Genomic DNA, 72,089 nt, shown 5'->3' with positions numbered 1-72,089 from the left:
ACATAGTTGTTGATCAATAATAAAAATAATAAAAAAAAATCCTCTAAAATACAACTTGCTTAATAATTCTGCACACAGTGTAGAACCCCTGATAGTGAAGTGCCCTGGGTGATCTATAATCTGACTGTCCGGGTTGAAAAGCTATGAGAGTCCAAAATTAAAGGCAACCTGTCAGAATTAACTCCTTCCCCCAATTGTGTATCTATTTAAAAGATAAGCCAGTCAATCCCTTTATGACGTGGGGCATGACCATGCACTTCTAGCTCCTCATCCTCACCCTGTATTTCTTACCTAGTGGCACCCTCTACTTGCTGCTTGACAAGACATTTGCTCTGGTATCAGGGCCGCCATCAGGGCATTACAACCATGACTAGTATACGGGGCCCGTTGCAGAGGGGGGCCCCTCTGGGTCCGGGGTAATTACTTAGCTTTTTAAGCCCCAGCCGGGCCCCTTTCTTCACCAGGCCCCAGTCACAGCAGCAGCAGAGGGGCCTGGCGGGGTTGCTTCAGCCACTGCACATGCCTAAGGTGCAAGCTAAGTCTTTCTAGGGCATCGCATCGTAGTGATGTGTCGGTCGTGAACGATCCAACACAAAGATCCGGCTCCTTGCTGTGACCGACAGGAGCCGGATCACCAGGGAGAGCCACTAAAATCTCTCAACGGCTCTTTTAGCTGCCAAAACTCCACCCACCCATGGCCAAACCCCGCCCACTCAATAATCTAATTGGTCACTTGTAAGTGGAGGGGGTCTGTCCTCGGGTGGGCGGGGCCCCGGCGGCGTTACTATATTCTTATATGTGTTCACCTGGGGTGAACACATCTATATATATAATTGCCTTATTCTATCTGTCTTGCTCCAAAATGACGTCATTACAGTGACAACCGTCGCATTGGCTGCTCGGCTCGGACCGGCCCGGCCCCACCCCCTGCACGCATTGGCCGCTCGGCCCAGCCTTGCCCGGCCCTGCCCCCTTTGGCCGCTCAGCTCGGCCCCGCCCCCCGCACACGTTGCCTGCTCGGCCACGCACCCCGCACACGTTGCATGCTCAGTTACGCCCCCCCGCACACTTTGCCCACTCGGCCACGCCCAGCGTGTGTGGGTAGAAGAGTGCAGACTCTAACAGAGATGTAAACATAGTTACCTGCTTAGAGGCCCATTCATAAGTTTCACCCCCCTTGAGTCGAACACCTAGCTACACCTTTGTCGGGGGTGGTAGAGGTGGGTTGCCGTCCCCAGCTCCTGCCTTGATTCAGCTAAATGTGTGTCAGAGGCGCACATCCAGCTGAATTGTATGCAGCCAGCAGTGTATGGGGGGGATATGCAGAAGAGCAGTGTATGTGGGGGATATTATACAGAGGAGCAGTGTGTGGGGGATATTATACAAAGGAGCAGTGTGTGTGGAGGGATATGCAGAGGAGCAGTGTGTGTAAGGTGGATATTATACAGAGAAGCAGTGTGTGGCAATGTGTGTGGGGGATATTATACAGAGGAGTAGTGTGTGGTGGGGGATATACAGTGGAGCGGTGTGTGGGGGATATACAGAAGAGCAGTGTATGTGGGGGGGATATAATACAGAGGAGCAGTGTGTGTGTGGGATAACCAAATACATGGCTTCCTCAGAGGTCACAATGCCATGTGGATGCCCTGCAGTTTTATAACACCACTAAGTGATCAGATGACCAGGATCTGGCCATGTGACCATCCAGGGGGCGTGTACAATGATGACATCATGTCTGGAGTCACATGGGGTAATCAGATGACCAGAGTCTGGCCATATGACCATTTGGGGGGCGTGTACAATGATGACATCATGTTTAGACTCACATAAGGGGATCAGATGACCTGGATCTGGCCATGTGATCATCCAGGGTGGCGTGTACACTGATGACATCATGTTTAAAGTCCCATTGGGTGATCAGATGACCAAGATCCAGCAATGTGACCGTCCGAGGGCATGTAGAATGATAACATGTGTTAGAATCACATGGGGAAGACCATGTGACCGTGGCAGCGGTGCATAGCGCAGATGCTGCTGTCACTGTAAACCACATGGAAAAGCCCATGTGACCAGTCACATGACCGCAATGGCGGCGCACGCGCTGATGCTGCAGGCCCCATAGCACACAACACCCAACCGTCAACGCCCGCCACGGATGCGCAGGGTTATCGGCCGATTGCCCCTGTGCATCCGCGGCGGACATTGACGGTGCGCACACAGACGCAGAAGACGTTGGAAGCCATAGGCCAGGGACAATGTGGCAGCAGTGTGTGTGCACTGTAGTCACAGAAACCGGCTCACGAGGGTAGATACATGTTAAGGGTCCAAAACCACCAAAATATATATTGCAATATGGATACCACTCATGTAATGAATATAGCAAGCAAGAATATCAGTTGCAACAAAACATAATGAAAAAAATCCATAAAAAGTCCCAAGTTGAATCAAATAGGTAGGTTCCATATGAGATGTAGTCTACTTGACAAAGAGCTCAAGCAACGGATGTACCCCAGCAATTCCCCATGATGGCTACAGACAAGACAACCTGGCATGCAGATCTGCAGAGGAGGCAAAAGATTTATTTCAAAACAATATATAAAAGAGAAAGAAGAAAAAAAAAGGGAGAGAAAGAAAAAGAAAAAAGGAGGACGAGCAGTCACAAAAAGGACGAAAAGCTAAGGGCCTCATTAATACCCTTTGGGACAAGCGTGTCAAGAGTCACAATCCATTTCATTTCACATTGGGCCAAATGTCATTTTAAGTCCCCACCCCTAATCCCTCCATGAATAACGTCAATTCCCCGAATTTTTAAGATCCAGGGTCACAAACGCGGTGTATTTTAAAATACCATGGTAAGGTTTTAAGTAAAGACATATCAGTGACGCCTCTCGCAGCCCCAATGTCCCTAACGTGCTCCCTGACTCTAACACGTAGTTCACGTGAAGTGAGTCCCACATAGGCCAAGGAGCATGCACAGGTGGCAAAATATACAACATACATAGTGGAGCAAAATATATACTGCTTAATGTCATAACATTTTGCCCCATCTGACCAATGTGATACTGCGAAGAACATTCAGGCATGCGAGGCAGCGTCCACACGGAAAACAACCACGGAGGGGACCACTGGATCCAAAGGAGTTTGAGGGTGGGGGGATATAGTGACTCCTGACACGCACGTCCCTGAGATTTTGTGATCTGCGTGTGGTCATCAAGGGCTTATCAGGGAGAATGGAGGCCAAGACATGGTCAGATTTAAAAGATTTCTTTTTTCCCTGAAGAAGGAGACGGTCTGTTGTCTCTGAAACGCGTAGGAATGCTGTAAATAAAAGAGAAATATTATATTACTTCCAACTCAGTGGTTTTTAAGCGCGGCATATACCCGTTTTTCTCCTGTTTACCATTATATCTATGGTCAGATTTAAGCACAGGCCAATGCCTCTCCAACACCCCCCCTCATGGTCTCCCACTCATGGTTATACGTTCTTATGTAGCTGATGTTAGTGTCACAACCCCCTTTTCTCTTCTTGTACAACAGCAATTGTTCTCGAGGTGTACAGTATGTTTGGCCCTCAAGTAGCTGTGCTTAATGGACTGGTTGCTATACCCACGCTCCCTAAATCTCTCCTTCAGCACTGCACACTGCATCTCAAAGTTGTCATCGGAAGAACAGATACGCCTCATCCTGAGGAATTGGCCGGTCAGGATGGCATTGATGGTAGAAGGCATATGAGCGGATGTTGCATGTAAATAAGAGTTTGTAGCCGTAGTCTTGCGAAGAACATCAGCCTGAATCAAACGATCCTCCCCTATATAGATTAAGATGTCTAAAAAATCAATAGTCTGGGAGCTTAATTTATAGGTTAATTTGATGTTGTATGGATTCTGGTTTAATTCAGACATGAAGTTCTCGAGCTGCTCCGAAGTGCCCTGCCACAAAAATAAAACATCATCAATATAGCATATCCAGCACTGCACCTAGGCATGGCCCGATGCTCCGTCATTGCCAAAAACCTCCCTCTCCCAGAATCCTAGGAAGAGATTGGCGTACGACAGATGGGAGCATCTCAATAAGTGGTTTAAGTTGGAAATCAATATATTTACATATGGAATCGCATAACCCATCCACGCCAGACACAATCGGATGCTCAAATGGGTTGGCGGCATTTTTTGTAGATTTTAGGAAGGAGATAAAAAGTTATCAATGGCTTTATTGAAAATAAATGGCAGTTGTCTAAGAAAAGATTGGAGGGGGCTATGAGTAAGATTAACATAGGTGTCACGGTCACGTAACTACTTATGAGCTTCTCTTTCATAAAGTGACACTGGCCAGATCATGACATTTCCCCCCTTGTCCGCCACCTTAATGACGACATCCTGCCAAGATTGCAGTTTGGCCAGGGCATCCCGTTGGGTCCTGGTCAAATTGTCAAATCTACGTCTCCTATTGACATTTTTCAAATCATTGACCACCAATTTGGTGAAGATGTCAACAGCTGGGCAGACGGACAAGGAGGGAAATCTAGTTGATCTGGGCAGTAATTCAGTGGGAAAATTACTTGGGTGGCGTGGAGACTGTTTGTCAAGTAGGCCTTGCAAAACATAAAAAGCCTCACGTTCAGCATCACTTTCAAGACCGAGGGCAGAATCCTTGGTGTATAATTTTTTCAAAATGAGTTTCCTTCCAAAAATGTACACATACATGTTTTTCCAAGAATGACAGTGAAAGTGTGGAAGATTTGAGGGGTGGAGGCGGAGCTGGGGTGGAACCTGGCGGAGCCTCAAGGGGACCAAACATGTTTTCTATTATGGGGCCCTGAAATTCCTTGTGGCGGATCTGCTTAGTATCTGTGCCACTCCAGCGCAGACTGGGGTGCTCGGATCCGGGATGGTCGTGACTCGAGGGGTCCAGAACCGAGCTAGGCACTCGCTCCGATCCTTGAAAGGGGGATTATTTACAGGGGATACATTCGTGATGCCACCTGCGGGTTGTGGTAATGGGAGTTCCGTGGTTGCTGGAAGGAGTACCTGGGCAGATGGTGTGGAGCAGCAAGGTGTCAGTCCCTCCGCTGGTAGGGAAAGCCCCAGCCTCTGAAGTTTTTGGTGGCCCCTTGGCGTGAAGCTGTTGGGGCCCGGCTCACTATATTTGTAGTGTAGCTGTGCTCTTAATGGCTGGCACTTGGGATTTTAGTGGGCCGCGTTACTGGAATGCCCTATCCCCCGCATTGTGCTGTCGCCTTCAATCTCTGAGCTCCTAGGGAAGTCATAAAGAGACTCTCCATCCCAGGTTAATTATCAGGATGGATGAACCTGCTCCTGACCTAGGGTTCTGTACACCATCGTGCTCGGTACCGGTCAGTTCTTTTGGGTTTCTGATGCTGACAGTCCTCTTAGACTATGTCTGTTGCACCCTTCCAATGTCACTGCCACCGTTCCCCGACTCCTCTGGTCCTGGACCACCGTCTGCGACCCAACCTTGGTTTAGCTCCCTGGGAGCTACTACTCCAGCTCCTCACTCTTTGAGGGCTCACACTACTCTGCTCTCTTCTTCCCTCCCACCAGTCTGCCTGATCCCTAGGAGGGTGGCCTTATTCTGCTTATCCAACTTACTGGTGTGTCTGACAGGTCATGATGTGAGGTGTGATTGGGATTTGTGCTGATGTTAGTGAGACCGATTCCTTAGGAGCCTGGAACCGGGGGGGGGGGGGTAGGCCCTGGACCCTTAGTAAGGGTTGTAGTACCATGTGGCACCCTGATATATTCAGGGGCGCCACATATCATAGAATCATAGAATGGTAGAGTTGCAAGGAACCTAGTCGTACATGACAACTAATTTTTGTCAATAAGCCAGAGGCAGGTCCCAAACACTTTCAAAATGTGATTTCACTGGATCAGTACTGTAGGGTCATAAAGGGATGGACTGGCTTATCTTTTAAAATGCTATAAAGTCAGACGTTGTTTTATGTTGCTGTTATTCTACCAAAGTCATCTTGCAGATAAGTGGTCCGTTTGCATTCCCGTTTTTTTTCCATGTGTGTTCTTTATGTCTTAGTTGGGTTGACTAGTGCTCATCCCATCCGGTCACTACCTAGGGCTCATTTCAGGGTCTGCCAGAGTATAGGTATTATGATCGGCGTATAACTGCTGAACCTATCTAGGGATGTCAGGGGAGCCAGGGACCAGAGGTAGGTTTTACCAGGGGTTAAAAAATCACCCTCTTCCCCCTTCTGTAGAGACAGCATTTCGTCCCCCCCACTTTTGCCATTTGTAGGGTATTCCCCCATACCAAGCATGACAGGAAGTGCCTGAATTCCATTGGTTTACAATTGTATTCTAGGAAATGGGATCCACCCGTGAGAGATACACCCATGCTACACACATGACACTTGCACTTTCTGCAGGTCTACATTCTTGTGTGAAGTGTGGATTCATACTGTCATTCTACTTTTGACTTCTAGCATGACCATTGAGGAAGGATTCTCCAGTCGTGCTGTATGTGTGTTACCCACCAATACCATCTGTAAATAATACACGAACTGCATGTGACTTGGTTTAAAATTGGCCACAGCAGCCTTTATTACCTATTATTTACATACTAACACAAGGGGGCGCCGTCCAACGGGCGACCCCAACAAATAACAATAGGTAACACAGTAACCAATACAGTAAATATACAACCCTGAGTAGGCCCAGTCCAGGAACCACTTCTCACCCCAGTATCCCTGGCCGCAACACACCGACCCAGAGATGAGGTATTAATCACCTACGGATTAACCCTCCAACTTTGCAGAACCCCGTGCCTGCAACATCCCGGAACCTGGAGCCACCATACCAAGATGGTGTCTCTCTGTCCAGTTACCATTGCCTTCAACCGCCTCTGGACCAGACCTACCCCCCGCTGCTGTGACAAAGAAACAACCCAGACAAAATTCCCCTCGGTATTAAACACAAGGGAGGGTGGGCGGGGATCGTTCCATATCCGGAAGTCAAGAGAGAGGGGGTAAGTCAAAGTCCTTTACTTACACCCCTCAACTGTCCCACCTCTTCCTCCAGGGAACTCCTCCTACCCACCAATCCCTCTATTCTGCCTTATAAACAAACCATTCCTGTTTCCATTAACCCCATCACTCCTTCCCTTCCCTCTAGTCATGTCGCCCCTCCACCCTATGGGTTCCATGGCTTTCTTGACCATTGAGGAAGGATTCTCCAGTCGTGCTGTATGTGTGTTACCCACCAATACCATCTGTAAATAATACACGAACTGCATGTGACTTGGTTTAAAATTGGCCACAGCAGCCTTTATTACCTATTATTTACATACTAACACAAGGGGGCGCCGTCCAACGGGCGACCCCAACAAATAACAATAGGTAACACAGTAACCAATACAGTAAATATACAACCCTGAGTAGGCCCAGTCCAGGAACCACTTCTCACCCCAGTATCCCTGGCCGCAACACACCGACCCAGAGATGAGGTATTAATCACCTACGGATTAACCCTCCAACTTTGCAGAACCCCGTGCCTGCAACATCCCGGAACCTGGAGCCACCATACCAAGATGGTGTCTCTCTGTCCAGTTACCATTGCCTTCAACCGCCTCTGGACCAGACCTACCCCCCGCCACAGGACAGGGCACGTGACTCCTTACGTGGCCTGGACCCGCCACACACCAAAAGCTTGTACCACACCTCCACGCAATCCCAGCGTCCACAAACAGCACCAAGAACGTTAAGATGCACCCCCATCGCATCACCAAAACCACCAGTTCAGCGCCACCAACTTTAGGCGCCGCCCCCCAATAAAGGCTCGATTGATACTGCCTACCGCACAAGCCACACGCCATTCCAAACCGGTCACACTATCAAAAACTACCCCACGATTAAGCCCGGGTATGTCTTCCACAATGCAACAAACCAACAAATTTTTTTTTTTTTTTTTTTTTTAAAACATTCATAAATAACTTCTCGAGATACCTAATCGCTGCCTCCCACTCACTGGACCAGTACCATCGACCCGTCCAGACCCCACTGGCAAAATTTGGGCGAGCCTCAGACCGTCGAGGCCCCGAGAACCAACGAATGCCCAAATATCCAAATGAGGCACACCCTCACCACAAAACCCAGAGGTTATAAACCCACAGATAACCCCAACCTGTTACGCCAACCCATTCCACTCCCAAAAGACTCAAACGCCCCCATTGGCCTTAACCCGATAACAACTGAGGCCAACGTAACACCGAAACAAGAGGACTCCCACCTCCCAATACTTCTCACCACCCCTTTTCTGAGCCCACCGAGGGGCCTCCGTGGAAGCCCAATCCAGAAGGAAGACGACCCGTAGTATTCCGGGCGCCCACCCCCGCCACCTGCAATCCAGTCTGCAGCGCTGCCACAAAATGGTACCTTAACAAACGCGACACAATAATGATCCTGGGCGTCCTCACAACATAAATTCCGCACCCGGGACCGCGTATAACAACACCAACCTTCACCACCCGCCTAATCTGATTCGGTGAGCGACAAAGCCGGCGCTCAACCCACTGCACCACCTCGGACACATCCTCCAACATCCAACCTCCGCTCCTAACCGTAGATGGGCTGACCAACCCCACAATCTCAAAGCCTCCCAAAAGGCTAACACAAACCGTTTTGGACAAGGGAAACAAAACCTGCTCGTGCTCAGATGAACATAGCCACCACAAATCACTCACCAAACGCTTCCACAAAACAACGGAGACGAACCCTTGTATCCCGCTGCCTCACACCCTTACGACCAAACCCTTCAAGGCCTGCCGCGCACTAAGATCCTGCGAAAACATCTCTCCACATCTAATCCTCAACAAGACAGCCACAGCCGCCACCCTCTGCTCCACTGCTGACGCCGGCCTAGCAGCCTGAAAACCGTTAATCACCACTGCCAACACCCCCACCAAATACTCCACCGGGCCTTCCTCACACATTGTCCCAAACAACGTTATCCGCGCCACCCACACTTCTGGATATCAGCCCCAAATAACCTCAGTCACTGGGCACCGAGCCGCTCCCCAACACAGCCACACCAGACTCCACAAGCCCTCAGGACACACCGTGCCCACCTCGTCTGTTACGCGGCCTCAACTCCCGAGACCTGCAGAACTGGAAGGAAACAAAGCAGCTGCTATTCCCTTGGCGAACCCCAGTACTGGTTGCGCCACGCATACCATTTTTTTTTTTTTTTTTTTTCTTTTTTAAACGCATACAATTGCGAAACCAACTGTCGCAAGTACGCCACCCTTGGCCCCAGGATTAGCAAACCAACTATTAATCGAATTCTCCACCAACTGATAGTCAGAATGACAGCACACCTTCCTCTTGGAAAAACTGCCAACCTCCCCAACCCGACTACTACCACCGATTGGAAGCGCTACCCCACAATGCCCAACCAGAAAACCAACTGGACCCGCTGCATCCGAGTACCGCAGCTACGTTCCATCAGGCACTACCTTACCCAGCCACAATCCGCGGCCACTAAATCGCCGTAAGAAAAAACCTCCTACACCATCAGATCGTCATTGATCTCCTTCGTGACCACACACAAATGATCCGATGGCTGCACCCTTGGCGCAGCCATCGCCAGCCGTCCAGCAGACACGCCCCCCAGCGGCGTAACTCTGCACCCGTGGTTCGACCGCCCCTGCAAAGACTGCACCGCCTGAAACCGCACCGTCTTAGCTGACCTAACTGCCTCTATCGCAGCCCATAGGACCACACCATTACCCACGAATCCTACCTCTCTGACCATAACATCAAACTTTATCCCCCACAAACTGTATCACTGGCGTTGGACCCTCAGTCTTCGCCTGCGCCAACAGGCCCAAAAGAGTATCCACCACCATCTGCAATGAAACAAACAACCTCAACGAATCATCAACCCGCCAACCCGATGTAAAGAGAATGAACCTATAATGAATAAGAGGTGTAAGCTGGGACACACCACGCACAAACCACTCCACAAAGAAATAACCGCCCCCAACGGAACATAAAATGGGACAAAACCCATTAGCCCCCACCGATCAGCATAATAATAACTCCCCTCCCCACCGCAGCACCAGAACTGCTAGCTAGCAGGGTGGACCAGTAACAACCTAAATGCCGCCTCCAAATCCACCTTTGCCATCAATGCTCCACGGCTCACCGCCTTTACCAAATCCCACCCTCTGTCCAACGACACATAATAAACCGCCGACAATTCTGGAGCCAAGCAGGCATACACCGATGACTCCTCCAGATAAGATACGTTTTGAACAAGCCGAAATATATACATCTATATACAGCTCATTTCCGGCACTACCCACCAACAGAGAAACCCAATCATGACAAGGAGGGCCCCGAATGGCCCACCCATCCTGCCCAAAGCCACGTCCTGACCCCTCTTTCCACTGACAACCACCAGGTGTCCCCTCGCCCAGCACAAACTTCCAATAAGGAGGCAAAGATCCACCAATATAAATAGAAAGACGCAGAATTACTATGTTCCTTACCACAACCCAACACGTATGCTTAAGACAACCGTCCGCGCCAAATCTGCACCACCCATCATTCTATTCCCCCCAAAAAACCCTCATCGACCGTGTCGCCGGGGTTCCACGCCCCGAACAGCCAACTACCCCCCAAAAGGGGGGGGGCTGACTAGGAGCCGCCATCCACTGCAGCCATAAGGATGTGCCCGTATGCTCCTACCGCATACTGGCACGCAACACCTTCCCTTGCTGAAATTACACGGCGTACTGAAGCCAGACTAAACCGCCATATGACCTAAACAAGCCACCCCAAATGGATCCATATAACCGAACCATGCCGAACCAATTACCCAATTCCTTCCCCCGATACCCTTGCCAAAAACGCAAATGCCCGCAGCCACGTTGCAAATGTACGAGGGGTGAGCCTCCACCGGCGCTCCCCTCCCTCTACTTATCCTTCCTGGAATCACTTGGCTTAACCTAATCCAGGTGAAACTGTTCCAGGGGGAGCAGCGAAACTATTGCTACACGTTCCCCCATTCAAATCTTATCCCTCACATCCTCCAGCAAGTGAGCCCCCCCCCAGCGGGCCTTTGAAGCACCCATAACTCTCACACTTGACCACTGTCAGCCCAATGCACCACCTCATCCCCCTCTTCGCTCCTCACCACTCACTCTGTCACAGCCCTTGCCGCCTCTGCCCGAAAATGCTCCCCTGCCGCCTCATGCGCCCTCACTCTGCCTGCCGCACCTGCGCCTATTACCCACCGTTCCCGTCCATGCCGCCGGCGGTGCATGCGCACTCTCCACAACCGTATACACCACTGCAGTAAACCCCATACCTTGTCAAAACACAAACCCACTTGGCGCTGCCGTGTCCGCAGCCGCCCCCCCCACCAACTGCGCCCCAACCCTGCCGAATCCACGGCCGTCTCACCCGACCGCGACCCGGCGTATCCCGGAATAAAAGTCACGCCATCCAGACGTCTGATTCTTCCGTCGCTGCTTCCTCCTCCTCCTCGCTGGAGCCGACCGCCTCTGGCTCATGTAATGCAGACGCCGCCGAAGCGCTGCCACCACCACGGCCGTCCTCCTGGTACGCCGCGTGGGCACCATCCTCCAAGCTCCATCTTCTGTCCCGCGGCGACAACCCCGGAAACCATCCTGACCCACGGGCTGCCACCGCGGGCCTCATCTTCTGGCCCGACCCCCCCTGCTGCCTGCAAGGACAGGGGGTACCTGTGGCCCGACCTGCTGCCAGCAGACTCCCATCCAGAGCCGCCAGCCTCCTGCCCACCTGGGCCCAGAAGGCATCCGTCCGCCGGGTCCTCGCCCCCCTGGGGGAGACCGCCGCTGCCGGGAGCTGCACGCCTGCTCTGGGTGACCAGGCGGGGACCGCAGGGTCCCCGCCGTCACCCCCACGTACCGACGCCTCCCGGGCATCCGTCGCACCAGGCTCGCCTGCCCTGGTGCCGGACCCCTTGCTGGCTGCAGCCCCCCGGCCACCCCCCCTCCACCCACGGGGGAAGGGGGGTAACGCTGGCCTCCGTCCTCGCCGGGCGCTCTCCTGGCCAGGAGCCGCCGCATCCAGCCCTCCTGGGCCCCATGAAAGCCTCTGTCCGCTGGGCCCTCCCCCTCCTGGGGGAGACCGCCGCGGCCGGGAGCTGCAACCTGATCTGGGTGACCAAGCAGAAACCGCAGGGCCCCTGCCGTCACCCCCACTCACCGACGCCTCCTGGGCACCCGTCGCCCCAGGCCCGCCTGCCCTGGTGCCGGACCCACCACTGGCTGCAGCTCCGCGGCCCCCCCCACCGTCCGCGAGGGGTAAAGCTGGCCTCTGTCACCGCCGGGCACTCTCCCCGTCCGGGAGCCGCCGCATCCAGCAATCCAGGCCGCGGCTCGGACCGGAAATAGGCCGCAGACAAGCCACGCCCCCCTCCCGGCTGCCGCGGCCCGGACGGAGATTCCTCCCGCGGCCGGAGCAGCAGCTGAGTACTGCCCTGCCCACGTCCTACCGCGGAGGGTCCCCGAAGGGGCTCTCACATCTCCTCCTCGCTCCCCCCGCACACGGCAAGTACCTGAGATATGAGGGAGGGGGGACGCCGCCCGCAGCTGACAGGGGAGCGAGGGGAAAGTGCCAACAGGTTAACCCCCAGCAGCCAAGGCGTGGGACCGCGCTGCCAGGGGCCCGTGCACTGCCATGATGAATTCGCTGGTCCCGGGTAGCAGCCATCCTGTCGCACGTCCGGATCGTTCCATATCCGGAAGTCTGGTGATGTGAGGGGCTGGGGAACCTCCATTATGACGTCCTTGTACAGATCTTTGTGTCCTTCTAAATACTCCCACTCCTCCATGGAGAAATAGAAGGTGACGTCCTGACACCTTATAGGAACCTCTCCAGTCAGATCGTTCTATATCCGGAAGTCAAGAGAGAGGGGGTAAGTCAAAGTCCTTTACTTACACCCCTCAACTGTCCCACCTCTTCCTCCAGGGAACTCCTCCTACCCACCAATCCCTCTATTCTGCCTTATAAACAAACCATTCCTGTTTCCATTAACCCCATCACTCCTTCCCTTCCCTCTAGTCATGTCGCCCCTCCACCCTATGGGTTCCATGGCTTTCTGATATGCTTGAGAAGAGATGCTCACAGCTATGTGACAAACTATTCTTTGTGTATTGAGTGACAGGGAGGAAAACACTATAATCAGTTGTTGCATTTTCACTTCTCAAAAAATGTCTAGAATATGGTAGCACACCTTTGCCAGGGTTCAGCCCTCTGGGTCTATACTTACAATTGAGAATCCCAGGGCCATAAATAACACAAATAACATGTTGTACAAAACTCCGGAAATATGTCACAGCAATGCTGTACAACAAACCAATCATGTACATCTAATATAAAGCAAAAATGGCCGGTATGAGCCTTTATTTTTTTTTCCAAAGCATTTACAGTAATATAATTAGCATTTAGCAAATCAATATTTAAAACATATTTTTTACTTAGAAAATAATTACTAGTAACAGTTTTGTATATAAAGTACATTAGCAGCAGTATAAAGCACTGACATCAGGAATATAACAAGAGCAATGTGTAGTATAGCGTTAATCGGTAAAATCCAGAAGAAATCGGAATTCCAGCAAAATCATCCTTCAAAAAAAACCATTTTTATTGCGACATATTAAAAAACACGGAGAAAAAAATCCTTCCACCACCAAAGACCACAGAAAAAAAGCATACGCATTTCAGACACAGTGCTTAATTATAGCCTTATATGTGTTCGAAAAGCGTACGCTTTGTTTGTTGTTATACTCTTTTTGCTGGAATTTTGCTTTAAACAGAGAAGAGTCTCATATTTGCCATCGCAAACAAAGAAAAGTGAATACATATAAAGAAAATATATATGTTACTCAACACTTCGTGATTAAAAATATCATATAGGTTTATAGGTTTTTTGTTGATCCATTCATCAATTGATGTAAACTTGTACGTACACCCATATTTCAATCTCTGGTGTGCTTGGCTATTTTTCTAACTCCTATAGAAGTGAATACAGAGGTGTATTCAGAGTGGCAAAAAGGTTAGGCCCCACCTTCAGGACAGGCTGAGGTCTGAGCGATAGCGCCAGCATACATCAGACATACATGTGTAAATGTATGTATATAGACATGGCGGACTCATTTTTGTGATACTTTACACACATATATATATATATATATATATATATATAGTATATCACAAAAATGAGTCAACCCTAACATTTTTGTAATTATACTATTATATCTCTTCACAGGACAATACTGGAGGAATGACACTTTGATACAATGTTAAATAGTCAGTGTATGGCTTGTGCAAAAGTGTAAATTTGGTGCCCTCTAAATAACTCAACACACAGGTATTAAACCGCTGGCAACAATAATGAGTTCTTCTCTAGGTGAAAATGGGCAAATTGTACCCAATTAGCCATTCTCCCTCCCTGGTGTCATGTGACATTAGTGGTAAAAGGTATCTGGTGTGAATGGGGAATAGATGTGTTACATTTGGTGTTATCACTCACACACTCTCACATACTGGGCACTGGAAGTTCAACACGGCACCTCATGACAAAGAATTCTCTGAGGATCTGAAAAAAAGAATTGTTGCTTTATGTAAAGATGGCCTAGATTATAAGAAAATTACCACCACCCTCACACTGAGCAGCTGAACGGTGGCCAAGATCATGCAGTGGTTTAACAAGACAGGTTCCACTCAGAACAGGCCTCGCCATGGTCGACCAATTTCTATCTTTATATTGTGTGATTATTATCTTTGCATGTGTAACAGGAGCATAAACAGAAGAGGGCCTCTGTGCAAGAACAATATGTAGCTCATCACAATGCATAAATCTTCCTGTTTTGAAGATGGGCCCCTGCACAGGTTGTACAATGGGTATGTCTGGCTATAATGTGTGATTAGTATAAAAAAAGAACTGAAGTCCATTAATTTATATACCTAAGAGGCAATTAATACACATAACAGTGACACAAATATAATACATTAAATTTTCTGGGTAGAAATTAGAATTATCTATAAAAACATTAAATAATTGTACACCTTGAATTTACACGAGTGATTTTGGCACAATTTGATTCATGTAATTCTTAATTTTCACATATTTAAAATTAGAAATTGTTTTAATGATAACAAGACTATGTATTTATCACTAGTAGAGTAAGAGATGGCAGTGACATTAGGTGGTTTACTAGAATCCAGATGCCTCTCAGTTATCTGACGTATTGCTCTTTACACTCCATGAACTACTGCTTGTTCGAGATCGGGAAGACCTTTGGAAATCGGGTCTTCTCACATCTGCAGACAAAAGAGAGACATATTTCAAGTATATAAAGAAATGCACAAATAGCTAACTCACCATTTCCACATTCTGGCGTGTGTCACGATGTCCGCACAGGATATGCCTGGTCCAGGTTAACCGAAATTCAATAAGAAGAAAATCAAAATCCAGCGGACCACAGGCAGGGATGAATAAATAGTCCATTTATTTCAAACTTTAAAAATACAAATGTGTGGTATTGGTGCGGCACCCCTGAGGCTCTGGTCTCCACAGGGTACTGCACCTCAATTAAGGTGCAGTATCTATCTCAGGTAAGGGGGGTTAATCACCGGTGTTCTACATTCACACACTACATACAGCTTAGGAGCCTTCACACAGGGTGGGATGGCTCAGGTTAGGCAGGGAGGTGGCCATCGCGATCATGGGACTTCCCCGGTCACTGAAGCCAGCCACCTGGGGGCGGGATCCAACTGGGTAGATATAGGTGCAACACACTCACATCAGAAAGGAGATCTGTTGGGACCATAGTTCTGACAAGACACCTTTGGAAAACTAGGACTTTACTAGGCCCGGGGCTTGGAGCGGTAGCTCAGCCAGGGTACCTAAGTACTGAGAGGGACACCCTAGAAATAGGACGCTCTCTCTCTCCTTCTCTCTTCAAGCACCGGTGGTGGCCCCTTACTTGCCTGGGATTGACTGAAGCCCATCACAGCAGTGACCAGTACTACTGGGCTGGCGACTGAAGCTGTGAGTAAACTACATCTTGAACCCGCAGAAACTGTGTTGGCTTGTCCTTACCGGCGTCACCACCCAGCACTTTGGTGCCAACCGCCATTACCTCCCCTCTTCATCCACCCGGGGCCCACTCCACCTTTGGGGAGTGACACCATCCCGGCTGCCTTAACACCTGCCCTGGTGAGGAATTCTGCAGCGGCGGCTACAACTGGCCATAATCCACAGCTGGCATAACGAAAAACTTTCCCAAGTACCCCGCTTCCCCCCACCATTTACTGTACGCCTCGGGGCAGCAGAACCAGGCAAGGCTACCCCGTGACAGCGCCTGACCTGACCCACAACCGGCCGGCAACGAGTAGGTTAACCATCTGCCCCGTGGGGCACTACAGTGGCATCCACAAAGAAACACAAGACAAGAGATCCAACGCGTTTCGACAAGCAACAATTTCTTCCATCAATAAGGCGGGCTTTACACGCTGTGACATCGCTAGCAATTGCTGGCGATGTCGAGCGCGATTGCACCCGCCCCCATCGTATATGCGATATCTGGTACTAGCTGCCGTAGCGAACATTATCGCTACGGCAGCTTCACATGCATATACCTGGTTGGCGATGTCGCCGTGACCGCCGAACAATCCCTCCTTCAAGGGGGAGGTGCGTTCGGCGTCACAGCGACGTCACTAAGCAGCCGCCCAATAGAAGCGGAGGGGTGGAGATGAGCGGGACAAAACATCCCGCCCACCTTCTTCCTTCCGCATTGGCAGTGGACACAGGTAAGGAGATGTTTGTCATTCCTGCGGCTTCACACACAGTGATGTGTGGTGCTGCAGGAACGACAAACAACATCGTATCTGCAGCAGCGACATTATGGAAATGAACGACGTGACAAAGATCAGCGATATTTTACGCTTCTGCGCTCGTTCATCGTCGCACCTAGGATTTACATCTTGCGATCTCGCTACCGGCGCCGGATGTGCGTCACTAACGACTTGACCCCGACGATATATCGGTAGCAATGTCGCAACGTGTAAAGCCCGCCTAAGACTTAACGATTGTTGGTTGTCGAAAATGCATTGTATCCCTTGTCTTGTGTTTCTTTTGTGGATGCCAATACCACACATTTGTATTTTTAAAGTTTTCTATAAATGGACTTTTTATTCATCCCTGCCTGTGGTCCGCTGAATTTGCTTTTCTTCTTATTGGATCATATTTCAAGTGTTCTTTAGACAATGTTTTAGTGAAAATTTTTCTTGTCACTTGTTTTAGGTTTGGTTATTTGGCTTGGTCCGGTAATTGTCATGACATTTAAAGTGTACTGTACAATATAATTTTAGATAACCATTGGAAAATCCCCACCAATCACAGAGGTGTAACACTGGATTATTAACTAAAGGGCTATTTAGATGAGCTGATTTCAGACCCTTAAAGGGAACCTGTCAGCAGAAATTTCGCCCAAAAGCTAAAAGATTCCCCCTCTGCAGCTCCTGGGCTGCATTCTAGAAAGGTCCCTGTTATTAGTGTGCCCCATGTGAGACCAAAATAAAGACTTTATAAAGTGGTACCTTTTTGTGTTCAGATAGTGTAAATGTGACACGGGGGCGGGCTCTCTGGCGTCCGTTATTCTGCCCCCTGGTCCTGTATGCCGCCCCCATCGCTCCTTTCCATAGCTGATTCACCGCCCACTGCTCCAGCCATCCCCGCACATGCCCAGTGCCAGTCTCACGGGACTGAGCAGTGTGACCGCTGGTGACGTGTGCGCAGGCAAGTGATTATGAGCGGGGCTGTGATTGTTATCAGCAAGTACCCGCCCATAATCTCGTGAGCGCGCAAACCTCACCAGCGGTCACACTGTGCTCAGGGTAGTGCTAGACTGTATGGGCTGCTTCCAGGGATGACGTCCCTTTTGTCACGTGATAGGGGCGTGTTCAAAATACTATCACGTGACAAAAGGGATGTCATCCCTGGAAGCAGCCCATACAGTCTAGCACTACCCTGAGCACAGTGTGACTGCTGGTGAGGTTTGCGCGCTCACGAGATTATGGGCGGGTACTTGCTGATAACAATCGCAGCCCCGCTCATAATCACTTGCCTGCGCACACGTCACCAGTAGTCACACTGCTCAGTCCCGTGAGACTGGCACTGGGCATGCGCGGGGATGGCTGGAGCAGTGGGCGGTGAATCAGCTATGGAAAGAAGCGATGGGGGCGGCATACAGGACCAGAGGGCAGAATAACGGACGCCAGAGAGCCCGCCCCCGTGTCACATTTACACTATCTGAACACAAAAAGGTAGCACTTTATAAACTCTTTATTTTGGTCTCACATGGGGCACAATAATAACAGGGACCTTTCTAGAATGCAGCCCAGGAGCTGCAGAGGGGGAATCTTTTAGCTTTTGGGCGAAATTTCTGCTGACAGGTTCCCTTTAATAGGAGCTTCTCACCCATGCACAAGATGATCAGCTGTTCTATACTGTCTTATTTACATTGGCCAACAAAGAAATGATGGAAACAGAACAATTACTAATACAATCTGTTCCCATATAGCATTGTATCATTGATAACACTTGTCCCTGCTCACATGGGGCAATCTTCTGCAATAATAAAGATTTCTATGCCAACGTAAATGATGTAACTGCTCTACAAATGAGTATTTGTTCATTCATTGGGTGTTTGCCAGAAAGTTAACTAAGACCAATAATTAGGAATGAGTGTTATTACGAACATGCGTTCGGCCATTATCTACTCATCTAAATGGGCCTGGGCCTTAAGACTTTCATATGATCTCATCATGATATCATTGACAAATAACTATGTCTTCTCAATGCTAAGTATTTTTCTGTCTATCTTGCTCTTCTGGGTGATTATGTGGGTCAGACAAGTTTCTGCCAGATATGTCTAAGAGCAAATTACTCCACTATCCCTACAGAGAACATGATAAAAAAACACCAAAATCTCAGGACTCAAGAGGAAACGTCTGAATGTTCAGGACAGACAGCATTTGGCCAATAGTTATCTAAGGTTTATTAGGGCCTTTAGATATCATAATAAGTGTCCTTTTATTCTTCATACACATTTCAATACAATATTAAAGGGGTTGTCCAATACTTGGACAACCTCTTCTCAATTTCTATATTTTCCCATGTAATATAATAACAGTCTATACTCGGTTGTGGTGGGGGGCATTCTAGGGACATTGGTGCTTGGGGTCCAGTTCTAACATTCTTATTAGAGATGAGCGGTTCCGTTAAGGTTCAGTTCACCGGCAGCAAACGAGCCTAGCTCAAGCTTGACCTGAACCCCGGATCCAGTCAATGATTGGCAGTTTGAGTCTCTGCCCACATAGAGCTAGCCATAAGCAGAATACTTCCGGGGGAGGGTGAGCCACACTACATCTGATCACGCAGTTGTTACCTCCAATGTGAGCCGTTCAAACACAGCAAGTGACTCGGACAGGGCTGAGCACCGAGTGTACCCGAGCACAGCGATGTCTGCACATGTTTTATTCACACATAAAGCATCCAATCCACGAACCTGAACCTTGAGTTTTAATTTTGGTGTTTTGTTCGAAAACCAAACCTCAGGTTCACTCATCTCTAGTTCTTATGTCACGTGAACCTTTCTGCCGATCTGCTGTAGCTTCTTCAGTCTCATTCCTGACATCTGGAGAAGTCGGAGAGCAGCAGCAGCTCTCCCTTATCCTGGTGTTAGTTTCATCCAATGGAAATGAGATTGAAGCAGAAGCTGATTGACTGCAGGGCTCTCGACGTAACTGTTGAACGGCGCCAGAAGTAGAGGTTGTTTTTATTGTACAGGTGAATATAGAAATTAGGAAGAAGTGATCCAAGTAGTGGACAACCCCTTTAATGTAGATTTGTGCTCTTACCGTTTTCACGGTGAATATTCACAACAGGAGGTGACTGTAACCTGCAAAATAAAATTTATGATAAAAATTAGAACATCTGAGTATGTGACATAACACGAACAAGAGAGATACAGTGATGCATCGTCACTTTTCACACAGCCGCCATAACCATGCTTAGTCTGCATAGTTCCATAGCAATATAAGGTTAGGTGCAGGGCAGTACACAATATATCAAAGTAGCGCCCAAGTGCGGTTTGATAGATCTGACATTTTTTGGGACATTAGTGATCAATCCAACTTATAATTATTTGTACCTGCCCTTTATGAGTTTCAGGACATTGCAATATGGTAAATTATAGGCTCTCACCTGCTCTCTTCTCCTTCCAGCAGTTTTTTATATGTAACAATCTCAATATCCAGAGCTAGTTTGACATTCATCAGCTCCTGGTATTCCCGCAGCTGCAGGGCGACATCCTGTTTTGCTTTTTGCAGGGCTTCCTGTATTTCCACCAGTTTTGCATTGGCGTCTTGGACAGACGTATTACTGTTTGCTTTGGCTGATGACACTTGTTGCTCCAACTGTGCGCACTGCAGATGGCAAAGTATCAAGCATTGAAACATGAATGCGGTAAAATTATCACTAATGGTGGAAATCATTGTCATAGTAATTAAACCAAAGTTGATTCATATGCAAATATTACATTTTAGTATTTTAATATCAGTTGATACCATTATTCTGCCTCCTGTTTGATTAAAATTCATCTTGAACTGAATAGTCATTAAGTTCTATATTTTCTTTTTTTTATTTTGATTTCCCTTTCATAAAGTCTACACACCCTTTGATAGATGAGGACTTAGTGAAAGATTGCCAATCGGATACATTATATTTACATCAATGAATAAGAATATACTTGTACAGTTGACTAGCAATATGCAGTGTGCACCCTCACTCCTTCATAAAGAAAAGCATCTAAGATGTCAAGCAAGATGGACTCAATGTATCATATAGCAAAGTCCATTGTACTAAATTTGCACAGTTTTAGCCTGTCTGGTCTAGTTGTGTCCTGTCTGTCATGTCAGGTGCGAGAGGACACCCAGCGAGCTATACAACTCTAAGGGTGGCGTTACATGAGATGATATATCGTGCGATCGCATGAGCGACCGCACCCACCCCTGTCGTTTTTGCGTCACGGGCAATTCATTTCCCGTGTCATACAAAGTCGTTAAACCCCCGTCACACGTACTTACCTCCATAACGACGTCACTGTGGGCGGCGAACATCCTCTTCCTGAAGGGGGAGTGACGTTCGGCGTCACAGCGATGTCACACAGCGGCCGGCCAATAGAAGCAGAAGGGCGGAGATGAGCGGGACGTAACATTCCTCCCACCTCCTTCCTTCCTCATTGCCGGTGGGACGCAGGTAAGTTGTTGTTCGTCGTTCCCGGGGTGTCACACGTAGCGATGTGTGCTGCCACGGGAACGACGAACAACCGGCGCGCAGAAGGAGGAACGACATTATGGAAATGAACGACGTATCAACGAGCAACGATAAAGTGAGTATTTTTGCTCGTTAACAGTCGTTCGGAGGTGTCACACGGTACGACATCTCTAACGATGCCGGATGTGCGTCACGAATTCCGTGACCCCGACGACATATCGCACGATATATCGTACCGTGTAACGCCGCCCTAAGGGAAAACAAGGGAAGATGTAACGGAAGGTCCTGGCACTAGGGAGAGGGAAGTGGGGCACTCACGTGAGGCTAATCCCTACACTACCTAGTGTCCGAAGATGGGTCTTTCTTCCCATATGCCATGTCACATGTCTAGGCCCTTGCTGGCCCTGAACTCACCCTGACTAGTGTGTAGGCCAGCAAGACGCTAGACTTACTACTGAAATAAAACAACACTAGGAAGGTAAGAGAAATGGGTTGGGAAAGACACAACGAATAGATGATTTCCAGTATAAAAGAATTGTGGTATTCTAAGGAGTTCACATGGGTGAGCATAGCACAAAGGCAGGTCAATATTGGCATAAATATATGAGCATGAGCCTATAGTTTAGAATGTTGTTTCAGGGATTCCTAACATCTCCTAATAATGGGCCACTGTAATAAATTTGGCACAGTTTTGCCTGGCTGGTCTAGTTTCCTTTATGAGTCTATAACAATACTAATCCTTTGAAGATTTGTGCTGTAATATTACATCACTCTGATCATTTCCACACTGACACTGTGCCCGTGCGATCAATAGCAGGACCACAGCTGTCTAAAAAAATAAACAAAATGCAAAAAAATTAAAATAAACAAAATAAAGAGATGGAATTGCTGTTTTTTGTATTTGTCCCTCAAATAAATAGTATCGGTCTGTAGAATAAGGGGAACATGTTATTTGATACATTGATGACCTATCCTGAGGATAAGTGAGCAATGTTAAAGGGGTGGTTCACTACTCTGCAGTAGTGACCACATCTCTGTAAAACTGATAGGGAAAGCGTTTTCTAAATACCTTGTGTTACCAATAGTGCCTCTGAGCAGCGCTATCGCGGTCCGCTCTTGCCCAGTGAGTGATATTCTGGGCTTCATGACCTCAGGAATCTGGTGATGTCATGTCAACTTCCAGTTGACTTGACATCATCGAGGTGGTCCCCAGTCTCCATGAGTGACTGGGCTGTGGTTGGAGTGTCACTGCTCATCACAGCCCAGCATCTCACACGCTTTCTCCTTCACCAAAGCGCGCCGCAAGAGACAGAGATGCTGGACTGTGACGAGCGGTGAAACACTGCCCACAGCCCAGTCACTCAAGGAGACTAGGGCCGGCCTCGGTAATGTCGGGTCAACTGGAAGTTGACATGACATCACCGGATCCCAGAGGTCAAGTAGCCTAGTGAGCCACGCGATGGGGTAGAGCGGACCGCAGTAGCGCCACTCAGAGGCTTAATTTGCAACACAAGGTATTTAGAAAAAGCCTCCCCTGTCAGTTTTACAGAGATGTGGTCACTACTGCAGAGTAGTGAACCACCTCTTTAAAGTCCTGGATAACTTTAGCTTCAATAGCCTTGGTGCTTTACATTTTTACAAATGGATTGAGGTCCGAGCTCATGGAAATGATCTTCTAAGCTGTTTTGGGTGCATTTCTCCTTTGTGTTTATAACTCAAAAATATTTAGCATTAATATTTTTATTTGATCGATAAAAGTAAATCAGATTACGCTAATAAATGAAATAGAAATCTTAGGTTATCAACTTAAAAATGGAGTTTTATATTCTTCACGCATCTAGAAATGTTTTATTTTTGTTTCCATTGTTTTTCCTCTTTGAACACTAGGAATTTTATGGGTGTTAACTATGAAAACCATAGTAAATATCCTAATGTTTTTTTTCCCTTCATTGTTTATATACAGTAATTGTGTAACTCAATAGGGCTGTGTTTGTGCTATGTAAATATTTCTACAATTCACAGATCATTTCCATGACTACAGTCACTATAAATGTAAATGTGAGGACAAAAAAAACATCTAACTTTTAGTCTAAGGTAGATGCAACCCTGTACAATAAAGCCAGTGTGAAATCCGTGTTGGTATCTGCCACCTCTTTTCCTGTTTCTATCACATCCTGGTGACAATGCTAAGGTCCTGTGTAATTTTCTGTGAATTATGGCATCATCCAGGCACAAAGCTTGGGGGTTAACTTTTAGTTTGTTTGCTGGCTATTTAAGCTCCTTAATCCCTGCTCCCCACTGCCAGTTATAGGCACTGCTTGATGTGGTTTGCACATGTTTCGACCTCCAGTCATATGTTGACTATTCTTTTTTGCCTGACATTTCTGCTGCTCTTCTGGACCTCCTAGTATTGAAATGGTTTCCCGACCATTCTCTCTGCCAGGCTGTACTACCGGTCAGGCAGCATCTACAGTGCCCGTGTTACAGTTTAACTGCCCTAAAAACGAATAGATCAAATCAAGCTGTAGTTAATCAAATTCTAGCTCTGACCCAGTTTGCTCAGGACTTTGTAGTTTGGATCCAACATCATGAAACCATACAGGTTCAAGTCACTGCAGCAATGCTAACTACTTCTAAGACTAAAGTGAATTTACCGAACAGTTTTTCCAAAAATGGAGGGAAAACATCAAGAGTTGGAAAATTTTAGTGTATCTTCATGTTGGGAAAATATATTGTGACATTTGAAGGTGTTTTATGTCAGAATTGTGGTGTAAACACTATGATGAATTGGGGCCAATGTGTGTTTACATGGAATTCCAGAAAATATCATTTCTATCCAGGAGACTCAGTTTGGCTTCAAATTCTGGAGCGCATTCTGAAACAGAGACAGGGTGGATGTCCTTTTCATCTGCTAGGACCCACGTTCATTAGTCCAGGGTCGATGTCCTTTTCATCTGCTAGGATCCAGGTTCATTAGTCCAGGGTCATAGTCCTTTTCATCTGATAGGACCCAAGTTCATAACTCCTTATGAAAAAACTGAAGTTGTCAATCCTTATAAAAGTTCTCGTCATTCTGTTATACCCAACATACAGTAGGTCAAAAGTCCCTACTAAAAAGGTTCCGTTTGCCTTTATATCCTGTTGGTAATCCTCCTTCTGCTGGCTTTGATTAGAGGTAGTCTAGAGTATGAGGATAAAAAGATCCTTAATTCCTGGGTGATAAGGGGATACTTGCAATACATTGTATACTAAAAAGGTTACAAGCTGTAAGAAAGATCTTGGGTGGCAGCTAATAAAATCAATGCTGTCAATCTTTTCTTTACCCTGCTAAATCTAGCTCTATGGGCTGAAGACCCGTCTATGATGGATTATTGTGACCTCCATTTCGGTGCCAAATCCTCTGTTACTGCTTTAAATACTCACCGTCCTGCCACTTTCTGTGTTTACTATTGTCTGCAGCAGTGATGTCAGGTCGTCAGCATGGTGGACAATAACTGAGCTCATTGGCTCTGTCCGTGTTGGTGGCATGACCTGCTCAGAGTCTTGGCACTCAATGACTGACTGCAGCGCTGTCGATGTGCCGTCATGGTTGCAAACAATAAGACACTAGGAGCAGCGGTGGAGACTCAGCACTGGACCCAGAGAGTGTGAAGTAGAGTTTAAAATAAACTGAAGTCGGGTGATACATTTTCCAAAACCAGAAAACCCTTTAAAGTGTAAAGTAATGTGAAAGAATGTCCATATAAGAGTATCAATCTTTAAGAAAAGAAAGGTGACTAGTTATCCTAATCCTTATGCCTTTTGCTTATGCTGAACAACTGTACCCCATAGGTATCTCCTCTGACCCCATACACTTGACTGAGCACTCTTGTTTTCATTATGTGAGAGCCACTGTCAATCTCTTCTTACAGTGGCTTATCACAAATGAGACCAAACGAAGAGCCGCTGACCTTCCAGTCCACTGTTCTATCTCTCCCCCCACATCATCTGTTGAGGAGGAGTTGAGAGACCCTCATACACACTAGACTATGGGCTGATTACTCTAATATCTATGGCTTCAGCCTGTATTTACAGGGAATCTGTCAGCATGATTTTGCAATGTAAGCTGAGGACAGCATGCTGCAAGGGTTAAAAAAGAAAATACAACCATGCTTCTCTTATCTGTGTGCCAGTTATTGTTTACTTAACCTAAAGGGTTTATTACCCTCTGATTAACATTAGAGGACTACGAAGTTGTGTGCCAATTTATCTGACACACCCCCTGCTGTTATTGTGCACTGACTGAGAGATGTCAATCTCTTATGAGAGCCCGGTGTGGGCAGGACAGCTCTGCTACACTCAATTCTTCAGTAATTTCAGAACTTCTTCACCCAATAATCTAAGTTAAACGTGGTTAGTTTCAGAATCTCTTTGCCTACATCATGCTGCTTTCAGATGAAATGGCAAAAACCTGCTGACAGATTCCTATTAAAGCCTAGAAATCATACCTCTGTTCAGTTGAAGCTAATTTTTGACCAGAATCTGACATTTGGCCTCATATTCACTGTAAAATGTGTACATGAGGCAATATCACAACAGAATTCTCTGTAAATCCATACTATGGAGTTGCATAGCATCTTTGTGCCATGCTCCGATGTGATCCAGATGTGTGAAAAAGGGAATGTCTCTAGGAAAGAATAGCCCTTTAATATGACAGCCAATGAAGCAATTTACGGTATATTTTTTCTCTATCATAATCCAATAAAAGATTTGCCTACATGCCCCTTTGGATGCACTATGACATCATAATATGTGCAAATCATTAAAGCAACTTATTCGCAGAATTTGAACCAATAAGAAATTCTAGTAATTTTTTGCTATACATCTTGTATTGCAGTGGATTTACTTTCAGTTAATGCTGAAAGGGTTAAGGACACTTTCCCTTCTGGCTGAGATTACTCATAGCCTTTTCACAGCTGCAGCATCTTATCATCATGCCCTTCCACTATATTTATGCAATCCTGGCTTTACTCCATGCTGGTGACAGAATCTCTATAAGGCCGGAGTGACACTTGCACGTATCGCGCTCGAGTCTCGCATCCCATCACCCGACAAAGCTGCACACTCCTGACAGGAGCGGGTAGGCTGCATGTATTTCTATGCAGCTGAGACGCTCCTGTCCGAAGGGCATCAGGCCATGCCGGGTGATGCAATGCGAAACGTGCGCGAGATATGCACAAATGTGACTCTGGCCTATCAAACCACTTTCAAGGAGCCAATCTCTGAAGAAGCTTAGGTGTCATTTTAGTTGCAGCTGTGAAGATTCATGCTGGAGAAACTTAGGATTGCTATGTGTTGTGTCTTTCCCCATCCATTTGTCTTATCTTTCTTCTGTTGTTTTATCGGAAAAGTGGGACTAGTGTCTTGCTTCCCTACTCACTTTGCAGGGTAAATATAGTATCAGCGAGGGCCTAAGCATGTGATGGCGCACGGGGGAAGGACCCGTCTAGAGACGTTAGGGAGTGCAGGGATCAGCCACAGGTGAGTGTGACGTGGTGACCGCTCTTCCTATTGCCAGGGCCTTCCTTAAACATCTCCCCTGGTTTTCCCTCTGTGTTGCGCCATGCACCGGGTATTCCTTCATCCCGGCGTGACTGGTTTTTCGTAGCCAGAAGCTTAATGCATATGTGCTGTTTGGGAACTGCAGTGTATGCAGGTTTTGAGTGCTGGACAAGATGACATCAGAAATCGTGGTTCTGTCAATCAAGATTAAGGAGATAGCATTGGGGCAGTGTTTATGATTGCGCCCAGAGCACTTCTCTCTGTAAAAACAGCTTTTGCAATCTAATTTGCATCAAGATTGAAACTTTGTATATCGATTCAAGCTGTATCAACCAGCAACAAGAACAAAAGTGTTTTCGGTAGGCTACCCAGTGCTGTTTTAAGCTATGTGCCCACATTGCTTTTTGTGTGCTTCTTTTCTGCACACAAAGAGCATGTTTTGGCAGGAAAAAAGCAGCTGAAAAAAATGTGCAGTTTTTATTGTGTTTGTTCACCTGCTTTGTTTCCTGCTTTTTTTGGTGCTTTTTTTAGTCATGGCGATTGGGGGGGGTTCAGGCGCTGATATTACAGCTGGGACCTGGCCCTCACTACCCGGAGCGGTGCCCGCGTCATTCCAGGCAGTTTAAACCCCTGAGTGCTGTGATCAGTGCAATCACAGCATTCAGAAGGCATGGAGAGGACTTACCTCTCCCTAGTAATCGTATCCCTGTAATGCAATCAGAGGGACCCGATCGCTGCCATAGTAATCCTGGGTCATCACCATGATGACCCTGGGTTACTGAGCTACAGAGAGCATCACACACCATGCTGTATGCACTGTGTGTGAGGAGTAGTGCTGCGATATAATCACCTGTAGTGATAAAGCATTGCACGGGATTATTGAAACATAGAAAAAAAATCAGAGACAATTGATACGCTGCTTCTTTTTTCAGCAACAAAATCTGGAAGGAAAAAAGAAGCAGCGTGTGCACAGCGAGTCAGGATTCTCATAGACTTGGCTGGGATGCTTTTTCCTTGCTTTTATTGATTAAAAGAGTAAGGAAAAATGCATGAAAATGTGTGCACACAGCGTTAACGTTGAGAAATCTGTTTGCCTTAAAGCGTAACCGTTGTTTTAATTTTTACTTCATAAATCAATAGTTCACATGAAAATAAGGAACTGTGTAATATTTCTTATCAGACAAATTTGCTTCTTTCTCTGTCAGTGAAGACTGTCCCATTCCTGAGATACCGTGTTTTTCCAAAAATAAGACACTGTCTTATATTTTTTTTGCCCCCCAAAAAAGCACTAGGGCTTATTTTTGGAGGAGGTCTTATTCTTGGAGAAACACTGTTGGGGGTAAGTTTACCCCCCAAAAAAGCAAACCCCCCCACTTCCCAGGAGACTCATACTCACCAGACCCGGACGTCTGCATGGTTCCCAGGTCCTCCTGTGATCTCTGGTCAGTGCTTCACGCCGTTCTCCCCTGCTGCTGGCTGACACACACAGCAGATCACACACACAAACACAGCAGATCACACATATACACAAACACACAGCAGATCTCACACACACAGCAGATCACACACACACACACACACACAGCAGATCACACACACACACACACCCACAGCAGATTGCAGATATACACAGCAGATCACACACAGCAAATCGCAGGCACACACAGCCGATCACAGATACACACAGCCAATCACAGGTACACACATCCGATCGCAGGCACACACACACACACACAGGAGATTGCAAATATACACAGCAGATCGCAGATATACACAGCAGATCACACACAGCAGATCGCAGGCACACACAGCAGATCACAGATACACGCATCCCATCGCAGGCACACACAGCCGATCACAGATACACACATCCGATCACAGACACACACAGCCAATCACAGATACACACATCCGATCACAGGCACACACAGCCGATCACAGATACACACATCCGATCACAGGCACACACAGCCGATCACAGATACACACATCCGATCACAGGCACACACAGCCGATCACAGATACACACATCCGATCACAGGCACACACAGCCAATCACAGATACACACATCCGATCACAGGCACACACAGCCGATCGCAGAAAAACACAGCCGATCGCAGACACACAGCAGATCATACACACACACAAACACACATCATATCATATCACATCCAGCGCTTACGGCTGCAGGGAATGAAGCAAGTCACGTGTCCGGCCACAGGTCCTGTTCGTTGCGCTCCACTGCACTGCCTCTCAGGATTCTGAGAAGAGATCGGTGTCGCTAGATGAGGTGAGTGTGTATGCGATCCGATGTGTGTGCGATCCGATGTGTGTGCGATCTGATGTTTGTGTGTGTGATTTGATGTTTGCGTGTGATCCGATGTTTGTGTGTGAGATCTGATTATGTGTGCGATCTGACTGTGTGTGCGATCCAATGTTTGTGTGTGAGATCTGGTGTGTGAGTGAGATCTGATTGTGTGTGTGTGTGTGTGTGTGATCTGATGTGTGCGGGTGTGTGATCACTGCAGGTCCTGCCGCTCAGCGTCGGGTGAGTGATTGCCGGGTGCCGCTGTCTATAATGAAGTGTCCTGCAGTATCTGTACCTTTTTTAGCTGCACGGACACTTCATTATTGAACTGCGACTAGGGCTTATTTACAGGGGAGGGCTTATATTTAAGCCTTACTCCGAAAATGCTGAAAATCCCTGCTAGGGCTTATTTTTGGGGGAGGTCTTATTTTTGGAAAAACACGGTAGGAGATGGCAGCTGTTACTGATGAGATTCTATGTGGATAGAAGAGGGAGGAGGGAGGAGTCTGTCTCTAGTTCCTCCCTGTCTCTAGCTCCTCCCTCTGCCTCTAGCTCCTCCCTCCCCTGCCATCGTAACATTTCATAAGTAACAGAATTACCTCAGAATTGAGAATTTTGGTAATGACTGATCAATTCCGCCAAAGAATGAGGCAAATTCGTCTGATAAGATATATTACAAAGTTGTTTATTTTCATGTGTACTATTTATTTATGCAATAAACATTAAAATGAAGGTTATGCTTTAAAGTAACCTGAAAACTGCCAAGTGAATGTTTTCATAGTTACATAGTTATATAGGTTGAAAAAAGACCTAGGTCCATCTAGTTCAACCTTCCTCCACATTCTACATTTTGTCCCTAAAGGGTGCTTTACATGCTGTGACATTGCTAGCGATCTCATTAGCGATGTAACACGCCAGATCGCACATAGGTCATTTTTTTAATCGCCGGTCTCATGTGCGATCTGGCATGTTACATCGCTAATGAGATCGCTAGCAATGTCACAGCGTGTAAAGCACCCTTAAGTCACTTATAACCAAAAATGTTGTGTGTACTGAGGAAATCATCCAGCCCTTTTTTAAAAGCTGTTATAGTATCTGCCATTACTACCTCTTGTGGTAGGGCATTCCACAGTCTGACTGCTCTAACTGTAAAGAACCCTTTCCTATTTAGCTGCCGGAATCGCTTTTCTTCCACTCGCAGTGAGTGCCCCCTGGTCCTTAGTATTGTCTTTGGAAGAAATAAGTCATGTGCCAGTCCTTTATATTGACCACACATGTATTTATACATATAAATGAGATCTCCTCTGAGACGTCTTTTTTCTAAGCTAAACATATCTAACTTTTTCAACCTGTCATCATATGGGAGGCCTGCCATTCCTTCTAGTAGTCTAGTTACCTGCCTTTGAACTGACTCTAACTTCTGAATGTCCTTCTTAAAATGCGGAGCCCAAAACTGGATCCCGTATTCCAGATGTGGCCTTACAAGTGATTTATTGAGGGGTAAAATTACGTTGGGATCCTGGAATCTAATCTCTCTTTTTATACACCCTAAAATCTTGTTGGCTTTAGCAACTGCTGCTTGACATTGAGTGCTGCTGCTCAGCTTACTTATAATGAGAATATCCTATATTCCATAAAATGTGGCCTGACACCTGTATTTTTATACAGAATTGTAAGGTGTCCTTATTTCACCTGTAATGTGTGGTCTTTAATTTTTAGTCTTTGGAGATCTGGCATGCTTGGAGTCCAAAGATGTAACTAGAGTCTTGTAGGCCCTAGAGAAAACTTTCGACCAGTCTTCACCATGTGCTTTATATACCCCAAATGTATAAGCCTGATAGTTACCTGATTCTGAACGCTTACAACCTCTGACCTCAGTCTCTGGATTTTGCTGTTGAGCTGTGTGATGTGACTGCGGCTGTTCTCCAGTTCGGCCTCATATCGTCCCGCTTGCTGGACCCCTTGCTGTAACTGAAAAAAGGCCAAGACATATTATTTGTCTCCCTGATAATCCAATTGTGATAAAACCATGTATATCTTTGTGGAGTTTCAATTTTATATTTATATTATATGATTATTGTTATATTTGCTACTAATAAACTACAAGTTCTTGGATGTACCTTACTCTTTGAGAGCGCTTGTGCCTCCTCCCGACTCCGAGCTGCAATGCTCTCATACCGTTCCTTCACCTCCCGCACCACATGCTCCAGGTTTAATGGACAAACACTGGACATATTAAGAAGCACCGAGACATCGCCCGACTCTTCCATTATCTCTTTTAATTCCTTTGAAAATAAATAAAAAAAATCAGGCATTCTCAATTCAGGAAATGAAGGACAATGTCAATGCTCACATTACTACATATTAATTCGAAGCTCAAAACTTAGAGACTTAAAGTATAAAGTATGAGCCATTCATTTGATCATTCATTCAATGAATCAAGTACTGTTCTACATTTCAAGACTTTACATGCCATTTCCTATTGATAGAATTGATCTCCAAAACTTACCACTTCATAAATTGACTTCATAAACTCAATTGTCCCTTTTAGCTCCTGGAATTTTGCTTCTAGTTCCGTTTTGTCTAAGCTACAAGTGTCCACATCCTGTGTAGAAAAAAAGCAATTTATGTACATTGTGTAGATGTTGCATCATTGCAGTAAATTAGTACAATATGCATAAAACCACTCATTGAAATAAATATGGTGAAATAAATATTGTACACATCATCAATTTTCTAAGTGACTATATTTCCTTAGGGTGCTATTGATATGAATTTCCCATCAGATGTCGGTAACAACCCATCCAATCATCACAGGCAAAATAATCAAACCATAGCTGTCCATAAATTTAGTGATGTGTAATTATGAGAAATGACACAGGAAACAGTATTGAACACACTAACTGAAATTCATTAATACTTCATAGCTTTTTTTGGTGATGACAGCTTCAAGATGCCTCCAGTATAGAGAAACTATTTGCATGCATTGCTCAAATCTGAATTTGGTCCATTCTTCCACACAAACACTCTTCAAATCCAGAAGGGCTCCTTCTATGAACTAGGAACTTTGGTTTCTTGTTTGGAATCATTGCCTTGCTTGAATGTTCGCCCTCAATTCATCTTCATCATCTTGTTAGATGGCAGCAGATTTTTATCATGAATGTCTCAGTACTTTTGTTCATTCATGCTTCCTTCAATTATATGAAGTTTGCCAGTGTTGTATGCTGAAAAACAGCCCCACAACATGATGTTTCCAGTTCCAAACTTCACTGTTGGTATGTATGCTCTTGGTATTGAGTTTTTTGGGGTAGATATGCAGTGCCTTTTGGCATCCAAACATGGTCTGCATTATGACATTCAAAGAGTTCGATTTTGGTCTCATCTGGCCAGACTAAATTCTCCCAGTATGTCATAGGCTTCTCTAAATGTTGTTGACCAAAGTTTAAAAGCACTTAAACATGCTTTTTGTTCAGTAATGGAGTTTTGTTTGATAAGCGTATATACAGGCTGTGAGGAGTTGGCTGCAGACTAAAGACAATGGATGTAGAGCGGAGCCCACAGCTCTAAAGGATTCAACATTTTTTCGATATGGAGAACTGGTTACATTGATCTTATTGTTGTTGTCATTGTTGTGTTTTATCAATTGAAATACTATGTCCCAAGAATGACTAAAGTATTTTAGGAGTGATACCTTTATAGGCTAACCAGAAAAATTATATTAGCAAGCTTTAAGAGCATCAAGGCTCCTTCTTCAGGCTGAATTACAAATTAATTACTGAGACAAAATCACAGCATTTAAATGAAAGTTACAACAGAACATGGGAAATTGTAGCAGGTTTATTGTGAAATTATGTCCTTTCCACTTCCTCATTATGGCCACAACAATTCTCACTGGAATCTTCAGTAGTTTAGAAATTCTTCTGTAACCAATGCCATCAGTATGTTTTGCAACAAAAAGCCTGCAAAGGTCTTGAGACAGCTCACTGGTTTTACCCATCCTGAGATGTTTCTTGTGTGGCAGCTTGGTAATGAGAGTTCTTTTTATAGGCACTTAAACCAGTTGATAATATTTTTCATAAAGTGGCAGGATTGTTTTCTAATTACTGATAGATTTCAGCTGGTGTCATGACTTTCCATGGCTTTCTGCAGCTCTTTTTCTTAATGCATTCAATACTTTTTCTCTGTGTCATTTCTCACTAAATTTATGGGCATATATTGTTTGATTTTTTTGTCATGGTGGATTGCTTGGGTTGTTAATGAGAGCTAGAGAGAAGTTCATGTCCATAGCACCATTAGAAATATATGTACTTAGAAAATTGGTAACGTGTTCAATACTTATTTCATCCTCTGTATATTGTGCATTTACAAATCTCCAACAATGTCCACTAAGTAAATTATTTCAAAATAAGTGAATAAGATATAGTCATTAAAAGGAATATGTCATGAGATATTGACCTGTTGTAGCACATTTGCTACAGTACAATGTAGAAACAGAGACCATGATTCCAGCAATATGTAACATACTGGGATGCTTGCTGTAGGTTTAATAAAGTCACTATTTTTATCAGCACCAGAATATCACTGTAGAACTAGTAAACCTGTTGTCAGGTAGTCAAGCATATGCATGTGCTCTCTATAACCCTGCCCACACCACTGATTGGCATCTCTCTGCCTATGCAAAGTGTACACGGAAAGCTGCCAATCAGTGATTTAGATGGAGTTATACACAGCTCAGCATTCAGAGTATTGGATGATCTTTAGCAGGTAAAACAGTAATTATATCAAAACTGCACCAAGCAGCCTAGTAAGTGATTAATCACTGGATTCAGGGTCTCTGTCCCTATATCGTAGTGGAGTAGTAAAAACCTGTTGACAGATTCTGCTTTATCTTTGGCTACTGAGCCCCAGAATAAGCTGACATTCCTTTTCAGTAGTCATCCCATTATCATCACAGACAAGATTAGAAAGATAGGCAACACTAAATATTAATATCACAGGATTCTCCATTTACAGTAAGTGATGGTCACAGCTCACAAACATTCCTGCACTGTTTAACAATGTCCGCTACACAGGTCACAGACCCATGCCTAGCAAGTTCTTTAGACGTCAATAAACATCTCTCTCCAAACTTTTACTCATCTCTTAACAAAAACTCAGGCAGATGGCTGCACCATTACCATGTGCAAAAAATATATCATTAAGTAAAAAGTCATGAGAAAAAAATAATATTTATCGCTATCTGCTCATAATTGCTAAAGCCAGAAAGTGAACAGAAAGACCATAGGAGTCAGGGGTGTAACGTCCATGGTCGCAGAGATCGCAACTGCGACCGGGCCCAGCACACTTAGGAGCCTGTTGTCCGCCCTGCAGAGAAGCAGCCGATTCCTGACTGTGACAAAGGAGCTGCTCTGTTCAGTGGCAGATCACGTGGCCGCTATGGGGCCCATGGGTCAGGGGCCCGGTGCCAGCGGCGGGTCAGGGGCCCGGTGCCAGCGGCAGGACGGGGCCCCCCTCGCCTGTGAGCCCTCATCTGTCATTGCACAAAGTAATGATGAAGGATAGAGCGGAGTGCTCCTCTCCATCCTTCATCATTCTCCCCCTGTGCCTGCGCTCGATGTCTCAGTGCAGTAGAGCGTGATGGCGTCACTCCTGCACGACTGTTGTGCTGAGACATGCAAATGGGAAGACACCCTGACTGGAGCAGCGGGGGAAGAAGGAGACGTGAGGACTTGTTTGTTTTGTTTTTTTTTAATCAGTGAGTACACGGTGGCCAGAGGCCTATGGGGTGTGCATTAAACTATATTGGGTCTGCATAATACAATATAAAGGACACCTTATACATGGACTATGTGGGTGCATTATAATACAGTCAGGGCCAGAAATATTTGGACAGTGACACAAGTGACACAGTGATAACAAGTTTTGTTATTTTAGCTGTTTACAAAAACATGTTCAGAAATACAATTATATATATAATATGGGCTGAAAGTGCACACTCCCAGCTGCAATATGAGAGTTTTCTCATCCAAATCGGAGACAGGGTTTAGGAATCATAGCTCTGTAATGCATAGCCTCCTCTTTCTCACGGGACCAAAAGTAATTGGACAAGGGACTCTAAGGGCTGCAATTAACTCTGAAGGCTTCTCCATCGTTAACCTGTAATCAATGAAGTAGTTAAAAGGTCTGGGGTTGATTACAGGTGTGTGGTTTTGCATTTGGAAGCTGTTGCTGTGACCAGACAACATGCGGTCTAAGGAACTCTCAATTGAGGTGAAGCAGAACATCCTGAGGCTAAAAAAAAAAGAAAAAATCCATCAGAGAGATAGCAGACATGCTTGGAGTAGCAAAATCAACAGTCGGGTACATTCTGAGAAAAAAGGAATTGACTGGTGAGCTTGGGAACTCAAAAAGGCCTGGGCGTCCACGGATAACAACAGTGGTGGATGATCGCCGCATACTTTCTTTGGTGAAGAAGAACCCGTTCACAACATCAACTGAAGTCCAGAACACTCTCAGTGAAGTAGGTGTATCTGTCTCTAAGTCAACAGTAAAGAGAAGACTCCATGAAAGTAAATACAAATGGTTCACATCTAGATGCAAACCATTCATCAATTCCAAAAATAGAAAGGGCCAGAGATAAATTTGCTGAAAAACACCTCATGAAGCCAGCTCAGTTCTGGAAAAGTATTCTATGGACAGATGAGACAAAGATCAACCTGTACCAGAATGATGGGAAGAAAAAAGTTTGGAGAAGAAAGGGAACGGCACATGATCCAAGGCACACCACATCCTCTGTAAAACATGGTGGAGGCAACGTGATGGCATGGGCATGCATGGCTTTCAATGGCACTAGGTCACTTGTGTTTATTGATGACATAACAGCAGACAAGAGTAGCCGGATGAATTCTGAAGTGTACCGGGATATACTTTCAGCCCAGATTCAGCCAAATGCCGCAAAGTTGATCGGACGGCGCTTCATAGTACAGATGGACAATGACCCCAAGCATACAGCCAAAGCTACCCAGGAGTTCATGAGTGCAAAAAAGTGGAACATTCTGCAATGGCCAAGTCAATCACCAGATCTTAACCCAATTGAGCATGCATTTCACTTGCTCAAATCCAGACTTAAGACGGAAAGACCCACAAACAAGCAAGACCTGAAGGCTGCGGCTGTAAAGGCCTGGCAAAGCATTAAGAAGGAGGAAACCCAGCGTTTGGTGATGTCCATGGGTTCCAGACTTAAGGCAGTGATTGCCTCCAAAGGATTCGCAACAAAATATTGAAAATAAAAATATTTTGTTTGGGTTTGGTTTATTTGTCCAATTACTTTTGACCTCCTAAAATGTGGAGTGTTTGTAAAGAAATGTGTACAATTCCTACAATTTCTATCAGATATTTTTGTTCAAACCTTCAAATTAAACGTTACAATCTGCACTTCAATTCTGTTGTAGAGGTTTCATTTCAAATCCAATGTGGTGGCATGCAGAGCCCAACTCGCGAAAATTGTGTCACTGTCCAAATATTTCTGGACCTAACTGTACATGGAGGACTATGGGGGGTGCATTAAATGGTATAGGGGCTGCATAATATAATATGAAGGACTATAGAGCTGCATTGTAAAACATGCAAGACTATGGGGGTGCATTATAATACATGGGGGACTATAGGGCTGCATTATAATATATGGAGGACTATAGGGCTGCATTATAATATATGGAGGACTATGAGGTGCATTATATTATACAGAGGCCTATGTGTGTTCATTAAACAGTATACTGCAACATGAAGGACAATTTATACATGGACTACAGGGTACATTATAATACATGTAAGACTATGGGATGCATTATAATATATGAATGACTATGGGGTGAATTATAATACATTGAGGACTATGGGAGATGCATCATAATAATTGGAGGGCTATCTTTCTTATACAGTACATGGAGGACTATAAGAGGTGCATTATAATACATGGATGAATATGGGGGTGCATTCTAATATATGAAGGGTTATGTGGGACCCATTATACTATATGGAAGGCTATGTGGGGGCCCTTATAGTATTTAGAGAGCTATATACAAGGGGGGACAAAGATAACAGCATGGGATGGGGATGTTTTGTGCTTAGGGAAAGAGGCTCTTTCCCTCAGCACCCAGCTTTCCCATGCTCTGCTGTACATCTTTCCCACAGCACCCAGCTTTCCCATGCTCTGATTTCATTGGAAAGCTGGGTGCTGAGGGCAAGATGTATAGCAGAGCATGGGGAAGGTGCATTCTGAGGACAAGATGGATATGAGAACATAGGAAACCTGGGTGCTGATAGTAAGAGAGATTTCAGATCATGGGAAACTGGGTGTTAAGGGAAAGAGACAAGTGTCAGCGTAATTATCCTGTACCCCGAGTGTTGGTGTCATTATCTTGTACCCTGAGTGTCAGTGTACGGTTGGGGGGCCCAGATCCAAACTTTGCCCATCAAACTCTAGTTATGCCACTGATAGGAGCGCAAATAGGGTCTTATTTGGGGGGGGGTGGGGATACATCTTGGAAGGGGATTAGAGGCTCACCCGTGTTAGCTGTGTAAGCCACTAATACTATATGTTATTCCCCCAGCAAAATCCATTTTTCTTTTGAGACATTCCCTTTAACAGGTCACTAAGCTCTACTGGCTAACTGTACATCCACCACCGAGCCTAGAAGTAGAGTCAGTGATTGCTCTTGTTAGACCTCATCCATACAAGATCTTTCTTGAAATCTATTTTAGTCTTTGTAGTGTTTGTATACTGTAACGATTCTTCATCTTTCCTCCCATTGCTCATGTAATTAAGAGCAGGTTACATACTTAGACTCCAAATTTCACAACATGACAGTAATAATACAGATGACGCTGCCTATAATATGTTCTTGTACCACTGTATTGCTGAACCTGTATCCAATCATTTATTTTCAAGCTAAAAACCAGATTAGTGATGACATTTGCTCAGTCAGTGAAAGCAATGAATACCTTCTATGTAACATTATTTGCTTATCTCTAGATTATGTTACTAATGGTTAATCACGTGAACTATTTCATAAAGGAGTAATAGGAATGCCTAGGAATCCATCAAGAAAACATAAAAGTATCTAATATTCAAAATGTATCCAACCTAAATAAGCATAAGGCCATGTGCGCACGTTGTTTTTTGTGTGCTTCTTTTCTGCACATAAAAAAGCATGTTTTGACAGGAAAAAGGCACATTTTTTATCGTGTTTGCCCGTTTTTTCCACATGCTTTTTTCATGCTTTTTTTAAAGTCATGTCGATTGCAGGGGTTCGGGTGCACTACCCCCACAATCGCCACTGGATCTCTGGCTGATGTTACTGCCCGACTCTCACTGCATGGGCTTGCTGCGGGAGCATGCGGTAACTCACATTGACCCATAGGAGGCGACCTAGGACGTACATATACGTTCTAGATTGCAAAGGGGTTAAGTTCATTTTCTCCTGACAGTTGGGCTCTGGGTGGAGGCCGTGCAACATTAAAATGCTATTAACCTGCAGATTGACCATATCTGCAAGTTAGTGGCATTTGTTTACATCCAGATTTCCTTTAAAGAGAACAAACCACCAGGATTTTGCTATATGAGGTAAAGACAGTGCCATACTGGTACTTATCTGCTGAATCCAGGCATGTCTGTTATAGAAATATCCGATGGTTGGTTAATGAAATATCTTTAATCAAAGATGCCGAAATGCACTGCACTTTTGGAGTGTCCACCAGGGCAGGCCTTCGTGGGTCGGATCTTCGGTATTTTTTCTTCCTCCTCCGGTGTCATCCTGGCTTGCCCCCTTTTGTTTATTTGAAACTCATGCCACACCACGATTGCTGTTTTTTGGAGGCGCGTGTGCATTACCACAGTACTACTGTCTACATTAAAATGGCGCTGGAGTCCACGCATGCACGTACCGCTAATTCTGGTGCCATTTTATTGAAGTCACTGAGGTGAAGATTATGAGTGTCAGGGGCACTTTGCAGATGTAAAAAAAAAATCTGCACACGTGCTGATGCCTCTCATAATCCTCACAGCAATGTCTTCAATAAAATGACACCAGAGATAGTGGTACGTGCATACGTTGCACCCATGGGGCAGGGGAAATCAGGTACGGAGCCTCGGACCTGAGTTACTCGTCACCGGGCCGGTGTGGTGGTCTGGGATGCCACGGTGGCCTGCCCGTCTTCGTGCCCCAAGATGTACACCAATAAGGAGGGAGGATGATGGGGATTGTAATAGGAAGATTGTCGTGATGCCACCTGTGGTACGTGGCCAGAGATTATCCACCGCTGCAGTCGCTGTCCTTGGGGATGGATGGTAATAGCAGCCGAAGATGTTATCACTCCCCACAGGTGGAGCGGACCCCAGGAGGGATGATGAGGGGAGAGGTGATGGTGAAGGCCTTTGTCGCCAAGGCACGGGGTGGCGGCGCCAGTAATAAGAGTCCGAGTCAGATGCTGCGGTTCCAGGTGTCTTTACTGACTCTTTGTGCCACTTGCCCGGGTAGTATTGGTCAATCTCTGTAATTTGCCCCGTCAACCTTGGATAAGTTAGAAGCAGTCACCGGTGTTTGAAAGAAGTCCTTTGTCAGAGTTGCCCTTCCAGCCGTGAGGAACCTGGACTGAGCTCTCCGCTCCAAGCCCCAAGCACCGTGAAGAGATGAGAAGAAAGTGGTGGTGGTGTCGTGTCCCAGAACTGGTGTCCCAGGTAGACTGACCGACTGAAGATTGTGAGTTTGCTCCTACTTCTACCCCAAGTGGAACCTGCCCCCCAGGTGGCTGGCTTCAGTGACCGGGGAAGTCTCATGCCAAGTGATGGCCACCCCCCTGCCTACCCTGAGCCCCCCCCTTCCTGTGAGAAGGCTCCTAAGGCTGCTTTCACACATCAGTTTTTTGCCATCAGGCACATTCCGGCAAAAACATGAAAAAACGGATCCGGCGTCTGTTGCCGCCAGATCCGTTTTTTCCCCCATAGACTTTCATTAGCACCGGATTATGCTGGATGGCCTTGCGTTTCATCCAGGCAAAATTTACTTGTCCGGTGGCCGGATGAAACGTTGACGTGAACGTTTTTGTGTTGACGTGGCGTTTTATAATGAAAGCCTATGGATGTCGGATTCGGCGTAATGTGGCAAAAAACGGATCCGGCCGCCGGATCCATTTTTTTTAACTGAGTATGCTCAGTATCACACCGGATCTGTCAAAAAACTGAAGGAACTGATGGAAAAAACTGATGCAACTGATCCGTTTTTTAGCCGGATCGTGTCTGATGCCAAAAAACTGATGTTCGAAAGCAGCCTAAGCTGTATGTAAAGTGTGAATGTGGAACACCGATGATTAACCCCCTCCTTACCCAAGGCGAATATCAGAATATTGCACCTTAAATAAGGTGCAATACTTTGTGGCGACTGGAGCCTCAGGGGCGCCACATATGCATGAACTCCGGCGCAATTTTAATGAAGACACTATTACTGTGGCAATGCGCATGTGCTATCAACAACAGCAGCTAAAGTAAAGGGGGCAAGCCAGGAGAACGCTGGAAGAGGAATAAACACTGAGGATCTGACCCACAAAGGCTAGGCATATAGACCACCCCTGGGCTAAGCCAGCGTGACGTGCGATGAAACTCCATCCACAGCCCAGTCACTCACGGACACTGGGTCCCTTCTCGATGATGCCGGGTTAACTTCCAATTCCAGAAGTTGACTTGACCTCACCGGACATCAGAGGTCACTGCAGCCAATGTCACATGATGATGTATGAGCGGACAGAGATCGCGCCACTCACAGGCAGGATGGACAACAGAAGCTATTTAGAAAAAAACTCCTGTCTCAGCTTTACACTGATGTGGCCACTTTGCTTTGTAGTGGACAACCTATTTAAAGGGAATCTTCCACCAGTTTAAGCATATTAAACCACATCATGGAATAGTGGTTGAAAAGCTCAATAAAACATATTTTTTATTTTTTAATTTCTCCACCCCTTGTGGACATAGTTTGTAAAGTTTAGGTTATATGTTATGATAAGGCCAATGGGATGGTATCAGACATTTGTCTCTGGGGGAGTTTACTTTTCCTCTTCTAGGACATTGTCCAATAATAAGCAGTAGTCATGCAGGGAAAAAAAAAAACCAAGAACACTCAACTGGAGTGATGAGTGAACTCATTATAAACCGTTTTAATTGTGCTGTCAATGTATAAGTACAATTGTTGTTTAGAAGAGGAATTAATGATTTATAGCGTTACTGTACCTTTTTCAGTTGCACAAAGGCATATTCCAAGTCAGTACGTGAACACAGCTCATCTTCAAACCTAGGAGGCAAGGATAGGATGTGTGTAAAGTTAGTAATTATTCCTATATATGTCACATTCGTCACATACTATATAATAAATAATAATAATAATACTATGCTTTACAACTGGTAATTCTGTACATTTAGCTTAAGTTTAACTTTGAGCTACATTAGCTAATTTTAGCTGACTTTTGTACAGCAGATCCTGGTCTGATTACAAACACATCTGCAGCTGCAGTTCTCCTAGGACTATCAGCTCAGCGTTATCCACTCCCCTCACACTGACCGCTGTGAGAAAAAAACTGAAAATTGTTTGCAATCACACTCATTTCTGCTTTACGCCCGGAACTTTGTAATAAAACAGAGCTCTGCAATGAGATCAGTGAGGAGAGCAGATGTCATTAGATGTCATTAGATGTCTCACACAGGAGAAAGCCTGTTGTAACCTATTGTGGGTCTTTTATTTATTTTTTTTCTTGTATGCTTTTGATTGTTTATGATTGGTCAACATCATTATGGGGAAAAAGTACATGTCTCCAGTGAAAATTATCTGGTAATTCCCCCTTGGATTTAATATAAATTAGAACCTAAATTTTACAAGCTAATATGTCCACAACAAAGAGAATAAATAAACAAAATTAAAGCTACATTGCAATTATTATTCAATGATGTGGCCAGGAAGCCCAGACCATCAAGGACAGGGTAAGTTTTGCAATACAAGCTGAAACTGTGAGTATTATTTCTTTGGTATTTTTTTAAGCAGTCTGATGCCTTTCAATAATCATTTCTATTCCCTTTAAAACCCCTCCCACTGTACTGGCCCACATGCATATTTGACTATAGTTGGCCAAAAATAGTCTAATGGATGGAGTCTCGCAACTCTTCTTTGACAAAGGACAAATTATGTTGGGGAAAAGAAGGATCTGGCACATTAGATTTGCAATTGCCAATCCTTTGTTCTCTCTGGAGATAAGCCACCACCATGGCTCTCTAATAAACTGCTCGGCTGTGTATGGGGGTCTTCTCGCCTTGATAGTTGTCTATCTAATGTCTTTTATATCTTCCTTCTAGTTTTGTCTGGGACTGGACAGTGAAGACTTGTAAATGGTACATAATGGTACATGCCATTAGATGGACATATTGCCATCCTTATAAGTAGATCCTACACTCAGCACAGCCCTCTTTCTTTGCTTTGGATATGTATCAGTATTTTTTGGATTGGAAAAAAGCACAGGTATGCAAGAGTAAAAATTCTTGAAAACTAATAGGTGATTTTTATATGTTTTCGATTGCTGAAAAAAATTCCATTATGTACAGTTTTTTCACAAACACTGACTCCATAGGTTTTTTCTTGCACCATACTGTAACCCCTTTGTTTGAACTTTGGTGGAGGATTTTTTGTGTCATTAGATTGGTTAGAAATAATGGACGAGGTTCTGTGATTGGCTGCTTTGTGTAAGGAAATTTTCTTAACCCAGCTGCCAAAGAGTGTGTTAGTGTTCATAGCATCCAATCATAGCATATCTTTAATTTTACCTAAGTTTTACACTTATAGCCTATCCTTAGGATAGGTCATTAATGTCTGATCGGCCGGGGTCCACACCCTGCACTCCCACCAATCAGCTGTCCTCGGTTCCGGCGGCAGCAGCAGCAGACAGCCGGATATGCTCAGTTATGGAGCTACTCCAATCTCTGATAGCGGCCGCAGATGGGTACTGCACATCTGCCTCCTGTTGATCTGAATAGGAGGCGGATTTGCAGTACCCAGCCACGGTCACTATCGAAGACCTAGCAGCTCTGGAACTGCGTATTTCCGGCTGTCTGCTGCCACCGCCGGGACCAAGAACAGCTGATCGGCGGGGGTGCAGGTGTCAGACCCCGGCTGATCAGACATTGATAACCTACCCTCTGGATAGGCCATCAACGTAAAAGTAGGGGACAACCTCTTTAAAGCTGCGCTGTGATTTATTGTTATGGCCAGTTAAGACAGATTTTCTTTAGTGACCTTTGGTGCTATTAGCAAGGAGCAAGGAGAAAGATTTTATCAGGACATCAATGAGATGAAGTGACAATACCAAGGTAGATGGAAGGTGACTATGATGGGGGATGACTGCTGGAGGCTTCACAGAGAAGATCTGCAGCCCTCTATGAGAGAAAAGTGATCAACAGACGTTTTGAAGAGAAGAAAAAAAGATGCAAGAATTAATTTCCAATAAAGTTGCACAATGAATATTCAGTAATTTTTTATATATAATATTGTATAGATTTTTGGCAACAATAAAGATTTTTATTGTTCATCTTGCTTGTACGTAATTTCATGCTCGTTTTGTGCAAATATTCATACGTGATGGTTAAAAATAGAGGTGTTTTTTTTTTGTTTTGTTTTTTTTAAATCAACGCATCAGAAAACATAAGAATCAGTCATTGGATTTGAAACAATTTTCATAAACCCAAGTTTTGCATACCTGTGAAATTGTCCAAATAATATTTTAATATCATTTGCAATTGGGGGAACATACAGTGACATTTTTTCACAGAAACAAAGGGCAACAGTGTTTACCTGCCCAGGCCACAGAAACAAATGCACTTACAGGATGCAGCAAAATCCCTTAATAAAAAGATGGAGGTAACAGATGCAAAACACTGATGTAGCAACCACTCACACTCCATGAGGGGGTGATTGCTTAGTATTAAAATTGCACACAAATGACTTGTATAGGGCACCGTTCACACATGTAGGTGCACAGTATCCGGCTTACAGCCTATTGATGACGCCCATACTATTAGACTAGGCTGGCAGACTGACACTATATAAGTGTGTGGCGCCCCTGAGGCTCTGGTAGCCACAGGGTACTGCGCCTCAGTTAAGGTGCGGTACCGATCTCAGGTAAGGAGGGGGTTAACCATCGGTGTTGTCACATTTCATCTTACATACAGTTAGGTGCCTTCTCACGGTGGGTTGGCTTGGGGCAGATGGGGGGTGGCCATCACGAGACATGGGACTTTCCAGTCACCAGGAGAACCACCTGGGGGGCGGGTGCCACTTTGGGTAGAGGTAGGCGCAACCATCACACAAACTTCAGTCTAGTCGGGACCACAGTTCTGGAAACACAAACCACTTGGGACACTTCTTCTTCACGGGGCTCGAGGCTTGGAGCAAGAGCTCAGCCCGGGTTCCTTACTTCTAACAGGGACATCCTGCAGAAAGCACACTCTCTCTCTCGCTCTCTCTCTCTCTCTCAAACACTGGTGGTGGCTTTCCGATTCACCTGGGATTGACAGGAGCCCATGATGGCATAGACCAGTACCTGGAGTGCAGCATCCAATCAGTGAGTAAAGAAACCTGTAACCGCAGCTGCTGACTGAGACTCTGATTACCGACGCCGTCGCCCCGTGCTTTGGCGCTCCCAGGGACTGCCACCCCCATCATCCTCCCGGGGCCCGCTCTGCCTGTGGGGAGCGACAACACCTTGACTGCATTAACACCGGCCCCGGCGAGAATCCCTGCAGCGGCAGCTAAATACCTGGCCGCGTACCACAGGTGGCGTCACAACAAACCATCCTCCATCGCCCCACTTTCCCCTCCATTTGTGTATGCCTCAGGGCAACAGAACTGGACAAGGCCACCTGTGACACCTCCAGGCCTGACCCTCAATAGCCTGGCTATGAGTAGGCTAACCCCCTGCCCCGTGGGGCACTGCAAGTGCACCACACAGGAACAGACACCCTAGCTTACATCATGCATCCTGTATAAAGATATGATAAGTGCAAAAAAATATATAAAATATATATGAGGTATTAGTTCATATTTTGGCCAGAATACGGATGCTCACAACCCAATGTCAAGGGTCCTCATGCTTGTGAGTCCCTATGCTAAATTTAAAAGCTGAACCACAAAAAGAAGAATTACATTTTCCCCAAAAAATTCAGAAAAATTCACAGAAACAAAGGGCAACAATGTTTACCTGCCCAGGCCACAGAATCAAATGCACTAACAGGATGCAGCAAAAGCCATTCATAAAGATGGAGGCAACATTCAGAAATGCTTTGTGTAATAATAGTAATAGTAGAAGGAAAAATTAAAAAGCATGACAGGTGTGATGACTGGAAATTGTTGTCATAAACAAAATACAGAGATATAGGAGCAAATATGGGATAGCAATGTATGCAGCCTAACCGGAGGTTAAAATGACCCTTTTTTGGTGTCTGTCAGGTGGGATACCTATGGATAAATGTGGCATGCAGACTGGGAGCTTTTCATCTTGTACACGGGTACAAGGAAAGATAACATTCTTCCACCACAATCATTTATAAACAATCTCACCAAGACATATAAGAATGCATGATTGAGAAAAGCTCAACACTTTTGACCCTAATGACATAAGAATAGATAAAAGACATAACGACTTGATAAAACAAAGAGAAAAAAAAACTACATAGAAAAGATTCATGTCACTATAAACCTGATTGGGGCAGTTTAATGTTAAGGTCTCCACATACATTCTGACTCCCTAATCATTGGAGTTGTTGATTAGACTTTTCAGACAATGAGGGTGTGAAATGGTGGAGGTTACCCAGACAGTTTTGGCTTGCATCCACCAGGGGTCTCTGTTGGCACTTGCAAAAAGACTCTTTAATAAATCTGGTGGCGCAGTTAGTTCCTGGGGACAATCAAATGTGAGAGGTCGTTTGAGCTCCACCCTAATCTCAAGTACTCCATACTCTGAAGTTCTGTAACTGTCTGAAGTATCGTAAAGGCCTATCCCAGTTCCAGAGACATTTACTTAGGAAGAAGTGTGCCATTTTTGGCATGACTATAGTTAAATGCAGACTTGAATTCCCCAGAAGACTCCCTGAATGACCTGCGATGAAGGCCTGACTTATAATACACATTCTAGGTGCCAGGCTCATCACCGCTTCCTCATTCATCCAGCTAATGGTCGACAATACTACTGCAACCCTTCCTGCAACCAAGTTATGGTTGGTAAGTCCTGAGCTCAGGCCCTGCTACAGAGATCTTGGTGGGTCCATGCACACAAACCTAGAGTTCAGCAACAAGAGTAGTTAGTTGGTCAGGTCTAGAATCTAAGAGGACAGAACTTTTTGTTTCCACGAGCAAACTTCTCAAAGTAAAAGAGACTTTGTTTAACTCTTGCTTCAATTGTATCTCTGTTTTAGGTAACTCCTTGGGCGTGGTAAAAAGAAAAGCAGGGTAGAGATAAAATAAGTTTGTGAACCTTTGTGCTGCACCATTAAAGGGCCAGCTAGTGCACTCATCGATTTACACCATTTCTTATAGATTAACTCTTTGTCTCTAGGCAGAATGAATTGCTGAGTCATCTCCTGAGACATCTTAGGTCCTTGTTGTTTGTGCAGCACAGGGGCCTAGTCACTTCTGACTGGGTGGGTGTTATATTTCACTTGTGTTATTATGTGACACTTTCTGTTACATCCTTAGTAAAGCAAAAGTTTTCTGTCACGCTTTGGCCTTGTTCTTCATCCATGGTCTGTTGTTTCCTGGGGTGACCAAGTCGGCACTTTGTCTACAAGGGCAAAAGGATTGACTGCTGAAATGCAACAGGCTGGGTCCATCTCCCCTTACACTCCCTGTCAGCTGTGGGTCAGGAGGACCCCATATACATTAGACTGCCAGCTGATCATCATGATATCATCATGATATACCTACTGTACCATCACCCATTGACTGTGATCCCTCACGGGCAGGGTCCTCTCTCCTCCTATACCAGTCTGTTTTGTACTGTTAATGATTGTTGTACGTATACCCTCTTTCACTTGTAAAGCGCCATAGAATAAATGGCGTTATAATAATAAATAATAATAATATTAGTGGGTGAGGCTTTAGTCTAATATATATAGGGACCTTAATAGTTGTTTTCCATGACTCCTTGTGGGATACTAAGTGATAAACAGCAAATCTAATTGCAAACCATAATCTTATATTTTGGGCTGCTGCTCATCTTTAGCTGATTCATTGATTCTAAATTATGGGTTCCTCCCAATAATTTGGTTTGCATTTTGCAGTATCACCAATTCCATAGGTTATATATAGGCAATATGTTGTGATTCAGCTTAGTAGGTATAATTATGAGCTAATAAATGATTTACTCACTGCTGAATACCTACCAGGTACATAGAAATAATATAGGAGTCTTCTTCTACCCTACCTACCGGTTTTAAGATGCCTAAATTTGATGACATATGGATGACAGAGAAGATGCAGTCAGTACTGATTGGATTAGTTGACTGAATCGTGACACCACAAATCTATATTACTGAAACACCATGATGTCGCTATGGCCTACAGTTATTTTTAAAGGAAACAGGCCAGATCAATTGACTCTGCTCCTGAAGGTATCCATACCTGCAAGCTTTGCCTACAGTTATCTGTCCAGACTTCTCCTCCATGTAAGGACGTGGGTCTTGATGTCGCATTTCTGACAACCCGACTACCTCCTTACACTCAAAGAGTAGAGCGTTCATGTGCTTTAATCAGGAAAGTTGAGTAAGCAGTGGGAACAAAAGCATTTAACATTGAAATTCATTATGCCTAATCCTTTGTATTAGATGAGCTATTAAAGGGAATCTGTCAGCAGGTTTTTACTACCTCATCTAAGAGCAGCATGATGCAGGCAAAGAGATTCTGAATCTAATGATGTATCACTTAGATTACTGACTGCGGCCATTCTGACACAGTTAAAGATATTATTTCTAACATGTATACCCAAAAAGAAAACAAGAGATTGTCTTAAAAATATATTTTATTTAAATTATTTAGTCACAAATGCTTAAAACATACATAAAAACATATGTGGTAGGTCAGGATAAACACAGTGGATACAGGGCTTAATATTGAACACAAGATGCAAAAAATACAAAAATTCAGCTAAAAGTATAAATATATATGAAAATCTCCTTTTGACACCCCTCATGATGAAGCCGTAGCGAAACGCGTCAGGGGGACTCTGTACAGTGGCTGTATTGACACGGGTAATTATGCCTTTATTTATTATGTAGTGAATGATTGGACTATAAATCACATATGCTTTGTTATGTTGTGAGAAGCCCTGACTTTTTGGAGTAATTTTACATGTGTTATCTTAAAGGGGAAATTCTGTGATTTCTAGTGTCGGGTTAGCAGTATTTCTCACACCGATGTCATTTCATTCTTATTTTTAAGCGCTTTATTAACATTGAAGCTATTTGCTCATGTATTGTATGACGTTTTAAGTTGGCACTTTAGTAGTATTGAATATATATATTTATATATCGGTTTGGGGATATCTTGGACACACGACACTTTCAAATCATAAACCCCTTTTTTATATTTTGTCTGTATAACCATGCACGAGACACTTTAAATCAGTATTTTTATGTCCATTAATTATTCATGCATGAGACATTTTGTCTTTCAATTAATTTAATTAGCAATTTGTGTAATTATTATTTATGTGGCACTTTAATTTATTGTTCTTTACTCTTGTTTCTCTATTTATTGAACCAATCAGAATTTAAGTACAGCTGAATTTCTTTATAATTTAAAAAGGAGATTTTCCTATATATACTTTTAGCTGATTTTTTGTATTTTTTGCAACTTGTGTTCAATAACAAGCCCTGTATCCACTGTGTTTATCATGACCTACCACATATGCTTTTATGTACTGTATGTTTTAAGTATTTTTGACTAAATAATCTAAATAAAATATATTTTTAAGGCAATCTCTTGTTTTCTTTATGGGTATTTATGTAATTTATTGAGATTATACATATTTTGGGCCATTGTTCGGTTTGGGTGAAATATTTCTAATATGTAGCAGAGCTCTGGGAGCTGCCCCCGCCCACACCAGGCTTTGAGTGTACATTTCTATAGACAAAAGCTGCTAATCACAGAAAAGGGAAGAGTTGGACTAGAGCTCCCTGCTCAGACCCACTAATGATAAAGATAAGAGGCTTAAACTAAAGGCCACGTCTCACTAAGCGACATCGCTGCTGAGTCACGGTTTTGGTGACGCAACAGCGATCTTGCTAGCGATGTCACTGTGTGTGACATCCAGCAACGACCTGGCCCCTGCTGTGAGGTCGCCGGTCGTTCCTTAATGTCCTGGACCATTTTCTTCAAAGGCGATGTCCTGCTGGGCAGGACGCATCGCTACGTTTGACACTGTGTGACAGGGTCCCAATGACAGCAGAGATCATTATACAGGTCGCTACTGTGACCTGTATTGTTACTGAGTCGTTGGTAAGGTCTGATGCCGGCGTCACATGGGACGATCTATCGTCCGATCGCACGAGCGATTGTACCCGCCCCCGTCGTTTGTGCGTCACGGCCAATTAGTTGCCCGTGGCACACAAAGTCGTTAACCCCCTGTCACATGCACTTACCTCCCGGCCGACATCGCTGTCGGCGGCGAACATCCTCTTCCTGAAGGGGGAGGGACGTTCGGCATCACAGCGACGTCACACGGAGGCCGGCCAATAAAAGCGGAGTGGTGGAGATGAGCGGGACGTAACATCCCGCCCACCTCCTTCCTTCAGCATTGCCGGCGGGACACAGGTAAGCTGTGTTCGTCGTTCCCGGGTAAATGAAAATGAACGACGTGTCAACGAGCAACGTTAAGGTGAGTATTTTTGCTCATTCACAGTCGTTTGGAGGTGTCACACGGTACGATATCTCTGACGATGCCAGATGTGCGTCATTAACGACGTGACCCCGACGACATATCGTACCATGTGACGCCGGCATGACTGTGTGACATCTCACCAGCGACCTCCCAGCGACTTACCAGCGATCCTTATCAGGTCGCATCGTTTTCGGGATCACTTGTAAGTCGCTAAATGTGACAGGGGCTTAACATTGCAGGTAAACAAAAGCAGACTTTAAGATTAGAGATAGCTGGCTGTAAATTTAAGATTAAGGGGTACTTCTCAAATAGCGAGATCGGTAGCGAGATTGCTGCTGAGTCATGGTTTTTGTGATGTACCAGTGACCTCATCAGCGATCTTACTGTGTGTGACACTAAGCAGCGACCTGGCCCCTGCTGTGAAATCGCTGATCATTACACACGGTGCTGGTCCATTTTTTGCTCGTTGCGCTCCCGCTATGAAGCACACATTGCTGTGTTTGACAGCGAGAGAGCAACGATTTGAATGAGCAGGGAGCAGGGAGCCGGCATCTGGAAGCTGCGGACGCTGGTAACCAAGGTACACATCGGGTAACTAAACAAAGCGCTTTGCTTGGTTACCCGATATTTACCTTGGTTACTAGCGTACGCCGCTCTCAGGCTGCCAGTGCTGGCTCCCTGCACACGTAGCCAGAGTACACATCAGGTAACTAAGCAAAGTGCTTTGCTTAGTAACCCGATGTGTACCCTGGCTACGAGTGCAGGGAGCCAGTGCTAAGCGGTGTGCGCTGGTAACCAGGGTAAATATCGGGTAACCAAGCAAAGCATTTTGCTTAGTTATCCGATATTTAGCTGGTTACCAAGCGCAGCATCGTTTCCACGAGTCGCTGCGGGCTGGTAGCTGGTCACTGGTTGCTGGTGAGATCTGCCTGATTGACATCTGACCAGCGACCATGTAGCGATGCACCAGTGATCCTGACCAGGTCATATCATGGTCGGAATCGCTGGTACGTCGTTTAGTGAGACGGTAACCTAACTCTTACAGCATGCTGGCTTGAGATTACATAGCAAAAATTCAAGTCATGAGTGGCGGGAAATGAGCTTGTCTAAGAGAACATTTGTAGCAATACTCTTTCCCTACTATTGGCTCATCTCAGTGGATTAGCAAGATGAATGAGCAGTATGTCCATTCTTAGTGTGTTCGTTTTTAAGCATTATTACCGATGACAATTTGTTCTGTGTAAATGAGATGCTCTGATGATAATACAATTTTCTATCCGAGCAGAATGATCTTATGAATGATCATCCAGTGCACATAAAATGTTTGTCAGCTGCTCTAAACAGGCTAATAAATGACTATCAGCTGGTATATAGCCAGTCGTAAGTGGTTTAAAGACCTTAATCCTGTCGTGTAAACCTGGTATTGCCATCATCATTAATCTTATGTGTATTAAGGCCTATAACATGGGTTACACATCAATTTCATCTACTGGTTTAGGACAACCTTCCTAATCAACAATGAATGGCTAAACAATCATGTCAAAAACAGTACTGTGCAAAGATTTTAAGCAGGCGTGAAAAAACTGCTGCAAACTAGAGATGCTGACAAAAATAGAAAATTTACTTTTACCAATTAACAAAATGCAAAGTGAATGAATAAAAGACAAATCTAAATGAAATCAATATTTGATGTTACCGCTCTTTGCTTTCAAAGCAGCATTAAAGCATCAATTCTTCCAGCTACACTTGCATAAAATGTTTCAAGGAACTTAGCAGTGAGTTTGTTCCAAACATCTTGGAGAACTAACCACAGATCTTCTATGTATGAGGCTTGCACCAAACCTTATGTCTCTTCATGTAATCGCACACAGACTCAATACTGAAGTCAGGGCTGTGGGGACCAAGTCATCAATTCCAGGACCCTTTGTTCATGTTTGCACTGATGATAGTTCTTAATCAGATTGGTTGTATGTTTGGGATTGTTGCCCTGCTGCAGAAAACATTAAATCCCTTCCTGATTATATTGAGTAATTGAATGATAGAAAAGTATTTGCTGAGAACTAAAGGCAGACACTTATGCAGTGGCGTAGCCACTGCTTTTGCCGCACGGGGCGGTCGTCAAATTTGCCGCCCTTCTCCGTTGGCCATCGATAATCCAGAATATATATAACTTGGGTGTCTTGGATATTGGGTGATGGATAAAGAGGGGCAGCAGCTGATGGGGTGAGCGGTGGCGTATGAAAAGGGGCAGCGGCTGGTGGGGAGAGTGGTGGCGGATGCAGGGGGGCAGTGGCTGATGGGGAGAGCGGTGGCGGATGGGGGGGGCAGCAAATGGAGGAGGGCGTTGGCATATCGGAGGCAGTAGCGGCAGTGGATCGGGGCGGTGACTACTGCTACTGCGGCGGTGGCGCGGCTGAAAGGGGACAGTGATGGGGGCAGTGGTGGATCGGGGACTGATCGGAGGCAGCGATGGATCGGGGGCACTTACCAAATGGCACTTGCAGGGATGAATCTCCTCAGCTTTCATGGATGAAGTGAAGCTGAGGGGAGTGGTCACCTAGAGGTCACCTACCCCAGATCCAAGGTGATTGGAGAGATCGATCACAAGGCCGATATCTCCAATCAGAGCTGGGGGTGGGTGCAACAAAGTTCACCCAGCTCCAGCCAGTGATCAGTGCTATCACTTTAAATGGCTGAAATATCACAGTGGCTGTGATTGGCTGAGTGGCGTTCGTCAGCCAATCACAGCCTCCGTAGGTCCGGGGGGTGGAGACACCACCCCTCCTGAGGTCAGGCAGAGGTCCCCTCCTCCCCGAATCTAAGGTTTTTGCACACTGATTGCAGCCACCGAGACTTCGGGGTTGCGATTTCACCATGTCGTACTGGGTACGTCATGGGTCGTTAAGTACCAGGTCACCATGACGTACCTAGTATGTCATGGGTCATTAACAGGTTAATCAAGAATTATTATTTCTTCTATGTTTTTCTATTTTTTATTTTTTACCCCCAAAATGACGACCCCTGACACGTGCCGCCTTGGGCGGACCGTCCCCTCCGCCCCACCTTTTCTACGCCACTGTACTTACGTATCATATAATAGCAACAGGGAGAAGTCTGATTGGCTCCACGTTTATTCTGCAACTGTACAACGACCCCAAACATACAGCCAATATCATTAAGATCTATCTTCAATGTGAAGAAGAACGAAGAGCCTTGGAGGTGATACTATGGCCCCACAGAGCCCTCATCTCAACATCGTCGAGTTTGTCTGAGATTATATGAAGAAAAAGATGTTCCAAAATGTTTGGAACAACCTCCATGCCAAGTTCCTTCAAAGCTGTGTACAAGTGTCCCTAAAATAACCCAGTTCTGCAGGGAAAGGGCGGAACCACCAAATATTGATTTGATTTAGATTTTTCTTTTGTGCATTAATTTTTCATTTTGTTAATTATAAATAAACTAATAACACTTCTATTTTTGAAAATATTCTTTGCAGCATTATTTCCCCACCTGCCTAAAATGTTTGCACAGTACTGTAAATCATCAGTACAATCCCACAAATCCAAACTAACTTGTCTTTGATGTCATTGACAGAATCCACCACGTCCAGCAGGTTCTTCTGAGTCTCGTTGTTTCTCTTGGTTACACCATTGACTTGTCCAAGCAGGCGACTTATATATGACAGGTAAATGGGTTCTAGGTCTTTTTCTGAACTTTCTTCTTTCTGCAGCATTGACCAACGTTCCTCCAAAATCTCACGCTGTTTTTCCAGGTATCTAATCTGTGAATCACAATTGGATAATAAGACTGAATATTTAGACTTTGCATTACCTAAGTATCAAATGACAGATGTATGTGATCTTTAAGGCTATGTTCACAGACTGCATCTTTTTTTAACCACAAAGATGCATTGTTTTTGGCTCCAAAAAACACACCCACGGCAAAAACACATAAAAAACGAATGCGTTTTTTATGCGTTTTTACCGCATTTTGCCCAAAATGTTTTTAAGTCAAATCTATTGACTGGACGGACTCAAAAACACTGGAACCTCAAAAATGCACCAAAAATGTTACCAATAGAAACGACAATTCATTCCACAAAAAACAAGTCCTCAGATAACTATTTTTTGGCAGAAAAAAAGAAAAAATTATAGCTTTCAAAATATAGTGATAAAAAAACTTTTTTAAAGCATTGTTTCAGTGTGTGATAGTAGCCAAACATAACAACCTGATATAAACCTGGTATCGCTGTAATTGCAGCAACTCAAAGAATAAAAAACTAATGCCTTATACTGCATGGTGAATGCCATAAAAAATAAATAAAATAAATTCTTGACCTGCTGTTGATTTGTTTATTCTGCCTCCCAAAGATCGCAGTAATTTTTGTCTCACATGGCATACACCCCAGAGTACTACAGGAATTGAGTTCTGTGATAGATAGACCATTATTTTTAATCTTCTCAGATTCCTTAATAACAGGGTCGGTACCGCAGGACTGGCGCATAGCAAATGTGGTGCCAATATTCAAAAAGGGGACAAAAACTGAGCCGGGAAAATTATAGGCCGGTAAGTTTAACCTCTACGGTTGGTAAAATCCTTGAGGGTTTCTTGAGAGATGCTATACTGGAGTATCTCAAGAAAAATAACCTTATGACAGAGTATCAACATGGGTTTATGAGGGATCGATCCTGTCAAACTAATTTGATCAGCTTCTATGAAGAGGTAAGTTCAAGCCTGGACCAAGGAAATGCAGTGGATGTTGTGTATATGGACTTTTCAAAAGCTTTTGATACGGTGCCACACAAAAGGTTGGTACATAAAATGAGAATAATGGGGATAGGGGAAAATATGTGTAACTGGGTTAAAAACTGGCTCAGTGATAGAAAACAAAGGGTGGTTATCAATGGTACGTACTCGGACTGGGTCTCAGTTCATAGTGGGGTACCACAGGGGTCAGTATTGGGCCCGCTTCTTTTCAACATATTTATAAATGACCTTGTTGGGGGCATGCGGAGTAGAATTTCAATATTTGCAGATGATACTAAACTCTGCAGGGTAATCAATACAGAGGAGGATAATTTTATATTACAGGGAGATTTATGTAAATTGGAGGATTGGGCTGAGAAGTGGCAATTGAAGTTTAATGTAGATAAATGTAAGGTCATGCACTTGGGTAGAGGAAATAACATTTATGATTATGTACTTAATTGTAGAACACTGGGTAAAACAGACACAGAAAAAGACTTGGGTGTATGGGTGGATGGTAAACTTCACTTTAGTGGACAGTGTCAGGCAGCTGCTGCCAGGGCTAATAAAATAATGGGATGTATTAAAAGAGGTATAAGTGTTCATGAAAAAAATATAGTTCTACCTCTGTACAAGTCACTAGTGCGACCGCACTTAGAATACTGTGTACAATTCTGGTCACCGATATATAAGAAGGACATAGCTGAACTGGAGAGGGTGCAGAGAAGAGCCACCAAGATTATTAGAGGAATGGGTGGGCTGCAATACCAAGACAGGTTATTAAACTTGGGGTTATTTAGTTTGGAAAAACGAAGGCTTAGGGGGGATCTAATCACAATGTATAAATATATGAGGGGACAGTACAGAGACCTTTCCAAAGATCTTTTTACACCTAGGCCTGCGACTGGAACACGGGGGCATCCGCTACGTCTTGAGGAAAGAAGGTTTAATCATAATCACAGACGAGGATTCTTTACTGTACGAGCAGTGAGACTATGGAACTCTCTGCCGCATGATGTTGTAATGAGTGATTCACTACTAACATTTAAGCAGAGCCTGGATGCCTTTCTTGAAAAATTTAATATTACCAGTTATGTATATTAGATTTTATGACAGGGTATTGATCCAGGGAACTAGTCTGATTGCCGGATGTGGAGTCAGGAAGGAAATTTTTTCCCCATTGGAACTTGTTTGCCACATTGGGGTTTTTTTGCCTTCCTCTGGATCAACATGTTAGGCTACGGGTTGAACTAGATGGACTTAGAGTCTCCCTTCAACCTTAAAAACTATGATACTATGATACTATGATACATTTATCCAGCACTCTATGCTTAGCATTTACACCGTGTATTCCGTAACACACCTGTGATGTTAATATGATTACTGCACCCCTAAATTAATTCAATGAGAGGTGTATTTTGTAAAATGATGTAATTTATATGGTGTTCTGCTTTTGTAGCTTCTGTGAGACTTTGCCAGTGTGACATGGCATCCACAAACCTAAGCAACAAAATTTGCACTATGATTAGAGTTGAGCGGACTTCTAATAATCCAGGTCCGGCGGATCCGTCGCGGGTTGGAAAAGAAGTCCAGATCTGATCCGGAATCCAGACCCATGTATGTGAATGGGGAGCGGATCCGGGATGAGAGAGAGAGAGAAAAAAAAATCCCGGATCCGAATCGTGCAGCCGGATTCCCGCGACCGGGTCGGACCCGGTTCAGACGCTGAAACCGCGCAGATCCGGATTTTTACAGTTCGGATCCGCTCAACACTAACTATGATATGTCGCACATTCTTTTCTGAATTTTGCACTTTGCCCTAAAAGTAGTTTTCAACTACATATGGGGTATTGCCGAACTCAGGATAAATCGGCTATCAAATTGTACTGTTCATTTTCTCCTATTGTCCTTTTGAAAATTAAAAATTTGGGGCCAAAACAACATTGTATTGGAAAAAATGGGATATTTTAATTTACTCAGTCCAATATTATATAATTCTGTAAATCGTTTGAGGGTGAACATTACTAACTACACGACTAGATACATACGCGGCCAAAATTGTTTAATGAAAGAAAAACCCACAATGGTCACAGAAATAACTTGAATCTGACAAAAGTAATAATAAATAAAAAATCAATGAAAATAAACAAATGAAAGTCAGACATTGCTTTTCAACCATCCTTCCACTGAATTTGTAAAAAAAAAAATAAAACTCATGAAGTAGGCATGGACAGAACTGATGGTTAACTTTACTTAATATTTGTTGCACAAGCTTTTGAGGCAATCATTGTCAATGAGACTTCTGCACCTCTCAACAAATATTTTGGCCACTCCTCAAGAGCAAACTGCTCCAGTTCTCTCGTGTTTGAAGGTTGATTTTTCCAGAAGGCATCTTTCAGCTCTTTCCAAATATGCTCAATAGGATTTAGGTCAGGGCTCATACAAGCCACTTCAGAATGCTCCTATGTTTTCCTCTTAGCCATTATTGGGTGTTTTTAGCTGCGAGTTTTGGGTCACTATCATATTGCAAGACCCATGACCTGCGACTGAGACCAAGCTTTCTGACACTGGGCAGCACATTTCTCTCTAGAATTCCTTGATAGTCTTGAGATTTCATTGTACCCTGCACAGATTCAAGACAGGTAGGAAAGGAGAAGGTAGGACTCAGCACCAATAGGATATAGTAAAACTTGGAAACTTTATTTCATCCTTTTAAAATAATCAAGGGTTTTTCAGAAAGAACGCCATGTGGCTTGCCATGCAGCTTGACGCATTTCGGACAAGAAAGGGGAATTAAAAACAGTCCTTAATCATAAGCTTAAGACTACCTTCTCCTTTCCTACCATTACTCTGGATCACGGACCTGCCTGTCCGGTGGACTACGGGCATCCATCTACACCTGGAGGACAACACATAGGTGAGCTGAAATATTTTTTTTTCCCTCACAGATTCAAGACACCCTGTGCCAGATGCAGCAAAGCAGCCCCAGAACATAACCGAGCCTCCTCCATGTTTCACAGTAGGGACAGTGTTCTTTTCTTGCTATGCTTCATTTTTCTGTCTGTGAACATAGAGCTGATGTACCTTGCCAAAGAGTTCCATTTTTGTCTCATCTGTCCATAGTAAATTCTCCCAGAAGCTTTGTGGCTTGTCAACATGTAGTTTGGCAAATTCCAGTCAGACTTTTTTTAATTTTTTTTTCAACAATGGTGTCCTCCTCGGTCGTCTCCCATAAAGTCCAAGTTGGCTCAAACAACGACAGATAGTGGCGGCATGGTGGCTCAGTGGTTAGCACTGCAGTCTTGCAGCGCTGGGGGTCCGGGTTCAAATCCCACCAAGGACACCATCTGCAAGGAGTTTGTATGTTATCCCCGTGTTTGCGTGGGTTTCCTCCGGGTACTTCGGTTTCCTCCCACACTCCAAAGACATACAGATAGGGACTTTAGATTGTGAGCCTCAATGGGGACAGTGTTCCTGATGTATGTAAAGCGCTGCGGAATATGTTAGCGCTATATAAAAATAAAGATTTTTGATTTTTTTTTTGGATGGTGCAATCTGACACTGATGTTCCTTGAGCTTGAAGTTCACCTTTAATCTCTTTGGAAGTTTTTCTGGGCTCTTTTGTTACCATTCATATTATCTGTCTCTTTAATTTGTCATCAATTTTTCTCCTGCGACCACATCCAGGGAGGTTGGCTACAGTCCCATGGATCTTAAATTTCTGAATATGTGCAACTGTAGTTTCAGGAATATCAAACTGCTTGGAGATGGTCTTACAACCTTTACCTTTAACATGCTTGACTATAAATTTTCTTTCTGATCTCCTGAGACAACTCTTTCCTTTGCTTCCTCTGGTACATGTTGAGTGTGGTATACACCATGTCACCAAACACACCAAACAGCACAATGAGTATCTGTAGCCCTTTATACAGGCCCACTGACTGATTACAAGATTATAGACACCTGTGATGCCAATTAGTGGACACACCTTGATTTAACATGTCTCTTTTGTTACATTATTTTCAGGGCTACCATCATTTCTGTCCAGGCCTGTTTCATGAGTTTTATGTTTAAACAAATTCTGTGGAAGTATGGTTGAAAAGTAATGTCTGACTTTCATTTGTTCATTTTCGTAGATTTTTAATTTATTATTACTTTTGTCAGATTCAAGTTATTTTTTGTGACCATTGTGGGTTTTTCTTTCATTAAACGAGGGTTACCAACAATTTTGACCATGTGTGTATATACTTTGAGGGTGTAGTTTCCAAAATGGGATCACTTGAGGGTGTTTTCGCTGTTTTGTTGTCATGGACTCTTCAGATGTGACATGATGACTGCAATCAATTCCAGCCAAAATGGCACTCCAGACTTCAAATAGTGCTCTTTCCCTTCTGAACCCTGCTGTGTGACCAAAACGTAGTTTTCCACCACATATGGGTGGAATGGAGCCCGAGTCCTGCTGTGTGCCTAACCCATCGTTTTTTTACCACACTTAGAGTATCGATGTACTTAGAAGAAATTGCAGAACAAATTGCATGGTGGTCCATGATCTCCTGATAACTTTGTTAAATATAAAAATTTTGGACAAAAGCAATATGTTTGTGGGAAAAATGTTAGGTACTTTTTGATTTTCACTCTGCTCAATGTTATACAATTCTGTGAGGTACCTATGGGTTGAATGTGCTCACCACACCTCTTAATACATTTCTTAAAGGGGTTTAGTTTCCAAAATAGTATCACTTGTGGGGGGTTTCCACTGTTTAGGGACATAAGGGGCTCTGCAAATGCAACGTAGCATCTATCTATTTCGGCCAACATTGCGTTCCAAAAGTTGAATAGTGCTCCTTCCTTCTGATCCCTGCCGTGCACCTAAACAGTAGTTTCCTACCACATAAGATGTATTGGTATCGGCAGGAGAAATTGCACAACAAACAGTTTGGTCCTTTTTCTCCTGTTACCTTTATGAAAATGCAAAATTTAAGGCTAAAGCAATATTTTTGTGGGACAAAGTAAAATTTTCATTTTTTTATTCCACATTGCTTTAATTCCTTTGAAGTACCTAAAGGGTTAATAAACTTATTGAATGTTGTTTTGAGTAGTTTGAGGGTGCAGTTTTTAGAATGGTGTCACTTTTCAGTATTTTCTGTCATATAGACCCTCTAAGTAACTTGAAATTTTTTGTGGTCCCATCTTTAATGCTCTTATTGAGGAAAGGAGTTTGTTGGCCAAAATCTGGTGATACATGACCCCATCCATCCTCTTTTCAATATGGTGCAGTCGTCCTGTCGCCTTAACAGAAAAGCACCTCAAAAGTATGATATTTCCACCTCCATGCTTCATGGTTGAGACGGTGTTCTTGGGTTTGTACTTATCCTCCAAAACACAAAGAGTAGAGTTCATACCAAAAAGTTCTATTTTGGTTTTATCTGACCACATGACCTTCTCCCATGCCTCCTCTGGATCATCCAGATGGTCATTGGTGACCTTCAAACGGGCCTGGACATGTACTGACATGAGCAGGAGGACCTTGCATGCCCTGCAGAATTTTGATCCATGATGGCGTAGTGTAAAGGCCCCTTTACACACTGCAACATCGCAAACGACATCGCTGTAACGTCACCGGTTTTGTGACGTAATAGCGATCTCCCCAGTGACATTGCAGTGTGTGAAACACATCAGCGACCTGACCCCTGTTGTGAGGTTGCTGATCACTACACATCTCTCATGACCATTCTTTGGTCCTTTGTTTCCCACTGTGCAGTATGATCGCTAGAAAGTCTAAGTGTGTAAAGGGGCCTTTACAGTGACTTCGTTAGCGACTTCCCTTTCAAAAAGCTGCTTTACAACGTTCCCAATGACCAGCTAGGTTGTTCTGCAGGTCAGTATCGCTGTTGCGTTGTTTTCCAGGTATGCCTGTTTGACAGCTCTCCAGCGACTCACCAGAGACTTTATAGCGATCCCGGCCAGGTTGGGATCACTGGTGGGATCGCTAGAAAGTCTCAGTGTGTAAAGGGGCCTTAATACTAATTGTAATCTTTGAAACTGGGGTCCCAGCTCTCTTTAGGTTTTTGACCAGGTCTTCCTAAGTAGCTCTTGACTGATTCCTGACCTTTCTCAGTTTCTCAGAATCATCCTAACCCTACGAGGAAAGATCTTGCATGGAGCCCCAAACTAAGTAAGATTTACAGTCATCTTGTGTTTCTTACAATTTTTAATAATTCCACCAATACTTGTTGCCTTCTTACCAAGCTGCTTGCCTATTGTCCTGTAGATCATTTCAGCCTTGTACAGATCTACAATTTTATCCAAGGTGTCCTTAGACAGCTCTTTGGTCTTGGCCATGGTAAAGAGGTTGGACTGTGATTGAGTGTGTGGACAGGTGTCTTTTATACAGGTAATGATTTCAAACAGGTGCAATAAATAAAGGTAATAACTTTGTAGCGCCCCTGAACCCCTCAGGGCACTACTAGGTACTCTATCCTGACAAAGATGCAGGGCCTACCCCCAGTGACCTGGAAGACCAGTGCTGGTACTACGTAAACACATCACATCCCGTTTCCCACTCCCCATTAGGGTTTACTGACTAGTCTGGAACCCAATGGATGGTCGCCCAGAGGCGGAGCCAGTCCAGTCCACTAGAAGGCAACCCGGTGGGAGGGGACAGACACAGACAGACAGAGGAGTCCGATGATGGAGTGACAGTTGAAGGGGATGGACGTGTCTCCAGACGGGGTCGTGTAGCAGTGACCTAAGTGGCGTAGGAGAGTGGTTAACAGGGAGGGTACAGCCAGGTACCCCTGGAACCAGAGCACCGACGGGGCACAGGGCCCTAGGTCAGGCGACAGCGTCAGGCAACCTGACAAATACCTACACAGTGAGGAGACCTTCACGGACCTCACTGACCCAAGAATCCGGGGGCACCAGCAGTAAAGATTGAGCCAGGGATCGGAACAGGACACCGACCCTACAGGGTTCGCACTGCTGGGGAAAGAAACTACCAGTTCACCACACCGCCACTGGGACAAAAGGGACCAGGCTTCTGAACAATCCGTCCTCAATGCTTGAACTCAACATCACCGTGAGTAAAACAAAAGTTGCACTGCATCTCCATTGTGTGGTCTCCCTTCTTTCTGCGCCGGATCCCACCATCCACTCCCTTGGGCCCGGCCCTACTTGCGGTGGGCCTACCATCCAGGCTGCCACCACCATCAGCCCTAGTGGTAACAGACTTTGCAGCGGCGGTTCCATTACCATAACCGCAACCCGCAAGCTTTTAAAAAGCGTCCCCAGGGTCACGGAATCGGGCATCGGCCGTTACACAACCGTGAAACAGCATCCTCCTACATATATATGGCCCGGGACTGAGTACCCCATAGCCCTGGGTGACACAACTGCAGAGTAGGAGGGCTTCTTAAAGAAAAACAAGTCTGTGAGAGCCAGAATTCTTGCTGGTTTGTAGGTGATCAAATACTTATTTCATGCAATAAAATGCTAATTCATTATTAACAAAATGACAAAATGTGATTTTCTGTATTTTTTTTTATTCTGTCTGTCACAGTTGAAGTGTACCTATGAAAAATATATAGACCTCATCATTCTTTATAAGGGGGAAAGCATGCAAAAAAGCAATACATCAAATACTTATTTTCCCCACTGTATGTGATTGGACCAGGACTATATGTATTCAGACTAGGTCTTTCTTTGATGAGACCTGGCCCATGTGTGATCAGACCATGCCCAAGTGTGATCAGACCAGGCCTAAGAATGATCAGACCAAACTTTTGTGTAATTAGAGCAAGCCTATATATGATCATGCCAGGCTTATGTGTGATCAAACTAGGCCTGTATGTGATAGGAAAAGGACTATATGTATTCATAGTAGGCCTTTGTCTGCTCATACCTGGCCTATGTGTGATCACATCAGGCCTAAAGTCCACTTTACATGCAGCGACATTACTAGCGATGTCGCTGCCGATCGCACCCACCCCCGTCGGTTGTGCATCACGGGGAAATCTCTACCCGTGACGCACAACATCGCTAACACCCGTCACACATACTTACCTGCCTAGCAACGTCGCTGTGGCCGGTGAACCGCCTCCTTTCTAAGAGGGTGGTTCGTGCGGCGTCACAGCGACGTCACACGGCAGCCGTCCAATAGAAGCGGAGGGGCGGAGAGCAGCCAAAAGAAAGACACGCCCACCTCGTTGCCGGAGGACGGTGTTGTTCCTCGAGTGTCACACGTAGCGATGTGTGCTGCCTCAGGAACGATGAACAACCTGCGTCCTGCAACAGCAACGATATTTGGGATTAGAACAACACGTCAACGATCAACGATTAGGTGAACAAATTTGATCGTTAGCGGTCGTTCGTACGTTTCACACGCAACAACGTCACTAACTAGGCCGGATGTGCGTTACGAATTCTGTGACCCCAACGACATCTCGTTAGCGATGTCGTTGTGTGTAAAGCCCCCTTAAGGGTGATCAGACCATTCCTACGTGTAATCAGAGTAGACCTATATGTGATAGTGTGACGCCCTGGCAAAACCAGGTAGTCACAGTTAGGCCCCTGCATAACACCTTCCCTCATTAGGCAACACACAGCCGACCTGAAACCCTAGTCACCCCCCCGTTATGGAAAGATAGAAACACCAGTGGGCATAACCAGGCGGTTGGAACACGCCCACCCAGGGGTCTAGACAGCCCGGGCGGGAAAACAGACAGATCAGTCAGATAAGTTTTAGAGTTCAAGTTGGAGAGTAGTGTAGGCTGGAGCTAAGTGTAGCTCCAGCAGGAGAGGTCCAGATTGAACGGTGCCAAGGTAGGAGAGGAGCCCTGGTGCCACTGGCTAGGAGACAGACGGTGGTCTCCGTCAGCAGGAGCTCGGCAGAACCGAGGTGGACCAGAACAGGGTTGTAGCCTTCCTGGTACCGACACGGGGAACCGACCCTGAAACCAAAGCACAAAGGGGGGTACTCGGACCCTGAAGCCAGAAACCGGAATGAAGCGGACTGGTTAATTAACCGATTGAGGCCAGGACTAGAGGTCCTGTCCCACCCAAAGTACCTCATAGAAGACAACAGCACACCGATTAGGGATAAGAGGTCACCGCCAGGGCCCATAGATCCCACGGGCCAGCGTCTGCGGGCACGGCTCCTTAGGCCACATCCAGCCGGGAGCAGACTCCTGAGTTTCCTACTAGGAAAGTCCACCTTACACAAAGCAGTGCAGGGGAAGAGATAGAGACCACCAGCCGGGTGGGGGACCCTGAGTGCAACTGGCCGCGGCACCGGCCACCATCACCTTGGTTTACCAGAGACTTGTGTGTTTTACTAACAGTGAGTGTGACGCCCTGGACTAGTCAAGTTGTCACAGTTAGGCCCTTACACAAACACCTCCCCCCCTTAATAAGGTGACAGCAGCCAAACTACAAAACCCTTGTCACCTCCCTTCGGGTTTGATGTTCACACCAGGGGGCGGAGCCAGGCGGTTGGCTCCGCCCACTGAGGAGTCCACAGGCCCACAGTTCACCATCTTGTTTGGTTTACCAGAGACTCCAGCGTGTTTGTAATAGTGAGTACAACAGTGCCTCCGGGCCGCGCACCGTGCCACACCGCACTGACACGCCAGCACGCATCCAATCCCCCGCCTTGGCACCTCCCTCAGGCCCCCGGGACCATCATCCCTCTACCCACGGAGGCGTCAACACCAAGCTGCACAACACCGTCCCCGGGAGCCTATTCAACGGCAGCGGTGGTGTCCATCCATTCACCACAACCCGTGGGTGGCATCACGAACTCAAATCCCCTACAAACAACCGCGGCTCCGGCCGTGGACCTCCCCACCGAAGTCCCTACGTGTAGCGCCAACCCCCCTTGCAGAGCGACGTGACCCCCTGGTCCGTGAGGAGCTCGAGCCACCCACCGAAGAGCCCGGATCCGAGCGGCTCGGCAGCCGGCCGAGCCCCAGGGCGGTACATGAGTACACCAGCACCCCCTGCGGTCGCCATCCCCTGCACCGAGCCACAGGGTCCCGGGGCCACCATTCCTGCCCATGGAGGGGTTAACAATTTGCTGCACAACATCTCCCCCGGGTGCCCCATAACAGCAGCGGTGGTGTCCCACCTCACCACACACCGTGGGTGGCGTCACGAACTTACTATGGCCTAGCCGGAACATCTACATCCCCCCTTTTATTCGGCGTGTCCGCGAGACCCCCGGGTCCGGAGACCCTCGAGCCACCACCCCTGAAGGTCCGGACCCGAGCAGTGCCGGCTGCTGGCACGGGGACAGCACAATAGGCCAAGGCTGTTTATGATTAGATCAGGCCTATGTGTGACCACTTTGAGACATTAGTAGCCTGTTATAAGATCCCCATTAACAAAAGATAGCTGTTGGGCACATGAATATTTATGGGGAAAGGAGAATAAGCAGCTGTCAGATGTGTCTAGAGGCCTTAGGGGAAACAAAAGGCACTAAAATTCAAACTGCCCAAATTTTCTCTTACTGTTCTCAGCTGGTAGCCCTCACACATGTTGGATGCACAGCTAAACCTACCAATTCTGGCTTATATGGCAGCCCTTAGCTTCGATATTTAATTAGTAGTACCTTAGTACCATAACACTGCAATACATAAGCTAGGGAATGTATCTGCATCCTTGTCAGCTTCCTTTCTAAAGAATTGTCCACCAAATGTGATTTTAGGCCTCAGTAAGATGCTAGTGATTTTTCTCATACTACACAAAACAATAACACAGTCCAATTTTCTCATATGCAAAAAAAATAAAAATGGCAAAATTTCTCCTAGCCATTGTAATGTTAAAAACAGATGGTGCACAGAAGGCGCACAGATAATATCCATGTGCTGTCTATTATTTTCTCTCATTCAAAATCTCGTGAGTAAATTTGCTGCATGACTTACCGTAAATCAAAATCGGACATGTCTCCGTGATATTTTCATGGACACAGGGCCATGTGAATAGCACCAAATACTATAATAGATAGGTGTACTAACTGTCAAAAGCACGATTAGGACATGTAGATGAAAAATAGACATGTGTGCCCAATCCATCAGTGCCAGTGTTGCCTTGTGAAATCGAGATGTGATTAGTATTACACCACTTGGACTCGCCTAAGAGACATTCCATAGGATGGTATCTGCAAAATGTAATATTCAGACCAAATTCACATCCATCTTTTCTTGACTTTATAAGTTGGGCTCGCATTTACTGAGATTTGTGCCAATTTTATCCATCAAGTACACCTTTGGAAAATTTCACTTAAAATAAGATGAGATCTTTTTTTTTACCACCATTTTTCCCTTGATGGTATAATCAAAATGTAAAATGGTTTCTCCTTAGAATACTCATTGCTAGACAGTCTGGAGGCACTACTTGCCCTTACGTATTAAGCAAGCATCATCCATCTCAATGATGTTGTGGCACCCCTTGGGCTTCGGTCGCCACAGGGAATTGCACCCCATGGGGTGTAGTTCTCATCCTGGTTCAACGGAAGGTCGGTACCTGGTTACACCACAATACATCACAAAACATACAGTTAGGCAACACAACCCCGACTGTGGACCGGACTAGCTGGGTCACTGAGGGTCCCCAAACATGGCTGGGTCTACAGATGCCACCAGACAGGAGGTCCCCAAATCCACTAGTTGCTGGGGCCTGGGAAGGGAAGTGTAGCCATCTGGGGAAGAGGAGGAGCCCACATTACCATAGCATCAGGAGGTTCGACAAACGAAAACTGAGGGGAGAGCTTAAATGCTCCCTTGGTGCCGGCGCAAGTCAGAGTCCAGGTTGGCTTCCAGAATCTGCAGGACGATAAGATTTCAGGTCTCCTGTCCACCACCCAAATAACCTGAAGTAAAGTGAACATACAAGATCCAGGATTAGAGTTCAGCGGCTCGATCCGCCACTACAAAGATCCTATCCATCTACATTAGGGCTGGGACACTTACAACACAAAATGGGGTCCCCAAGTGCTTCAGGCCATGGGGATCGAAAGAGAGCACATCTTAAAAGAGGAAAATCTACAGAGCACCATACCGGACCCGACCTTCCTGAGACCTGTGATTTACTGGAGCCCTTCACGGCAGAGACCAGTACCCTGGGCGCGGCATTGGACTTTGTGAGTAAAAGACTTGGAACCCACCCTTACTGCCTGAGTCTCCATTCATTTTTCGCCATGCGCTCCGGCGCTCCCAGGGACTACAAACCCCGCCATCCTCCCGGGCACCGCTCTACCTGTGGGGAGTGACACCATCAATGGCTGCACCTGACATCTGCCCCAGTGAGGTATCCTGCAGCGGCGGCCCCCATACCTGGCCGCACACTACAGGTGGCGTCACGATAAACCCTTTCTACACATCCACCCCAACCTATTCCCCTCTACTGTGCACACCTCGATGCCACGGAAATGGGCCAGGCCACCAGTGACACGGTGAGGGCTCGCATCAGCAGCAATGAGTGACAAAGGTATTAACCCCCTTTACGGCCCCACCAGGTGTCACAACGTCAAAAGACTTATGCTGGCCATACGCATTGGATAACCGTAGGCCGGACTAGCATTCGGCAGGCAGCTATCTCTCCCGACTGCGCCATATACAGGAACTCTTGGATCAGCTGAACTAAAATGTAGCATCTTAATTCCCCACTGAAGAAAAAAGATTGAGTGATTGAATTCCAACCACCATTTTATGTTCCCCAACATCATCTCTTAGGGGGCAGTCAAAAGGCTCGGATAGACATTCGATAGTGGTAGGATCCACCGAAATCAGCCAATTTGACTGATTTTAATTGAATGTGTATTTTCCAAAATGTCCGGCAAGTGATATATGAAACCAACATCTTAAATTAAAAATTTGTCTTATGACCTATAATAGGTCTCTCCATCATTCTACAAATGAATGGAAACTGGTGACAACGGAAACAATCTATTATCATATATTGTAGATCTCCTAATATAGTTATCAGATCTAATTACATTACTTAAATGGTTCCCTTCATATCCAGAATAGTAGGCTGTAAGGCAATTAGTCTTATTGCACACAAGTAAAAAACTAAATTAAACATAAGGGTTGACAAGGTGGCCAGCAGATGACCATTGGCTTGGTCTATAGATAAAATTAGTATATTACTGTAAAACGTGCATGACATATAATACACAATGCACATGTGTCCATTTCTTAGCTTTCCACCATTTGCTATGAGAAAACCATGCTACTTCCTCATTGAATAGAACCCAACAATATCTGCAGTGTGTAGAAATGTAGACTCCCATCATCATCTGCCCTTCCCTCTGCACTCACCTTGTCCTTGAAGGAGTCCAGTTCTGTGCTAAGCTTTCCCTCTCCATTCTCCAAGTTGAGTGAAGTCTTGCTGTCATGCTTTACAATCACTTTGGTCTTAACGGTCTCTTCAGTGCCTTGGGAACAGGATACCTTTGTAGTGCAGGTCTCTGTTTTGTGAGTTTCGGATGACGAAGGGCTGAGGAACAGTTTACGTTCAGTATCTACAGCATCTGGACGCCAAAGTGGCAAGTTATAAGAATAGGAGAAGGCAGCCATTTCGACCAGTTAATATACCTGCTATAGACTCTAGTAACAAAATCTTTTTTTGTATCCAGAAATCTGAGAGAAGCTCTGATTCCAGAGCGGGAGAACACAGCCTGGGTGTGCCTGACACAGGGAGAGGCTGCAATTACCAGCCGTCTGAAAAATACAGCGGGGTGTCAGCCATTCGGTATGCTAATGTGGCACACACACAAATCCCTCATATGTCTATAGAAATATCCTGATGTTGTTTTGTGTCAGTGTCCACTCTTTATAGGCTTCACATTTATGGACTACGCACTACATACCATACTGTAAATGTTCCTATGTGGGCTTCCAGGACAGTACTCAGACAATATCTCTTTGTGCTTCTGCACGTCGGGACAAGTGTACATAGCTATTTCACAAGAAGTCTACACATTTTCAGAAGCAGCGCCAAGGTGTAGGATTTAATTGATGTCCTACTACCATGCGTAAATGTAGAGGGGCATTAAATCAATTGTAATGAGCACACAGATGCTACCAGCCTTTTCTCCACAGACTGAGTCACTGGTCAGTCAGTCAGTCAATGATGGTGGACAGTGTTGGACTTCAGATTGTTCTTGGGCTCATCAGAGAAAATCATCCTCTATGTGCATGTCTTTGCTGTTATTGTTGAACACAAGTCCTAGTGTACAGGTTATTTGTGAATCAACCTAGCACATTTGGGGCTTCAAATTGTGTAAAAGTTGAGACCCACGGAAAGATCCTCTGGTGTTCTGGTGGCCAAGCTTGATCATGGTGTTGAAGCCAATAGAGAACACTGTGAATATGTGCTACATGTTAGTTTAAAGGAATTGTCTAGTCAAAAATGATATGTCTGTAGTCACTCACTAGTGGACCCAGACAGAAAAGGATCCCTGTGCAAGAACAACATAGGGGCCCTTTGCAGTCCAAAATCTCATCAAAATTCAAAATTGCACCTGTTTAGGTGGTAGAAATGTGCCCCCTTACATCTTGGGCCCCTGTGCAGTCGCACAGGTTGTACCAATGATATGTCCACCCCTGCTCTGTGTGGCTCCAGACTTATGAATCCTCCCAGTACAAACACTGGTTCACATGGGTATAACCTCACACAGGTCCTGCTAGTGAAAAGTTAAATCGATTGTATAATACTTATGCTAATTATAACTGGGGGAGGGGATAACTATGAATTCCCCCCAGATATTTTCTGATCCTCAGCTGCTGTCACTCAAGAAGCTGCCGATTTTATAAACTTTACTTTCATGATTTTCAAAACCACTAAAGGTATGTATAGAATCAGCCTGGTTATATACAATACTCCTGGTGATTGGTTCTCTTTAAGTGGGTAAAACTGAAAAAATACTTGTTTAAAACAAGCAACTTATCTCTTACTAAAAATGCTCTATGTTCCCAAGAAGGGAAGGATTTTTAAGTCTATAGTGTACTGCTCATTGCTTCGTTACCAATAGTGATCACTGATGAGCGAGCACTACAATACTTTGGTGTTCGGTACTCGTTAAGACCAGTTGAATGCTCGAATGGGTGCGACTCAAGCACCTGAGTATAATAAAACTCAATGGTTAACGTGAGCATTTTTCCGGGAAATCATTGACAGAGGATCCAGGTTTTCTGGCACCCAGGGCAAGAATTCAGTTTGCCCCCCTTCTCATGCGGTCAGCGTAGTTGTCATATGACCACTCATTCATATGTGTCAGAAGGGAAATGCATTGAGTACATTTTGAGCACTTACTGGAGTACTCTCTAGAATATTGTATATTCATAGCATGTATATATTCGACACCTAATTGGTGCTTCTCACTATAATGTTTTTCTGTTTGTCAAATCTGACTGAGGATATATTTTTCGAAGAAGAATTGAAGCTATAAATTCTATACTATAGTCTATAATATGGCGTATATCTCTCTGAAACAAAAATGGTGCTGTAGCATGTAACATCACTGTGGATATATTCATTTTTTCTCTTTTTCTAGGACTTATTAGGACTAGAGATGTACTGTGTGCATAGAGCGGGGGCGCCATATTTGCGCAGGTCTAGGGTGCCAACCTTCACTGTCAGATAGGCTCAAGAAACAGGTCTTAATAGGGCTAGTGTATTTCTAGTATTTGTTTTTAATTTTTATATTTGACTGGTGGCTTATATTCACATACTTTAGTGTATGTTTTCCTTTTTCAATTTTTTTGATCCCTTCATTTTGGACATTCTATACATTTTAATAATATTAATCAAAAGAATTTTTTCAAGGAGTAATTTCTGTGAGACAATAGTTACAAACCTCTCCAAATTATTGTCAAATGGAGATTTCCTCTAACTTCGCGAACTGTCATGGCGGTGACAGGTTCTGTTCTTTGTTCAAATTGCTGATTCTGACACTCAGCCTCAGAGATTCTCTGGTGTCTAAGAGCAACGCAAACAGACTCTGGCGTCGACCAGCTGTGTGGTGATTCATAGGCAGGCTAGCAAGAGTAAGGGTACCTTCACACTTTAGCGATGCAGCAGCGATCCGACCAGCGATCTGACCTGGTCAGGATCGCTGCTGCATTGCTACATGGTTGCTGGTGAGCTGTCAAACAGGCAGATCTCACCAGCGACCAGTGACCAGCTCCCAGCCAGCAGCGACGTGCAAGCGATGCTGCGCTTGCACGGAGCCGGCGTCTGGAAGCTGCGGACACTGGTAACTAAGGTAAACATCGGGTATGGTTACCCGATGTTTACCTTAGTTACCAGCTCACACCGCTTAACTTAGCGTGTGCAGGGAGCAGGAGCCGGCACTGGCAGCGTGAGAGCTGCAGAGGCTGGTAACGAAGGTAAATATCGGGTAACCACCTTGGTTACCCGATGTTTACCTTGGTTACAGCTTACCACAGGCTGTCAGACACCGGCTCCTGCTCCCTTCACATTCAGGATTGTTGCTCTCTCGCTGTCACACACAGCGATGTGTGCTTATCAGCGGGAGAGCAACAATAAAAAAGCGAACCAGCACTGTGTGTAACGAGCAGCGATCTCACAGCAGGGGCCAGATCGCTGCTCAGTGTCACACACAGCGAGATCGCTAATGAGGTCACAAAAAACGTGACTCAGCAGCGATCTCAGTAGCGATCTCGCTATGTGTGAAGTACCCCTTAATCTCTGCCAGTCTGCATGTTTACTCTCTTTGATCACCTGTTGTGAGGGAGCCTATCACATCTGCTCTCCACATTTATTGTATATACTGGCTGGGTCCTTCCTCCTATGCCAGCTATAGCTTTTCTTCATTGGTCTGGTGTGGTGTCCCAGACTTTCTGGAGCTTGTAGTTCTTGTTGCTTTGTGCAGTTGTAGAGTTTACCCCAGTTGTCTTTTGTCTTTTCCTTTCTGCTTTTGTTTTTGTCCTGAATCTCCTATTGTCCTATCGTGTGTATGTCTGTGTGTGTGTAGTATATCAGAGTTTTTGTTTTCCCTTTCCTGTCTACATCTGTGTTTAACATCAGACTCGTACAACATCCTTCAATGGTGGGAGGGGGAAATCAGACTAGGTCTGGTCAGGAGCAGGGCCAGGAATGGAACTCGGGCATCTCCACCAGTAGAAGTATCCCTGAGATTGGGGAT

At 45.1% G+C, this 72,089-nt stretch overlaps 1 protein-coding gene across 1 annotated transcript; it reads right to left on the bottom strand.

Moving 5' to 3' along the window:
• Positions 1 to 13,398: 13,398 nt before the first annotated feature.
• Positions 13,399 to 68,809, bottom strand: LOC142292122 (keratin, type II cytoskeletal 80-like). The gene is made up of 9 exons (XM_075337248.1): positions 68,239 to 68,809; positions 53,749 to 53,957; positions 41,496 to 41,556; positions 31,725 to 31,820; positions 31,336 to 31,500; positions 31,061 to 31,186; positions 20,295 to 20,515; positions 19,949 to 19,989; positions 13,399 to 15,346 (listed from the first exon to the last, which is right to left on the bottom strand). The coding sequence occupies exons 1-9, from the start codon at positions 68,494 to 68,496 to the stop codon at positions 15,258 to 15,260; spliced, it is 1,266 nt and encodes a 421-aa protein (XP_075193363.1). The 5' UTR covers positions 68,497 to 68,809; the 3' UTR covers positions 13,399 to 15,257.
• Positions 68,810 to 72,089: the final 3,280 nt, after the last annotated feature.

Source organism: Anomaloglossus baeobatrachus, chromosome 2, assembly GCF_048569485.1.
Source record: "Anomaloglossus baeobatrachus isolate aAnoBae1 chromosome 2, aAnoBae1.hap1, whole genome shotgun sequence".
Taxonomy (NCBI): domain Eukaryota; kingdom Metazoa; phylum Chordata; class Amphibia; order Anura; family Aromobatidae; genus Anomaloglossus; species Anomaloglossus baeobatrachus.
This window is presented reverse-complemented; position numbering and strand designations above follow the sequence as displayed.

Coding starts and splice junctions, on each gene's coding strand:
- LOC142292122 (XM_075337248.1), bottom strand. CDS start 68,496: ATGGCTGCCTTCTCCTATTCTTATAACTTGCCACTTTGGCGTCCAGAT. Junction 31,187..31,335: donor AAGCGCTCTCAAAGAGTAAG/GTACATCCAAGA, acceptor GCCTTTTTTCAG/TTACAGCAAGGGGTCCAGCA. Junction 19,990..20,294: donor CTGGAAGGAGAAGAGAGCAG/GTGAGAGCCTAT, acceptor TTTATTTTGCAG/GTTACAGTCACCTCCTGTTG.